At 41.1% G+C, this 71,569-nt stretch overlaps 2 protein-coding genes across 6 annotated transcripts; both read left to right on the forward strand.

Annotated features, from left to right (window-relative positions):
- The first annotated feature begins 19,721 nt into the window (after window positions 1-19,721).
- On the forward strand, window positions 19,722-43,370 carry ASMT (acetylserotonin O-methyltransferase). 5 transcript variants are annotated; one of them, XM_042866974.1, is made up of 11 exons: window positions 19,722-19,779; window positions 19,923-19,984; window positions 34,670-34,824; window positions 35,730-35,914; window positions 37,803-37,977; window positions 39,181-39,310; window positions 39,950-40,018; window positions 40,496-40,614; window positions 41,332-41,472; window positions 42,430-42,552; window positions 42,810-43,370. In XM_042866974.1, the coding sequence occupies exons 4-11, from the start codon at window positions 35,843-35,845 to the stop codon at window positions 43,019-43,021; spliced, it is 1,041 nt and encodes a 346-aa protein (XP_042722908.1). In that variant the 5' UTR covers window positions 19,722-19,779; window positions 19,923-19,984; window positions 34,670-34,824; window positions 35,730-35,842; the 3' UTR covers window positions 43,022-43,370. The 5 variants fall into 5 exon arrangements, with proteins under 5 accessions (XP_042722908.1, XP_042722907.1, XP_042722906.1 ...); XM_042866973.1 differs by lacking the exons at window positions 19,722-19,779; window positions 19,923-19,984 and adding an exon at window positions 19,805-19,842; XM_042866972.1 differs by lacking the exon at window positions 19,722-19,779 and having other exon boundaries at window positions 19,863-19,984.
- On the forward strand, window positions 19,995-31,007 carry AKAP17A (A-kinase anchoring protein 17A). The gene is made up of 4 exons (XM_042866971.1): window positions 19,995-21,140; window positions 23,260-23,408; window positions 24,502-24,742; window positions 26,106-31,007. The coding sequence occupies exons 1-4, from the start codon at window positions 20,379-20,381 to the stop codon at window positions 27,009-27,011; spliced, it is 2,058 nt and encodes a 685-aa protein (XP_042722905.1). The 5' UTR covers window positions 19,995-20,378; the 3' UTR covers window positions 27,012-31,007.
- Window positions 43,371-71,569: the final 28,199 nt, after the last annotated feature.

Consider the following 71,569-nt stretch of genomic DNA (forward strand, 5'->3'; position numbering starts at 1 on the left):
GCTCCTGTGCAGTTAAACAAGTTGGGCTGTGAAACGGAGAAGCTGAGGTACAAGCATTTCTTCCTGTCTCTGCTGTGTGATATCTACTCTCCATGAGAGGGGCAAAATAGATAGGTGCAGCTGATAACTTCTCAAATGGAGGACACTTCTAACAGAGATTCTGAAAACTTCACTGACTGAAATTAATATTCTGAGCCTGGCTGGGGAAGTAATTACCACAGTCAGCCAGCATTTAGCGGAAGGAGAAGGCATGGTAGAACGAGCTTTGTCTAGCACAGATAGAATCAGTGGGTTTAGAGTAGATGTTTTGCATGGGGGAGCATTCATAGGAACTACTTCAGAATGCCTGTATTTGATTGAAAATGAAGTACCTGAATAAGAGATGAAGGTGATGTGGAAATAATTTAAATATATTATTTATTCAACTGAAGATTTGCCTAAGTACTTCTTACAGGTAGCATTACAACAGCTTTGACTTCAGCATCACTTGGGCTGTAGAATATCATAGATTTGTGCCTAGAGGTCAGTAAATCTGGCCTGGATGCATTACTCCAGGTTGGGCCTTATGAGGGCAGAGTAGAGAGGGACAATCCCCTCTCTGTCCATGTTGGCCCTCTTTTGTGGAGCCCAGGTTATCATTGGCCTTCCCAGCTGCAAGAGCACACTGTTCAGTTTTTCATCCACCAGGACCTCCCAGGTCCTTCTCTGTAGGACTACTCTCAAGGAGTTCTTCTCCCAGTCTGTATACTTATCTGGGATTACTCCAACACAAGTGTAAAACCTTGCACTTTGCTATGGTGAATGTCATTAGGTTCACACCTTTCGACTTTGTTGAGATCCCTCTGGATGGTATCCCTTCCTTCTAACATGTCAATCGCACCACTCAGCTTGTTGTCATCTCCAAATTTGCTAAGGGTGCCCTTGAGCCCGTCATCAATGCTATTGATGAAGATGCTGAAAAGCACTGGTTCCAAGACAGATCCCTGGGAGACACCACTTGTCACAAGCCTCCACTAAGACAAAGTGCCATTCACCACAATCCTCTGTCTGCAGCCTTCCAACCAATTCCTTATCTACTGAATAGTCTGCCCCTCAAATCTATATCTCTCCAATTTAGAGAAAAGGATGTGGTGTGGGAGCACCTTGCATAAGTCCGGCCTTGCATAAGTCCGGGTAGATGACATCGGTTACCTTCCTTTTTTCCAATGCTATCACTCTATCATGGAAGGCCACGAGATTAGTCAGGCATGACCTTCCCTTGGTAAAGCCATGCTGGCTCTCTGGATCACCCACTCATCCCTCATGTGCCTTCTATGTCTTTTAGGAGGATCTGTTCCATTATCTGCCCAGGCACAGAGGTGAGATTCACCATCCCGCAGTTCCCTGAGTCCTACTTTCTCCCTTTCTTGCAAATGGGAGCGATGTTCCTTTTTTCCAGTCCCTGGAGACTTCACTTGACAGCTATGGCTTTTCAAATGTGATGGAGAGTGACTTGGAAACCACATCAGCCAGCTCCTTTAGGATCCTGGGATGCACGTCATCCAGCCCCATAGACTTGTTTACATTCAGTTTCATGAGGCCGTCTTGGACTTGCTCTTCCCTTAGAGTGGGGGGGATTTACTCCCCCAATTCCCACCTAGCAGCTCAAGAATGCAAGCTTCAGGGATATGAAAAATACAGGAATCCTGACTGCCTGTGAAGACTGAGGCAAAAACTCATTTAATATCTCACCCTTCTCTATATCCATCATAGTCAGTTCTCCTTTCTCATTTACCAAAGGAGGTGTGCTCTTCCTGGTCTACCTCTTCTGTCCAATGTATGCATAGAATCCCTTCTTGTTGCTTCTAACATCCCTCACCAAGTTCAGTTCCAAATTGCTTCACACTCAAAATTTAAGTATCACTGTGCTTACTCCCTTTAGCCAGAATGGCTTTATGCTGTGGATTGATTTATACATGGCTCTACTTTTAACAACAATTTATGGTTTATTAGCATGATAATTTACAAGATTATATTGTATGATTCTTACTAGCACTGATCAGTACTTAATTAATAGTCAATTTAACACAATACCATAATCTATATATATACAGTGAGCAACATATATACAAAAGTTTTAAATACATAACCAGAAGGAAATACGAGAAAATCCAGCCTTTAGCTCAGTTTGCAAAGGCTTTCTAAAAGGATAGCAAGCATGCTAGAAGCTAAGCAAGCTTGTGAACCAGAGATATCACTGAAATATAGTGGAGATACTTATTTATTATACCACCCATATTCATCAGTACAGGCTAAAATGGCCAACTGAATCTACAGGCACAAATTTCTTAGGTTTTGCAGCATTACCCAGACAGTACTGTTTCCTGCAAAGTCTTCTGAACAAAACAATCTGTCTGCCATTGTGACTTCCCCTTTTGTAGGTCAAAGGATCTTGCAATAGTGACGTTTTCCCTTTCTATGACTCATAACTAGGTCGTCTTGCAACTCATATTTAGGTCCCCTTGCACTAACCTAAATAACTTTTTTTTTCAAAGGCTACTTTATGGATTATTTCATAGCAAATTAGAAGAGAGAAACTAATCAGGCTGTAGCTTGTGTAGATAAAAAAATACACGGTTAAGTTAGATTTCATTGCTTTAAAGTAAAACTACTTGATAAAAAGTATTTTATTCTTCGCCCCCCCTTCCAGAAAAAATGTTGCTTTATATCTCTAACTGTGTTTTCATGTCATATCTATTCTGCCCACAGTATGAAATGTAAGGCAACCTGTAATTTTCTTCCCCTTCCATCCCTCTTTCCATCACACCTAGAGTGTTCCTGCAAACAGAATGGGAAAGTATAGGTTAAATAGAAAAATAGTGAAAAGGAAAAAAAAAAGGTATTCAGTTCAGAATAGAATAAACTGCTTCGGAAACACCACTCAGGAATAATGTCTTACCTGCAGTGATTCTGTGAGTCCTGCAGACAGAATAATGAAAACTCCAAAGACTGACGTGAATATCTACATACTGACGGTATGAAAATCCTGCATGGGGATGATGTGTCAGATTTTCCTCTGGTGCAGGTCAAGTCAAACTATGCTATATCTGAAGCTGATGTCAATAAAACAAAGTCTTATTTCCACTGACTTTTAGATATTCTGCCACTTTCTAACAATATCATTTCTTATTCAGGTATTTTTTTCTAGCACTTGTACTTTTCTTCAGTGACCTGCCAGTAATGAGAAAGGCAGTTAGCCATTAACAATTGATAGGCTTCAGTCTATTACTGCTGCAGGACTTGTTGGCTTCTGTGGTAACAAGGAGAACATGGCACTCAATATGAGTGATCAGCAAGTCTTGTTTAGTGATTACTGAAGATTCTCTTTTATACATGTCTTAATAATCCTCATACATAGTGCAAAAGCGAGCTCATCACTGGTGCTTAGATCTGAATGCCAATCCCTCCCACTTTATGCCTGTTTCTCATTCCTACGGTTATTCTTCTGTTTCTTTGTAACCACCATGTCCTGTGTCCTTGCTACGTTAACAATTTAGGCAAGCTGGGTTCTGTAACTCTCCAACTCCTGATCAGCGAGCTGTACCATTCCCCCGTTTTCTTTAGGGACTGACATTGTTTCCTTAAACATATTGCTAATCATTCTTTGTACCATGGTTTGCAAGCACATACAAAAGCAAGGTAATAGCAGAACTATCAGCATTATCACCACTGCTACCATAATGACTGCTTTTACAATTGAGCATAGCCAAGGAGTCAGACCTAATGATTTAAGCCACCCATCCAAACCTAATCCGGATTCTACTCGCAATTGTCCGGTTAACCTAGTCAACTCAGAAAGCTGTTTATGAATAGACACTGAGTGATCCGAAAGGTTCATGCAACACATGCCTTCGAATTTGTCACAACCATGGCCTTAAGCAAGTAGTAAAAAATCTATTGCCGCTCTATTTTGCAATGTCGCATGTCTTACAGAATCAACACCAAGCAACAGATTAGAAATTGCCATTGAAGTTGCATTAGTGTGTTTTGCTAGCCAGCACCCTAACCTATTCAAATTAACGTTATCACATATTGCAGAGCCCCAGGGAGCCAAGATAGAGACAGAGATTATAGTTTCTAAATTCCAAAAGTACACATCATCACGGCACTCCCAAGTAAATGCATGAGTTATACGCTTGGTCCTGCCTTGAGTGTAATGCCGACACATGTTTAAGATCATAGATGTATTAGGTGTCAATAAGGATAACCGTCCAATTGTACAAGGGCCTCTTCTTAATTTGGATGGGATTCCGGGCCAAGCATGATCACCACATATCAGAAAATATCCAGTTGGCAATTGAACAGGGTTGTTAGCAGATACAGATATGTTTGCAGTCGTATAATTACACCACTCACTTTCATTGTGATATATTAACAAGCTAGAGTTCACAATTGTCGAGGGGTTATTAGTCACAACTCTACTAGAGTGACTGAAGAAGAGGCATGCATCGGCCTTAACGGATCCCAATAATTCTATTTCTTGAGGCTCCTGAGGCGATATCGGAAAATAGGGAGCCCATTGATCCCAGTTATCCACATTGTTTCTAGGATCACTATTACTACATGTGAATAGTGGTGTGAGGCTTGGGCACGGCCAAGGGTCCGCTGGCAATCCTACGAAGCAGGTTGAGAATGGGTTTCCTGGAGAAGACAGAGACAGGCAGATGGCCTCCTGCTTGGTCATATTTGCTAAGGTTACCCAAACATTAGTCTTGGGTTGGGCTGGGACCCATGCGTGTTTGGGGAGATTAACCCACACATCTCATTCACAGAATTTCTGTAGTATTTTAGTGGCAGTCTCGGCTTCAATTCGTATGACCTCCCGTTTTGTTTCCCACCAAATTTCCGATAATTCCCTTGTCTCCCTGCTTTCAATTAAAGCTAAACCCTGAAGTCCTGGTGAGCCTGCCAAATTCTGCAGGGCCTCAGCTACCGCCACTACGGTTGAACCCCTCTGCCAGCCTTGAGCACAATTAATACACCACAATTGTGTGAGGCTATTTTGATGTGCCCACCAGACCTTGTTACACTCACCACAATGTATCTTCACCCATGCCTTACAACTATGTTCCTGACAATCAATACATGGATCATAGGCTACTCCTGCTGGTCTGATGATGTGCAAAGTCACTCAGAGTTCAGCCAGTTGACTTCAAGTCTTCCAATGGGCCCAGTTCAGGACCAAGTAAATGAAGTATTGGCTGAATCACTGGGTCCAGAGTCAGGTGAAAGCGATGCTCGCGTCACTTCTTCTTGGCATCCAGTGTGGCCAACTGCTGGACGAATCCAGCGACTAGGGACCCAGAGAGGACCTGCTGGAGTAAGCACACAAAGATAGCCTCGACCCAAATAAATTACTTTACACGGTTCCTGACACAATCCTGATTTTGGGTCCCTATAGCAGACCCACATTTCTGGATTCATCTGACTCGGTTTACTCCCTTGATGATGTATCATAGCTGGGGGAGCATCCTAGTTACCAAAAACACATGGATGACTGAGCACAAAAAGGCACTTAAGCAATCTTTCTCTTGGATCCTTAATGTCCCTCTCGGGGGCATTGCTGGAATATAGCGTGCATTTCTCTTGCCCTTGTATGTTGGGACAAGGGTGCCTGTTGACCTATTGCTACTAGGAGGTCTGCCCTAGCATTCCCCTCCCCAAGTCCAATTTCCCATTGATGACTTCGAATATGGATGACTGAATACGAGTCACTTCTTCGATGTACAGCGCGTCACAATTGACATAACTGTTCAAATAGGCGTCTATTTTGTACATCCTTAATATCGGCATCTTCTATCCTCTGTGCTACACCTGCTACATAGAGCGAGTCAGTAACAATATTCAAATGTTCTTGGAAGGTTACCATTGACCAAACTACTGCTAACATCTCTAAAGTTTGGAGGGTATCTGTAACTTCTGCTGTTAAAATTTGATGATGCCATTCCTTGTTTCTCATCCAAGTCACCGCTGCAGTCCTGGAGCGTTTTCCTGCATCCGTGAAAACAGTCACTGCATCCTTAATTGGCCGCTTAGTGTATTTCAGCTTTTCTATCCATCCTTGATTACTTTTCCAGGCTAACTTTGGGTCTGATAACGAGTCAATCCGTATTGGTGCACCTGCACTCAACAGGGCCTCCTGTAGACTAACGGAGTTTCGAAGATACCAATCTAAGGTATCTCTCTTCATGGGTATCCTTATTAATCCAGGTTGTTCTCATGCTACTCGCAGTATTCGAGTACGGCCGCGCTTAATTAGCTGTGCCAGAATCTTGATTTTCTGATTTAAAGTTGTCCGTTGTTGTAAAGGTGGCGCAAGCCACTCCAAAACCCATATCTCCCCCGTTTTCTTTAAATGCTGTGTGAGAGCACCTAATAAGAACTTAATGCCCAAAAGAATAGTAAGATCAATCGGGAGAGTTGGGTCACGCTGTCTAACGCAACGGTTTGTGATTGAGTTGGCAATATCGCGTATTGTAGCTTGCTGTTCTGGCGTAGGGCATACTGACTGCGTAGGGTCTGGACCCTTCAGTAGGGGTCTTAGTATATCCAGAGACTCATTGGGAATGCCAACTACTGGTCGAAGCCATTGCAGGTCACCCAGCAGCCATGGGTGCATCATTTACAGTTCTGATCTCAAGGTGCAGTTGCAGTTTCTGGGGTGTGATCTGGCGCTCTTCAACTGCCCATCCCAAATATTTCTATGGGCTGGAGTCTTGCACCTTTTCAGGTGCAACTGTTAGTCCCCACTCTTCGAGCTGTTTTGTAATACCAGTCCGTTGCTGCTGTGAAAAAGGGTTCTCCTGTGCAAACAAGGTATCATCCATATAATGATAGATAATTGTAAGCGGCCAGGCCACTCTCAGAGGTTGTAGTACAGCATCTACGTATAGCTGGCAGAGCTTGGGTGAATTAGGCATTCCTTGCAGAAGTACTGTCCATTAAAAACGCTGGCATGGCCCTTCCCTGTTCAAAGCTAGCAGTGTAAAGGCAAATCGAGGTGCGTCGTTCTCGTGGAGCCTGATGGTAAAGAAACAGTCCTTTAAATCAATAACAAGCAAGTGCCACCAATCTGGTAACACAGCAGGATTCGGCATCCCAGGCTGTAATAGCCTGCATCTGATCGTTCACAGCACGTAGATCATGTAATAGGCGGTACTTTCCAGATTTCTTCTTGATTACAAAAATTGGAGTATTCCAAGGACTTGTGGATAAACACAGATGCCCTTGTAGTATTCTTCATGAACCAGATGATGGGCTTGTTCAAGACTTTCCTGTTTTAAAGGCCATTGCTCCACCTGTATCGGAGCATCAGTTATCCAATGGATGGGAATTGGGAAAGTCCATGCAATAGCCTCATCTATAAAGGGAGCTCTGTTGTTAGGACCATTCCAAGCTGAGAAAGAACGTCTCTGCCAATGGGGCATTGTACAATTTCAGGTAACAGAGTGATTGATGGAGTACATGTAATCCTTTTGCCCTCAATATGCAGAGTCAACAAGGATGATTTCTTCACCAACGTAACCCCTCCTACTCCAGACACCACTGCATTACTAGTTAAGGTTGGCCATCCTTTGGGCCAGTGCGCTGCGTCCACAATGCTTGAATCTACACCTGTGTCCAGTAATGCCATTAAAGTGATGTTCTTGCCTTGATATTCCAAGCATACAGTTTGTTTAGGCCTTCGGCGTAAGTCCACAGTCACTAAGGTTAAACCTCCCATGGAACCAAAACCCTTGTCTTTTTGCTGGACGGATGCGTGTGGTGTTATGCCTTGACTCATCTGCAAAAGAGGAATCAATTGTGCTATGCATGATCCTTGTGGAATATGTAACGGTGGAATAACAATCTGTACCATAACGTAGACTTCGCCTTGATAATCAGCATCCACTAGTCCAACCAATACATTTAAGCCTTCCATACTGGCGGATGATCTGCCAATGAGTAAGGCTTCGGTAGCCTGAATGTTGATAAGGACAGGTCCCTTTATTCCGGTTGGAATTTGTTGAGGCTTGTTGTCAATCAGGGTACAGTCTATTGTGGTTGCCAGGTCCAAGCTGAGGCTTCCTGTGGTCGCGGGTCGAAGTTGGCGGCTACCCCCTGCTGTGCAGGAAAGGCTGCTGATGTTGGAGCTTTTGTTTGTGTCGTAGCGCGGCGCCCCCTCGAGCTGAGTCGTCCGTTTCCCAACTTCTGATTTCTGCAGCATGCCATGTTGCTGTGCGTGTTAGTTTTACAGAAGCAGCACCACACTTGACTTACAGTGCACCCTCTGCAGATATGGCCATGACCTCCACATCTAAAGCATTTGATTTGAGGCGGAGTTGAGCCTGCCGGCTTCGTTGCAGACATTTTCAAGGATGCAAGAGCAGCCATTACTTGACTCTGGGTCGCGGCAGCCTGTTCTTTCAAGGCACTCCCTAATTCTTTCACTGCCTGTACCAGCATAGCCTGTGGGCCTACCGGGACATGAGACATTCGCTCTAAAGCTTCCTCTATTGTCCATGTACCTGGCAGTGTAACCAGCACTCCTCGTGTTGCCTGATTTGAATTTTGCAATGCACACTGCTTTAATAATGCCCCTCGCATGTAGTCTGGAACTCCGGCTTGCTCAATGGCCCCTGCCACTCTATCAATAAACAAACTGAACGGCTCTTCTCGACCCTGCTTAATACCCATGTAAGTTGGAATACCACCCGGAGCTTTCACCCTATTTAAGGCAGCTCTGGCTAATCGCATCGCCTCACGCAGCTTGTCCGGACCTAACAATGCCTGAGCCTCTAGCTGTGAGAAATTCTCCAGTCCCATCAATTCCTGCAGTGTCACACCGTGTAATGGATCACCCGGTTGGCGTTGAACATTAACACTCGCCTGACAAAGCCCTTTCCAATGAGAGGAAAATAACAGGCTTTGATGTTGGGTAAGAATCAATCTCATAATACTCGAATATCTCCCGGCAATAAAATTTGAGTTCCCCATAGGTAATCTAACATCTGTCTAGTTGGTTCCCCATGTATACCAAATTCACTAACTATAGAACGTAATTGTGTTGGCCACTTCCAATCTAAAGCATTAATAGTCGCTTGCACATCCCCTCCCACATAATTGTATACCATGGAACAGGCTACCTCAAGCAATGCGTCTGCTGACTCACGATCCCCAGCCATGAGCACTTCCCTAGCCAGGCGATTCCATACCTCCCACCTCTCCTTAGCTATCTCCGACGCAAGTTTTGATTCTGCTCCTGAAACGGGTTCCGCCCCAACCCCCTCCTTTTCTGAGGAATTTGACAGATCTGCGGAAATGAGCGGAGCTGATGGCATTATGGATGGCAACTCAGGTGCCCTTATTAAGATAGTGTTAGTAGCAGGGGGGGTAGGGTACGACAGGGTTTCAGGGCTTGCTGCCCCTACCTTCTCCAGGGCATCAGTCACCCGTTTTGCTGCCTTTTGCTCAGCATGATACTGTTGTAAAGCATTAATCACCACCTGCCACTGTTTTGCTAATTTTTTGGCTGTTTTATCCTCCTCTAACACCGCCTCCCACAATAAATCACCAAGTTTCCTCCACTCCCCCACCTCATGAACTGTATGCGGATTAAGAAAGCAACCTTTAGCCTCCCCGTATGCTAGGAGCCCTGAGAGGTCCTTACCGGGGTCAATTCCCTTAACCTGACACTTTTCTAAAAAGCAAGTAAACAGATCATATGCCGCTTGCCTTTCCATCTCCTCAATTTGTCAGCGCGCGCTGTTGCAGCCTTGCAAGGTCTTGGCAGCATGTGTTGGCCAGGACTCTCCTGTGAGGTCGCCTGGGACTCGGAGCGTCTTTTCTTCGGGCGCTCTTATTAGTCTTCCTCGCTGCTAGGAACCGAACCCTTTAAGTTGTTACCCGTGGTGCGCAGAATATTTGCCCACATTCTCCACCATTTTTGTTAACAAGAAGAACATAGCACTCAATATGAGTGATCAGCAAGTCTCGTTTATTGATTACCGAAGATTCTCTTTTATACATGTCTTAATAATCCTCATACATAGTGCAAAAGCGAGCTCATCATTGGCGCTTAGATCTGAATGCCAATCCCTCCCACTTTATGCCTGTTTCTCATTTCTAACAGCTTCTGTTGCTTCTGTTTCTTTGTAACCACCATGTCCTGTGTCCTTGCTATGTTAACAATTTAGGCAAGCTGGGTTCTGTAACTCTCCAACTCCTGATCAGCGAGCTGTACCATGTTTACGTGCCCTTTGTCAAGTAGCTATCCCTCCACAGGCTTCATATGCTCCATCATAAGAACTTTGCAAAAATGGTTTCATTTACTTTTCATGGGGATCATTAAAAAAGTTAGCCATTATATTTTTCATCTATCATAGTGATGCTTGTGTTGATTATACACTTCAAAATAAAATGCAAAAATAAAATCTCTGCTTAACATCTGTCAGCGCTACACTGGATGATAAGGTCAGTAAGAACCGATGCTCTGATAGGGGCCTATTTGCCCCAAGTCACGAGAGAATCTGTTGCAAACAAGGACCAGAATCAAAGCTACCACTTTAAGCATAGAAATCAGCAATTTAGGAGAACCCAGAGTGAAATTCCTATGTTTTTGGGGCTGGTTACTGAAAGTTATAAGTGAAACTGAAGACATTTGAATATGCAACAATAGAAAAAGAAGAAATTGAACAGAAGATCCTTTTAATTCTTTTAAAATCTTGTTACACTGGCACTGAAGAAGACTGCTAAATCCTTTTTTAGCTTATCACTTATTGACCACCTACATGTGGGCAATATATCAAAAACCAAATCACAACAGCTGAAGAGGAAGTAGTCTGTGAATTTGCTATCAAAGACAAGTGTTTAGCAATCACTTCTTCATGCTCTTCTCAACACAGATTCAACACATCTTCAGCTCACTACTTCCATCCAACTCTGTAGAGCTTAGATAGAAGTTTGCCAGCAGTTGCTTGGGAACAGCAAGATCAGGGCTAGTCCACTAGCCAAAAGGAGCCAGCACAAGTAGGAGAGCATCACCACCACTCAGGGCACTGTCCTGCAGCACACAGGCAGGGACAGCTGGTGAGATAGACAGGCTCCTCTGAGTGTCTGGTGACAACAGACAGGGTAAGGCACCAAGCCTGAGGTTAGTGCAGGAAGCCACTCAGCACGCCAGAACAGAAGACAGGACTGCCTACAACATAGCTGATACTTGGCCTGGGCTTCTGGACCCTTGGACAAGAAAGGTCACTAGAGATGTTGCTCCCAGTGGGACTCTTCAGGCTGTTAACACACAGACACTAAAACAACGTTTTTGATGGCCATAGCTGCATGATATTTCTTTAAAGCCCTCACAGTACCTTTTCTTGTAGACAGCATTGCTGATTGCTTCTATGAGAAAATGTGATTGCACAGGCCAAAAATATGCAAAATCACAGAATTATAGAATTACCAAAGTTGGAAAAGACTTCCAAGATCATCCAATTGTCCACCTATCACCAATAGTTCTTAGTAACCATGTCACTCTACACAACATCTAAATTGTCTTTGAACGCCTTCAGGGTCAGTGAGTCCACCACCTCCCTGGGCAGTCCAGGGAAGCTGCTTTTCCCTAAATTAAATCTTTTCCTTCTCTTACAATCTTTGATTTAATTTATCTTAATTCCTGTAAATTTCTTTAACAGAGACAACTCACAAAGATATTGTCTCTTCTATGGATTTTTATTCACTAATCTTTGATTCTCAATTTCCAAAATCAGAGAGAATGTTGTAGCTGCCTTCCCCAAAACCCTGGCCCCTATCAGTGTATATAGTCTCGTTAATGACTTAGTTCTTCCCATGATTTTCATGGAAAGACCTACAATTAGAAAGTGTGTGAGGAACTTTGCAAGATCTCTTATTCTGGTAGCTAATTAAATTTTTGTGCTCCACACTGCTAGCATTACAATTACCAGCCTGATCTGGCTGTAGCTACTATCAAAGGAGGTTGAGATAGGAAACTAACAAATAGCTGTAATGGAATGAATTTCCCAAATTAACCTGTAATTTAAAAAGTGTTGCTTAACTGTGAGGCCAGAACTCTCACCAGGAGCTTGATGAAAGTTTCCCAGGTGCAGGCTGCTTGATATGCACTGCAATTTGTCCAAGAACATCTGAGTTCTGAATATCTGCTTCTTTGCAGTAAGTTCAACACCCCAGTTCTTTTGGGAGCTTTCAGTCTCTGGCTGGAAGTTAGCTGCTATTAATTTTGCCCCATATGAGTGCCTACATAACTTAGTAGTTTATAACTGACTAGCAGGGCTTTTGTTTTTCGAATCCAAGCTTCAAAAGTGTTTCTCTATCTACAGATTTATCATGAGACAGGAGGAAAGTGTTACTTACCCCCATGAGTACACTGATGGCGTGGGAGCCATAGGTATAATATTCTAGCACACAGTCAAGAAAGGAACAGAGGGTGACCAAGGCACTGTGGACTTTTCCTACACACACTTGTGTGTCTCTACTGGCTGCAAATGGAGCTTAAAGTAATCAGTATGTGTAATATCATTTGCAAACATATATGCTCGTTCGTGTGTATAAACTTCTATGTCTATATTATGGGCCAGAAACAAGCTTCAATAAAACTTTGCCAGAGGTCTGGGACACGTGATGATTATTTCATTCTATGAAGCTGTTTTAATCTGAGCCTTTGTATTTGGTCAGTATTTGCTCAAGAAAAATTATTATAAGGCACTTGATAAGAGGTACCAAGCCCTGAAGTTCATTCTGAGATTTACTGACAGTCCATCAGTGTGAAAAAAAAAAAAAAGAAAAAAAAAAGAAAAAAAAAAGCAGTGTTATGAGCAAACCAAATGTGATACAGCTCAGTCATCCTCCCTTTTTTTAGCACTTCTTATTTCAAAGTCAGATCCCAGAAAATGAGGAAGGATTACCAGGAGCAAAAAGCAGCAACGACAGTAATGCAGCCCAGCATTCTGCCATTGATTCATCTGACTTTCCTCAACATGTGCACTGGGAAGCAAGGCTGGGGTATAGGCACTGCTGCTGAGACAGAGAATTAATGCTGTAACCATTGAGATTCATGCAGGATCAGTTAAAATGACTTTGGCCTTTCTGTATTAGGTGATAAGTGTGAAGGGCAGGGTGAATGTCATCTGCTTAAGGACACTTTAGAAATTCACAGTTCTACAATTGTGGTAACATCATTTCACCTAAAAAAATAGATATATTTGGGCTGCATTAGTACTGAACATTATGGCATTCTTCCATTTGCCTAAAGAAAATATACTGCTGAGGAAGGTAACTAACATTAACTGTTTCTCATCGTAGGAAATAAAACATATCCCGTGTGCTTTTCTCTGTTATGTGCTTTAGGGCTTAATTTTGCCTTGTGGATAGAGGTTATTTAGAGCCCGAAAAGAACAATGTAATAACACTTCAACAGTTATGCAATCTATTAATTCAAGTCTTCTGTGCTGGTGCCCCCACCTTCAAATACCAGTCATAAACTGATTGCACAATGAATGTCACTGTTTTCCCTTCAATGTGAGAGTAAGCAAAAAAAAAATTTACTGTGTTTAATGACAACAGAAAACAGAAAACACACTGAACATAACTGAGTGTTGTGTATTCTATCTGATTGTACTGATTCTAGAAAGATGCATTCTAGAAATATTTCTGGACATTAAAGTTTAGGGAGATTTAGATCAGTATGGGAGATATATCATTTTCCAACAGACACTGTTAAATTTTAAACTAAAAAGAGTTTTTCTCATTCTTTGGGTTTTTTTTTGTTGTCATTTTTTTGTTTTGTTTTATTTTGCTTTGTTTTTGGGGATGGGGGTTAGGGTTAGGGTTGGGGGGGAGGAAGGAAGATGGAAGTAAAGGAAATGGAATTATACTGCTCTGTTGTTTCATTTCATGTAAACACTCACGTAACACATTGCATGCCTCACCACAGGTGACCAAGGTCAAGAAAACGATGCACTTCAGGAAGAGCAGAATTACACAGATAAGACCACGTGTAGCTAACAGAATTATACCCTCTTTCAAGAAAAGAAGAATGACTATATTAAGACAGGAATACAAAACCCATTATTTGCTGTTTATAACTTTTTTTTTCTTCTAATGAATACATATATCACATATCTGCAAATAACAAGAGCTCCCTCTAGTGAAATTTTATGGGATTCAAGGTGTTGTAACTACAAAAGGTAGGTAAGAAAAAAAGCTAACAGGCAGAAAGACAGTGAGATCATCCATTGTATCGAACAGAAAACAAAGCTTTTAGTTACATTGGATATTTTTTAGGATATGTAGCACAGTGTATGTCTGTGATGGTTTCACGTGGGTAGGTAGCTCAGCTCCACCATGCTGCTCCCCCACTCTTACTCCTCAAAATAACAGGGGGAGAAAATATGAAAAAAGGATGATGAATTGAGATACGGACAAGCTCACACATAAATTACTGTGGCATTGGTGCTTGATTGCTGCTTTCACAAGTAGTGCACATTATGGCTACTTCTTCCTGCATGCCTGTTTTTCATTCAAGAACAAGGCTGGATGTGGCTCTGGGCAGCCTGGTCTCGTGGTTGCTGACCCTGCACATAGCAGGGGGGTTGAAACTAGATGATCATTGTGGTCCTCTTCAACCCAGGCCATTCTATGATTCTATGATTATGAAATGTAATCCTTATAACATTTCTTTCAGCTTTCTGTATATCAGAAAGAATGTATTTGAAAGCTATTATGTCCATGGCTGATGTTACAGCAGGAATAACATTAGTGCTAGCATTTTGTAACTTTTCAGAGCATCAATTTACACTTTTTCCTTTAAAATAAAGAAGATTTATTTCTGGCATAGTCTCGAGGGGTAGGAATGTAGTTAAGCACCAGATTAAAAATCTCTGCCATATGCCGAGTCTGACTGTGCTGCTGTTGAACGTCCCTGGAATGTTACTGGATCTGCTTTGTCCACTCTCAGATGAAAGCCTGAGGTAGGAAGTATGATGGACTGTGCTGGTGCTCTCAAATTATGATACATGAACTATTCGCAAGTGCTAGATACTAGCAGTGGTTCCTGATTCTGTCTTTGTATTGGAACTTGACTAAACCATGAATTTAATATTTCCATGCAATATATAGAGCAGTACCAGCAGCTACCAACATCCGTGATCTGAAATTGCTACTCTGCACAACAGTTTCGGTCTTGGTAGAACTGTTTGACCACCAGTGAGTGTTTTCATCTGTGCTTCAATATCCTTATTTCCATGCAGTGGTTAACACCAGTCTGCTGCTGGGGGTGAATGTAGTCTCAGCTTCTCAACAGATGGGAGTTTTATCCAAAGTGAAACTTGATGCCTGTTTCAAAATGCTGGAACAGGAGCAGGAAGGTGCTGTAGTGGTTGAGTCACTGGGAAGCATCAGCGGCTGGCAGCAGGAGCAGCTTGCGGGCTCGGGATCTGCAGCAGGGAACTGAGCGCAGGACTTGAGGACAAGCAGTTATGTACCCAGGGCTCAAACTGAAGTTCTCTGAGAACATGGGGGCCTCAGTCTAGGGGATGGTGATAGTCTAGGGGAGTGAAGGTAGGCTTTCTCCAGTGCATGTGGTGCTTCGTACACAGCTGGAAGCTTCTGCATCCTTTGCTTGCACTGAACACAAGTATAAGGAATCCATCAATGGCATATCAAATATTTTTCTGCATTTGTACAGTGAGTAAAACAGAAGCAAAAAGCAAACAAACGTGAAATGAACAACTGCTTCCTGTGTTCACTACTGCAGCACTTTTTTTTCATAACACTTACAGAGTGCCAGTGCGGAATGAAAGTACATTCAAAAGATAGAGTATTTTGGCATGTCTTAAATATATAGCATAATTATGGTGAATATATATGGCAAATTTACTGGTGGATGGTAAGCTGTACATGAGCCAGCAATGTGCCTTCAAAGCCCAGAAAGGTAACTCTATCCTGAGCTGCATCAAAAGAAGTATGGTCAGCATGCTGAGAGAGGTGATCCTGCCCCCCAAATACGTGCTACTAAGGCCTCACCTGGAGTACTGCATCCAGATTTGGAGTCCTCAGTACAGAAGAGACATGGACCCATTGGAGTGTGTCCAGAGGAGGGCCAAGAAAATAGTCCCAGGGATGGAACACCTCTCCTACAAGGACAGGCTAAGAGAGCTGAGGCTATTCAGCCAGGAGAAGAGAAGGCTCCGGGGAGACCTGAGAGTAGCCTTTCAGGAACTGAAGGGGGGGGAGGTGCTCTAAGAAAGTAGGGGACAGATTCTTTAGCAAGTTCTGTTGTGACAGACTAAGAGGAAATGGTTTCAAACTAACAGACAAGAGATTTAGACTGGGTATAAAGAAAAACATTTTTACAATAAGGGTGGTGAAGCACCTGATGTAGCTGTAGGTGGTTCATTGCAGGGGAGTTGACTAGATGACCTTTAAAGGTCTTGACATGCGGAATCAAACTCTGTAACCCAAGTAAGATTACAAAGCAGGTACAGTTTATTCAGGGCTGCACAGACACCTAGGTGCAAGGGGGATAGATCCACCTAACTTGCACACTGTCAGGAAAAATCATGCTACAGATATAGGCCAAACTAATACATCATCATTTTCCCGGAATTCAGATACATATTCATTACACCCCAAGAGTTCATTAGCATGCTGACCCTCCCCTCTTGCACATGTGTAGTAGTGGGTCGTGGGATGAAGATTTGTTGTTTTCCTCACAAAGGCTTCTGACCATTTTCTCTGTAAACTCCCGGCCTTAAAGGGGGGGGGAGGGCATCCACCCAAAACCAGTTTCTTCTTGCCCTGTGGACATCTAATCACCTCCCTGCCAAATGTCCTTGGGCTGTTCTCAAACCCTTATCTTTATGGCCTTCATCCCCCTCACTATCCCAGACACAGTGTCTGCCATCTCTTATTTTCTAACAAGCTCTACATTCTTGCTTCTGTAAACTATCTCTATTCCCCTTCACCCCCCTTATTCTCAGTCACTGTGAAGCCTTCTTGCCTTTTTACTTTCACATATAGGGCCCGTCCCACCTTTTAGTCTCTTCCAACTCAAACAATTTTATGATTCTATTATATATATTAGTGATTTTTTTTTTAGGACACATCAGTAACTTCCATATTTCCCTTCCTTTTCCCATGAACATATCTGCTGATAAAACAACTCCTGGATATTGACAGCACCAAGAATGTCATCCAGTTAAAGACTAAGACCTATGAATTCAAGGCTCTGCATGCAGATAGCTGCTTGTTAAACAGAAGCAGGATTCATCTTCTTGGTGTGGGGAACTGAAGCCCACTGAGGTACCCATGTATCTGTTAGCTGAGCTGCAGTAGGTTCAGTCCAGGACTTGCAAAGCCTCAGGCCCTCCTGAAGTAGCAGTAGAAAGCAAACATGACCTTGAGCTCACAGCCCCTAAGGCAGCACTGAATTCAGTTGTCCATCTCCTGTGCTTTTTGCTGTTCAGAATACTGCAGATCACCCAGCACAGCCTCCAGCTGACAATATGCAGTCCCTCTGGAGACTGTCCAGCCCCATGTATGTGGCCTGGATATCTCACAGCATCCTGAATAACACTAGACACTTGCATTTATGCAGCCAAATTCTGTACTGTTGGGTTGTGACGTTTTTTCATAAACTTGGCTTTGAGTTGATTCTCAGGAAAACCACAAGATAGGTCAGAAAACAGTAAATTAGAGGCTGTCTTCCTTTGTAGGTGCTCCCCATGCTTGGAGACATTCAAGGACAATCACGAACCCCTTAGTCAGAGCACTGTGATGAACGGCACAGAGTCTAGTTGTAGGCCTGTAACTAGTGGTGTTTCCCAGGAGTCAGTCCTGAGCCCAAGCTTGTTCAACAATTGTCAGCAATCTGGATGAATGGATGAGCAAGTGTGATGATGATACAAAGCTGGGAAGAGTGAATGACACACTGGAAGGCTGTGCTGCCACTCAACAAGACCCGGACAGGCTGCAGAGTTGGGCAGAGAGGAACCTGATGATGTTCAACATGAGCAAGTGAATAGTCTTGCACCTATGGAGGAATAACTGTGTGCACCAGTACAGGATAGGGGATGATCTGCTGGAAAGGAGCTCTTCAAAGAAAGACCTGGGTGTCCTGGTGGAGAAAGGGCTAGCCACAAGCTGGCAGTGTGCCCTTGTGGCCAAGAAGGCCAGTGGCATCCTGGAGTGCATTAAAAAGAGTGCAACTCTTGCACTAGGTAGAGGAAGGTGATCCTTTCCCTTTACTCTGCCTTGGTGAGGCCACATCTGGAGTGCTGTGTTCAGTTGTGGGCTCCACAGTTCAAGAAAGACAGGGAGCTATTAGAGAGAGTCTAGCACAGGGTGACAAAGATTATTAGGGGCCTGGAGCAAAAAAAATCTCCCATATGAGAAAAGGCTGAGAGACCTGTAGCATTTCACTCTGGAGAAGGTTCTGAGGGTATCTCATCACTATTTGCAGAATCACAGAATCACAGAATGGTCAGGGTTGGAAGGGACCTCAAGAATCATGAAGTTTCAATCCCCCTACCACATGCAGGGCCACCAACCTCCACATTTAATACTAGACCAGGCTGCCCAGGACCCCATCCAATCTGGCCTTCCACATCTCCAGGGATGGGGCATCCAAAACCTCTATTGACAGCCTGTTCCAACCCCTCACCACTCTGTAAAGAATTTCCCCCTGACATCCAACCTAAATCTTCGCTCCCTCAACTTAAAACCATTTCCCCTTGTCCTGCTGTTATCTACCCTTTCAAAGAGTTGACTCTCCTCCTGTTTGTAGGCTCCCTTTAGGTACTGAAAGGCTGCAATGAGGTCACCCTGCAGCCTTCTTCTCTCCAGGCTGAACAAGCCCAGCTCCCTCCACCTGTCTTCATAGGGGAGGTGCTCCAGCTGCCTGATCTCCTCTGGACCCTCTCCAACAGCTCCCTGTTTTTCTTGTACTGGGGGCTCCTGACCTGGATACATTACTCCAGATGAGGCTTCACAAGAGCAGAGTAGGGGGGAATAATTACCTCCCTGTCCCTGCTGGCCACCCCTCTTCTGATGGAGACTGTTTACAATTATCTGAAGTGCAGGAATCAAGTCAATGGAGGCAGAGTCTTTTTGGTGGCGTGCAGCAATATAACATGGGGACAAGGGGCAGAAACTGGAACAGAGGTGGTTTCATACAAACATAAGAACTTTACTGTGAGGGTGATGGAGCACTGGAACAGGCTGCCCAGAGAGGCTGTGGAGTCTCTTCTGAAGACCTGTCCAGATGCCTTTCTAGCGGGGTGTTGGACTTGATCTCTAGAGGTCCCTTCTAACCCCTACAGTGCTGTGATTCAGTGGCTGGACAGGCTGGACAGGGCCCTAAGTACCCTGGATCTAGCTGTAGGTATCCATGTGCACTGCAGGGCAGTTGGACGATTTGATCCTTAAAGGTCCCTTCCAACTCAAACGATTCTATAATTCTTTGCTCTGAGGGAGAACGCAGATATAGCAAACACAGCGCTCCACGGCACCCAGCGCAACCACACAGCGCCTTCCACCGCCACCGGCCGCCGCCCGCTGCGCATGCGCCACCACCCGCTCTGTCCCACTCCACCGCCGCGGAGGCCGCCATCGCTCCCGGACAGGAAGCGGAAGTTGCGGCGGCTGCGCGCGGCGGTGGCGGCGCACGCGGGGTTGGCGGCCGTTTCCTGCGGGGCCCACCCGGCACCCGGCCTGGCCCGGCGACTACGGGTGAGGCGGGGAGGGGGCGGGGAGCCGCGCCTCCGCCGGCGTCTGGTCGGGGACGCCGTCGTGGTTCGTAGTGGTGAGGCTGCCGAGGGCCGGTGGCGGGGCTGCGGGCCTTTATATAAAGGGGTGTTTTTGTGTCGTTGCAGGCAGCTCGCGAGGAGCCTTCCTGCTGGCGAACGGGGCAGCCTTCGCAGCGCTCCCCGCTGGGGTGCGTTTGTTGTTCGGGGCGGGCTGACGTCGCTCCCGTTCCTTCCTCCCTCCCTGCAGCAGGGGTAGCCGAGCCGCTTTTCGAGCCGTCGCCGCGAGCCGGCTTCGTGTGTGCCCCGAGATTGCCGTCGGCTCCTTTTCTTCTGAGGCCTTGCTGAGTTTTAATTATTTGTAGGTTCTGGTGGTTGTAAAGTAATTTAAGATGTTTGTACCGCTCGGTTTTAGCTCGGTAATTGACTCTTGTGTTAGGAGACGTTGGTTGGGAATGGTTAAATGTCCAAAGAATTGGATTGTTTACGGATAAGGGCTGTTTTATTTGACTACTGTGGGCCTGCAACTTTAAACTTGCATCTTTATTTTATTTATTTTTTCTCATCCTGTGCTTTTTCTGTGTTATGGCTGCTGCAACGATAGTTCATGATACATCAGAAGCTGTAGAGCTCTGTGCTCCCTGTGGGTTATACCTTAAACCCATTACAAAAATGACCATCAGTGTGGCACTTCCTCAGCTGAAACAACCCGGAAAGTCCATTTCGAACTGGGAAGTGATGGAAAGACTGAAAGGGATGGTGCAAACCCATCAGTTTTCCACTCTGCGGATTTCCAAAAGCACGATGGATTTCATCCGGTTCGAAGGAGAGGTTGAAAACAAAAGTTTAGTCAAGTCTTTCCTTGCGTGCCTCGATGGCAAAACGATCAAGCTGAGTGGCTTCTCTGACATTTTGAAAGTCCGTGCCGCAGAATACAAGATTGACTTTCCTACCAGGCATGACTGGGATTCGTTTTTCCGTGATGCAAAAGACATGAATGAAACTTTGCCAGGGGAAAGGCCGGATACCATTCATCTAGAAGGCTTACCTTGTAAGTGGTTTGCAGCAAAGGACTCCGGCTCAGAAAAGCCAAGTGAAGAAGTCCTTACAAAAGTTTTCCAGAAATTTGGAGAAATACGTAATGTGGACATACCCATGTTGGACCCTTACAGAGAAGAAATGACTGGCAGAAATTTTCACACGTTCAGCTTTGGAGGCCATTTAAATTTTGAAGCTTATGTTCAGTATCGGGAGTATGCAGGTTTCATTAAAGCCATGAATGCCCTGCGAGGGATGAAGCTGATGTTTAAAGGCGATGATGGCAAGGCTGTGGCTTGCAATATAAAGGTGAGAAGCTGTTGTCACAGATAAATGTTAATTCCATAGTGCCTAAAGCCTACAATTGTTTACCAGCTGGCATTACTGTATGGTGAGAACAGCTGGCGTTACTATACGGTTTGGGGAACCAGTCCTAATGCAGTTCTAAAAGGAAAGTGATAGAATAAACATGCCGTTAGTCTGTAAACAAAGCAGGATGAGGCTTTGCTCTCGCTCTTTTTTTTTCCCTAAACAAAGCATTTACTGATACGAAAACAGCCAAGCAACTACCAAATATTGGGAACATTACTTGTTAGATGGATTTTATAAAGTAATATATATTTGCAAATCTTGTGTTTTAATTTAAAAAATAATTTGTAGCAAATTCAGACTTGCCAAGGCTGACTTTAAAGTACATTTTCTTCTGTGTACACTAACAATTAGAAATTCTGGGAAGAGTGACAGCCTTTATATTTAATACCTGTGTTGATAAGGAGCTCTATCTGTCAAGTGTCAGAATTGTGAAGTAATGCTGTGTGGTTTCTATGGCCTGTGGAATACTGAGTTAATTGTGATTAGCGTACTTCATGAACAGAAAGGCCATTCAAACATTGAAACAACATGTTAGCCAATTTCTCTGTGAATCCAGTGTATTGAATTCATAATATTTACATGCTGAGTTCTTCAGATCTCTTTCTCCGTGACCTCGTTGTCTTAGAAGTTATTGATGGGAGATTATCTGTCCGTCTCTTCACGTTATATCTGTGCAAGTATGGCCTAAGGAGAGGTTGTGATATGTTAGGAGACTTGTCTGTGTATTTGTATATTGGCTGAATTGCTTGCTTATTTCAGTATATTTGATTTTCATTCATCCAATGAGCAAGCAGATTTCAGGAAAAAGCTTGAGTATTCATTTATGTAATTTGGGAGCATGCAAATATTAATTTATTAAGTTCTAATTTAGGCAGTTATTATCTTGTTGTCAAAGTTGGTCAGCTGAAACATATACAGTGTTGTACCTATACCCTCCTATTCTCAAGGGGATGTGAAATTCGAACTGTCACTTGCGTGCAGTGGATTGAGGTTCCCAAATTTGGTTTCTCTGTGCAAGAGTATGCATGCCTTCCTGGCAGCTGTCCTGGAATTGATAGCAGAGAGAGAAGACTGTGTCTGTGCTGTCAAGACAGATCACTTTCATGCGAGGTCAGAAGACTGTCCAGCTCTGTTTCTACAGGACTTTTATTGAAACACTGTTTTTATGTTGTTTGACCAAATTACACTGCACGGTATGTATTCCTTCTTCTGTGCTCCATGGTTCATGTCTTCCACAATACAGCGGCCTGTGTTACAGATCCCTGCTTGCACGTGGGTGGTATTGCAGAGTTATAAAATCACTTGGCGGTTTGGGTTGGAAGCGACGTTGAAGATCATCTATTTCCAAATGCTCTGCTGTGGACAGAGGTGCTGCCCACTAGACCAGGTTGTGGTATTTCACACAGGATTTGAGGACACCACGAGTGCGATGTGTGTTCTTGGGTGCAGCTGGACATGGCCAAGCTGTGTCCATGCATTCTAGAAGATGAGCATTTCCCCAGATCTCGCTGTTCAGTTGTATGCAGCATCATCATGTTGTGTTTCCTGTGTTAAATCTATAGCTATAAGCAACAGCCTAATATATCTCAATTTGTGAATTTTACGCTAGGGTAGGTGAGCAGGCACTTGCTTAAACCAGATGCTAAATGTTTTAGGACTGTTTATTTTCCCCAGAAGAACTTCAGGATTGCAGGGTTGCACACAAAGGGAAGCCTCTGTTAAGGCCCATTTCTGCCTAGAGCTGTGGCATACATGAGTTGAAATTTCAATTTGCTATTCTGGAAAACATTGGACAGCCTGGGCCTGAACCTCATGCAGTTTACAGCTGGCTGTCAAAACACAGAAAAGTGTAAATTGGTACCTCATTGTTCTAGCATGTAGGAAGTAACCTTCAGAGGCATTTCCCAGTCATCATCTTATGGTTCTTTAGTGCTTGTTTGTTTTGAAAAACACTTTGTTTCTGACTGTATTTACACTGTCTTTTGTTCTGTTTTTTTTGTTTGTTTGTTTGTTTGCTCTGTTTACTTACATCCCTTTTAACTTATATTCTATAAAGGTTTCTTTTGACTCAACAAAACACCTCAGTGATGCATCAATTAAGAAGCGTCAGCTTGAAAGGCAGAAGCTTCAAGAGCTTGAAAAGCAGAGAGAAGAACAAAAACGCCGGGAGAAGGAAGCTGAGGAAAAACAAAGAGAGGAAGAAAGGTAGTTACTGCTTACGGCTCTCAGTTATATCCTGAACAGTAAAGTATGGCTAAACTGCAGTTACTCATTCCTGTTTGCATCAATAGAAAACAACTGAGTACTTGCAAAGTTTACTTACTCCTGCAGGTGAAGCAAAGCACTTAAAAATGAGTGAGAATATTGTAGTCCTTTCAAGGTAGTAAGGTTCAGGGATCGTGGGACTTGGAGATGAAGAAGAATAGTTTGAACTTTTTTTTTTTTCTGTAAGTATTTAATTCTAGGGTCTTGAAACACATTTCTTCTACTTGTAAGTAACAAATATTGTGAAGTTTGTTTGCTCATAGCATTGGTATTTTCTATTTCTAGAAAAGAATGAGATGAAAGCATATTGAACAGTGGTATTTTAAGAAAATGGATGTAAATCCAGATGTCACCATGACAATTATTCAGAATATAACTGTTAATGCAGATTTTTTATGCCCATTTGTTTTGATGGGTATAATTTCTCACTGCTTAATTTTGATTATTTAACAGTTTCTAGAAGTGTGATGTAAACCATCTTATTGAAGCAGAACTATTAATTTACTCAGTAAGTTATTTAGGTTGTCACATATACTTTTGTTTGGTTCAACATAACAAACCTGCAAAATAGTCAGTTTCTTTAAAATAATCCATTGTAAGTCTGATCTCAGAAACCTTTAGCATAAGCTACTGTTTTTCCTTGGTGCCTGCAATAAAAAGTACCAACCCACACACTTGTTAATTGGTTTGGAAATTTTCATCTCACTGTGATGATTGATGCCTAGCTGCCCAGTAATATATCATTATTGTCCCTATAGAATTGGTTTTGTTTTGTTTTTTTTTTTTAATCTCTTATAACCATGTTTTATGTTTGAATATCAGCATATTTTTAAATATTGACAAGCTGGTGATTGTTTTTATCAGCACACGTAAGGGCTAAAAAAATGCACTGTTTTTTATTTCAGTTATTCAGTAATCAACAAACGTATATTAAGAAAAAAAATAATTCAGAGTACGAAATATATTTTTATATGTAGCCAGAGTCTAAAGTTGCATCTGCCCTAGACAAGGTAAAAATGTAATCTCGTTTTAGGAAGCAGAGAGAACTTGAAGAATATGAGAGAGAGAGAAAAAGAGAAGAAAAACTGCGCAAGAGAGAACAGAAGCAGAAAGATCGTGAAGTTCGACGAAACAAAAAGCAGCTTGAGAAACTTCAAGCTGAAGAACAAAAGAAACTTCAAGAGAAGATAAAGTTAGAAGAAAGGAAGCTCCTGTTGGCACAGAGAAATCTTCAGTCCATTAGGCTAATTGCAGAACTGCTAAGCAGGGCAAAGGTAACTATTATTTATTGCAAAAGCTAATGAGAAACCCGGCAGAACAACTGATGTAGGTGGGAGTGGGGGGCTGCTGCTCCTCATGGGGTTGTACTAAACCTGTTGTTCAGATCAAAAATTCAAAACATTGCAATGAGCCCTTGGTAAAATGTGCACATAAAGGTGAATGGAAAAGTGAACTTGAATCTGTAGTCCTTGCAAGACTAATTGGCAGTCCTCTCAAGGCTAGGAAAAGAATGTAAACATGATAACGTTAATTAAACAGACGCTAAGATATAAGACTCCTCATTTCTGATTTGGGTTTTGGTACTCTTTCCACTGTAGCCTTCAGCAGTTCCACTATTTCGGGTTTCAGAGAAAGGGGTTTCGTTATTTAATGTTTGAAAAACATGTAGAATGATTCATACTCAGGAGCAAGTACTGTCAATTAAAGTTTTGAATGTTAGAGTCTGTCTCTAACGGTGATGGTTTTATTTTTTCACTAGTATTTGATTAAGATTTGGGTAAAGTTTTGTTAAGGTATTATGTAATACACTTGAAATTTTTTTTGCAGGAATGAAAAGCAGTGTGGCAAAGCACACTTTGTTCTTTGATGCTGGTCTATCTCAGTAGTGTTTTTGAATTAGAGCTCATACAGGGCTAAATGGTCAATTGTATGCTAGGAGAAAAGAGGAGTAGTTCTTGTGGGGTTTGTGGCCAAGTAGACTCATAAAATAGGAGGTTTTTTTTCTGTCTATAATATTGAGGACTGCACCAAGCCATTTGGGGTGGAATTAAAAAAAAAAAAAAGTTTGAATCTCTCTTTAGTGTCATGTGTCAGTAAAGTGATTGACAATGTGAGAATCAGTTTCTATGTGACTGCTTTTTTTTTTTTTTTTTTTTAATAGATCTATTGTAAAGTAGTTTATGAATTATAGGTCACAAAACTGTAGGAGAAATTAAGTTTTAAATTTGTCTGAAACCTTCAAGTGTTGAGCTTGAGAATTATACAACTTGAAATATTTGATATGTTGCTCTTGCTTGGGTGTTACATTTCTCATACTAAGGGTGCATAAAGATGAAACTCTTCTTTGCACTGTGAAAGTGCTGAAACTGAATCCACAAAATTCTTGTCAATGTTATACTGATATTTCACCTTACAACAACTGCATGTTATTACAGCATTCTTTATTTGTTTATTTATTTATTTTTCTCTCCTGTAGCAGAGGAAGCAATCCTTTTATTTTAGGACCTTCAACGTCTGTTCATAAGACATTTTATTTTCTTACCAGTTTGCTGCTTATGTGTTATGGTACGACTTGGAAGCATGAACAGATCTATAAGTATTTTCTTTACTGTTACTTTCCCTTTCATTGTCTTTCAGACAGTAAAGCTTTTGGAACAAGAACAAAATGAAGAAAAGATCCGTCTTCAGCAACTAGAGGAGAAACGAAAGCTTCAGGAGGCTGAGCTCAGACGTGTGGAAGAAGAAAAAGAAAGAGCACTGGGGTTGCAAAGAAAAGAAAAAGAACTGAGGGAGAAACTACTGAACAATCTTCTTAGCAAGAAAATGGATGCAGTTCATCAAAGCAAAGAAGAAACGGAAGCATCTCAGTCTGGCACTGTGAAAATTGCTGGTGATGTTCCACACACCGTGTCATCCAGCTGCATCACTTCTACCTCAGGACAGGCTGTTACAGACAAACTGGCATCAGACTCTCAAAGAGAACTACCATCCCCTGAGAATGTAAATGCTCAATGCAAGTATTTGAATGGCAATATTCATGACAGAGTTGATGTCAAAGAAGGTCAGAAACTTCATACCACGGACTCGGAGAGGTGTTCAGAGAAAAGAAGTTCAACACTGTCATGTGTTCCTGCCAATAACCAGAAGCAGAATACCTGCAAGAAGGACTCGCGCTGTGAGCAAAGCAAACAAAGCACAGAGCCAAGGAGAAGAAAGAGCCGTTCATGTAGCAGCATAAACACTGATGAGAGTAAGGGTAAGCGAGAGAGAACCAGGCACAGAAGAGATGCGAGTTACCAGGATGAAAGAAGGAGGAGGGAAAGGAGGTATTATAGACACTCTAGCAGAAGTTACAGTCCTCAACGAAGTCATAGTCCTCGTCGAAGAAGTGTAAGCCCCAGACGTTCACATTATAGAAGAACTCACAGTAGTGAACGTAAACGAGACAGAAGAGAAAAAAGCCGTAGTCGCAGAAGCTCAAGCAGGAAACGAAGGTACCGGAGGAGATCACTGAGTAAGCAAAGGAGTACTTGGAGTGGGTAATGGAGGCCCCGACTGTTTGAAAAGGCTGTGGTTGGACACAAGGGCCAGAAAGTCGTAAATGAGACCTCACTGGTGTGACTGCTATAAGAAAACACTTCTGATTCAACCAATGCATAACTTGCATCTAGTCCCTAAAATAGATGCCTGATTTTTCGAAGTTCTGTTGTGCTTTGTTGTCTCTTTCTAGGTTTCTACCACAATGTAGTTGTACTGCTCGTATTTGAATTCCTACTGTGCTAAAAGCCAACCTGCTTTCTCGATTTTTTTTTTTTTTTTTTTTTTTTTTTTTTTTTTTTTTTTTTTTTTTTCAGTTTTCTAAATTGTAATTTCAGCTGATTTACTTTTTCCTCTCTTATGTATGTGCCAGTTACAGGAACTCCAGTTGTGACAAGCTTTGACCTACAGATTTATCTAAAATGCTTTCTGGTGTACTTAATGAAATCATGTTTAACAAAATAGAATTTTTCCTGATTGAGACAGATAACAAGACTTTCTTATGATTCTTAAAACTGACTATTAAGATATGCAGGAAATCTTTTAAACTGCTGTGATTCCTTCGTACATCTGTATAGTGCCAGGCTTTGTTGCCCAAGCTATTCTGGTATGTGATGCCCTTTGTGTAGTAATACTTTCCATGTAAGAAAGGCACACTGGTGTAGGAAGTAAAAAGCAGTGGTAAAAAGGTGGAAAAGTTGTTTTGTTGCCTTGTTGACATACTTGGCTTTTAATTACTTCGGGTGATGTTAGAGCCACTTGAAGCGTTTTTTCAGGTACGTACAGAGCTAGCCATTGTCTTTTGAAAAAGGGGCCTTCTTGCTAAATTATTTTTACTTGTGGTGTTGGAAAGTAAGGCTGCAGTGTCTCTTGTTAAATGCATTTAAGACTACATTTGCTTCTAAAATGGAGCTCAGGAATATGAAAAGCTATAACGTTACAGTGAAAGAGTTTATTTTGCCTTTTTATGGTAAAATTAAAGAGAAACCTGTTTCCAGTGAACTGAAGTCGCTGTTTTCATGTGTCAGTATGTTAATATCTGCAGAATTGTTGTATGAGAATCATTTTGTTTAAAACAAACAAACATTTGAATAATGAGGCTTAGCTGCTTGTCTTGCCAGTCCTGTCATTTACAGCTGCATCCACTGTTAATTCAGCAGGATGTGTGCTCCTGGGGTGCAGTTTTCCCTACCCTGATGTGGGGAGTGCCTCTTTGTTTCTCTCCTTGAATCCACAGACTGATTTATCTAGTCATCTCAATACCACCAGTCTCCTGAATTCTGAGCAGATGCTTTTGTTGATGAGTTAATTTTCTACAGTCTTTGCTGAAGTATTAGAAATCTATCTAGTTGAAGATAAACTTATATTTTGTAACAGTTTGGCTGAAACCCACTATAATGTTGATTGCAAGTTTTGATGGAATGCCTGTTTGTAAACCTCTGTGACTCTCTTTAGCCTGCTATCAAATAACTGATGTGCTATCCATGGTAACGTCATATTTGAGGGAAGGGGAAAAAAAAACAACTGTGATTCCATCTGCAGTTCTGTAAGGAGTTGACCTAAGGCTGTCAATACCAATGTTTTTGAGCTCAGGGTTAGGATTCTTACTAGTTTAGTATTTCCACAATGTATCCTGTGGATTTCCACTGGGATTTATGTCAGGATCTTGGCAATTAATATATGTAATTACATATATGTAATATATGTAATGCTAGTATGTAGTGCTACTTTCAGGAGGTCTTCAGGCTGTTAATGCACTGTGTTATTGCCAGATATGAAAGCGCTTAAGGCAGTGGCAGTCATCAAAAAGTGTTCATATTAGGAAAATCCAAGAGATATTATTTCTCGATACAAAAGAAAGCAGTGCTGGATAGGTGGTTTGGCTTTTCGCTCTAAAGAAGGCACCAAGAGTAGGCTTGATATCCCAGCCTGAAGTGATTAAATTCAGGTTAAGTTCCCCTGATGTCCAATGCAGTGTCTGAGGTCAGAGCAATTAGGGGCTGACAGAGGCAAGGGGAAGGATGTTCATCTGTCAGGCTTTGATTGTTTAGCCTGACACACCATATTGAGCACTGTCTTCATACAACATACAAAAAGTACAGTAACATAAAGTATTCAGTTGATTAAAAGCCTAAAAGTGCTTTGAAGCTACTTGCAAATGCTTACTTTAAATGTCAGGAGAGAATATGAAGGTAGTGGTCTTTCAGCCAGCTCGACCCAATCACAGCCTCTTAAAACTGCTGCTTAAAGTTGCCCAATAAATATGCTCACTGCAGAATTTCATCTAGTATTAACACTTTGAGGTATTGTTTCAGATGCATGTTTTGCTTCAAAGCTCTCCAAAGTCTTTCCGGTGCTGAATCCACTGAAATGAATATTGCATCCTGTTTCCTTGTAACCTGGGTCTGGCTGGGCTAACGTTAACTTCATTCATAGCAGTGAGCAGGTTGATGGTGCTTGGTTGTTGTTATTCAGTTACATAGTGAGATGCACAGTGACATGGACTCCAAAACAAAAAAAAATAATAATGCCATCCTATGGTACCTGGGACTGCAAGATAATTTTTTGTCAGCTGAATGACTGGCATGGTACAGTGGTACTTCTTTATAGACCAACTTCTTTGTCTACTCCATCTGTTCTATCTGTTGGTAACCCAGGACTTGGCATGTTCTAGTCTATTTCACTCTATATGGCCTTGATAATGATGCCTATAGCTGAATGCTTTTGTACTGCAAGTAACCAACAGCACCCACAAGGCAGTCAGTTTAAAACCTGTTCAGATATTTTTCTATTCTGTGATAAGTGTGGATGTACCGTGGAACTGTAGTGGGCGCCACCATGTTTGTGCTATTGGTTCCCAAATTCAGCATTGATGATGTCTTTGAACTGCAAAGAAACTTGTTGAGACTGTAATCTTTTGATACGAACGCAGCTATAATTATGTTCTGCTCTGCCCAATACCATCTATTAAAATTTTTTTCTTATTGTTGAGGTATGTGCTTGTAATACTTCAAAAACCTCGGTGGTGCGATAACATGGAGAACATTATTTTTGATAGTAATCACTTGTTCTGTATTGATTATATGTCATTGTATCTCTACCAAGTGCATTTTAGAGGTCTTTGTGTTTCAAATGAAAGAATCTGGAATACCAGCAGGCTTTATAATGGCTTCTAGAAGATTACATATTACAGTCACTGATATTTTACTCTCTTCTGGAAGAACATTGTGATGCTGATTGTCTGCTTGTATTTGCAGGACTGACTTTGAGGAGCTGAAAAAATTAGTTGGTCTTTACCTTCTTTAACATTCATTAAGAGTTAACAGCTAATAATTATCAAAGACATCCCAAAATGCTTTTGAAGTACTGAATTTATATTGATATGGTGAATATTGGACAGATACTGACTAACACGTAAGGCTACTCTGTTAACTTTACTCTCAGGCATTTAGCTGCTAGAAATCCAACTGTGAGAATTTCTGCAAAGGTATCTATTTGCATGTTTTAACTCCTGAAATTGGGCTATGAGAATTATGTACCAATGGTTATCTGACTCTTACTCCTTGCTTTCACTTGCCGTGAGATATGCATTACTTTTGCTTCATTGCATCAAAGTTATACATGTATTATCCCATTTGTTAGTGTTCCTATTTATTTCCCTTGCAAAGTGACTGGAAATAGAGATTGATATCAGTGTTTTTATCTGAAATATGGCTGGAAGAGTAGCTTATTCAACAGAAACTACTTCCTATACACAGGAATGTTCCAAGCCCTTCAGTCTCTTGTGAGGCTTTTCGTCTGCTTACTGGTTGCCGTGGTAATTTTGATAATGGGCAAGTCTTACTGCCAGAAGTAATCGGGATGAGTAAGAAGTGGTTACTAAAACCATGACTATATCCGTATTTCTTCTAACTGAGTCTGCCTTTGTAGAGTAAGCTATTCAGTGACATAAAATAAAGGGATATGGATGATTAGGTTGTGCTAATAAAACGCTTCAAATGTCATGTGAAAATAGCGTCTTGAAAACTGTTAAGAGTAAATGGTAATTTTAACACTGGCTTCCAACATAGCAAATATGGGATTGTGTAGTTGATGACTGATCAGTGCAGTCTGGACATCACAGGTGTCAGCTTTAAGGCAGTTTTGAACACACTGTGTAAGAGACTTGCAGCTGCTCATGTTTAAGAGCAGGGGTATTAGTTAAGCAGGGGTATTAGTTAAGGCAACAGTTAAACTGAGTAGTTTGGTATGTGCCTTAATTTATAAATGGGTAAGGAGAAACAACCTCTGTTATCTTGTATTGTTATACAGGTTAAATCTTTTTTAAATTATGATTAAAAGAAAATATATGCATTGCCTATGTCTGATATGCTGCCTTTGAGGTTTGGTTATAATCTGGATGCAACAGTCATTTCACAGAATCACAGAATTGTAGGGGTTGGAAGGGACCTCCAGAGATCATCGAGTCCAACCCCCCGTACTTAATTTCATTAAGTTTATATTGACGTGGTCCTTCTCCAGCCTGACAAGCATGTTAATTGCACAGTCTCTCTTGCAGCATCACAATAAATTTACAGAGCTGTCTCTAGAGTGTGTTTAAGGCTGCAAACGGGTTGCAATTCTTCCTTCAGTATGGGGTATGTGGAAGCTATCCCATTGCTGTCTTATGTTCTTATGTGTAAGTGTCACTTTACTGGTATCAAAAGGAAGTGTACCAGTATTTTTCTGTTGTACCTAATCGGAAGACTGAAGGCCTGTAATGCATGGCCTTTTTTTTTGTTTGTTTGTTTTGTTTTGTTTTGTTTTCCTAATCATAATACAGAAAGCACACTGTACCAATTTTCCTCTTTCACGCTGTATGGCCCCAACAGCATCTTCTGCTACCTAACAATAAATCTGTAGATTGGTTTTGCCATAGGTACAGGTACAACTTCTGAAAGTATAAAGCTGTTTGGAATGTTCTTCAGTTGATAACTAATCTAGTCACATGTGCACTGGTGGCAGCTGTAAAGTGAGTTCCACCTGGTCTGGGTGGGATGCTCAGGAGTGCCATCCTTGAAACGATTATTTGTAGGACAAAGAAAAGGGTTGATGGTGTGGGGGTTCTCTGGGCAGTCTTCAGCCCAGAAGTCTCAACCTGTCCAGCAGCAAGTGCCCAAGCAAGTATTTATCATCTTGCAGGGATAGATCTTCCCTGCAATTCTGTGCATGACTATGGGAATATGCCTGAGTAATCTCCTAGGAAGTACTAGTAGGAGTGTCTGCTACTGTCTACCTTAACCAGGAAAGGGAAGGACTGTCAGTGTCTTTCCCTTTTGCTGTCTGCCCTGAATGTTGATCACAAAGAGCATAAGGCTGTAACAAGCATTTGAGATGTGTCAGCAGGTGATAAGAGGGGTGCTTACCTATGTCAAGCCATGGGGAGACTTGTCACTGAAGCTCAGTTTGGAAGTAACAGATTGCTTATGGCTTCAAATATGTTCTCAATCAGAGTTCCTGCTGAGAAAGGGGAAAGAGACTGAGCTGGGTATACAGGATTTCCTGCCCGCTACAAATGTCTGCCAGTACTGTATGTGATGTAAACAGGAAAAACTAAAACTAGCTGTTTTCAAAACTGGTAGCCAAACATGAGAAGAACAAGAAGTGAAAAAGAAGAAAGTTTCATTGAAGCTGAATGTTCTGACAAAGAAAAAGTATGATACTGTCTTGGCTTGTTAGCGTCCTTTGCTAACAAGCACCATCTATTATCTTAATGAACTTCCAGGCCAACAGACTCCTGACAATAAGCTCAGTATGTTCAGAGGCTGAATGTTAGTGAGAGCAGTTGTTTCCATGGTAGTGTTACAGAAGCTTGATGGTGTTGTCGTGTCCCCGAGACTTATTGCTCATAAAGAAAGTTGTATGCATGAAAATACTGTCAGCTGTTATTTCTCACCAGCAGGCACATTAATTTCACTTGAAATATGCTTTATTCATTAAGAATTTCTTTTAAGCATTATACAAAAATGGTGTTTTGTTTTTGTCATGTTTGTCTGTAGTGCAAAGATGAATTTATTACCAGAGCAGAAACCTGAAGATAAAGTATCAGCTTTAGCCTGAGTGTGATCTAAGTACTATGACAAAAACCTTGATGGGGTTTTCAGAGGCAGAAATCCACTGCAAGTTCATCTCCATGAATGCATTTTTAGCTTACAAGGGGCTTAGGCTTTAAGCCCCAGTAAAGTTTACTTGGATACAGCAACACAGTACATGTGGCTCTAGATCAATCTGATGTGAGTTATCCGTAACCCTCCTCCCCTATATCTCTCTGCTGGTAGTAATCCCATTAGATGATTGCATCTGGTGTCCTTGACAGATGCATTTAGTCAATTGAAAAAGAACTCCAGGTGGTTTAATCGACTGTGTGGCTGTTTTATAACCAGAGCCTCTTGTACCTACAACTTTGCCTCAAGTGGAGTGGATCTATGGCTCATTGCTAGGCTCTATCAGCCATGCACATAACCATTTTGTTATTTAGTTAGAACTACGAGAATTGAGATGTTTTAAGCGTTTTCTTTTCCTGTAGAACTGTCTTTAGAATGGGTCTGAGGAATAGGGGAGAACGGTTTTAGATTTGGTGAAGTGAATGAAATTTGCAGAATCACAATTCCAATATGCATTACCTAAATGATAGCTGTGATTAGTCAATATCTTTTGGGGTGTGGGGATAGCTGGGGAAGATGCTCTTTTTTTTTTTTTTTTTAAGTGTAGCTGTGTTATTGGAATCTGTTGTCTAGTTTTCCTTCAAAGAAGCCACCTCTTGTTGTATACATCAGCTCACATTTTACAGTCGCGGGCAAGGATGTATGGTTTGATCTGCAGCATTCACAATACAAAACCAGCAGAATCTAATCTGTACAGACACATCAGGCAAGGCCATAACACTGTAATTGCAGGCTGTGTTGTCCAGGATGGTGAACTCTGTTTGTACAGTTTGGGTGAGCTGTAGCTTTTTTATGTCTGGCAGAAACGCGTTGGTAATGCAGTACACCTTGTGTTGATAGAATATAGGAAACATAGATGGTTTTTGCATTGTGTACAGAAGGGAAAAAGGCTGATAACTACTTCAAGAGTTAGTTACAGTTAGCTAGTTATATTTCACTGTTTTATTACTGGCTAAAACAAATACAGTATTTTCTGGCTATAATGAAAGGAACATAATAGAAAATATGGATTGTCAAAAGGAAACTTTCAGTTATTAAAGTTTTGCTGCATCCTCAGAGTGGCAAAAAGGAAAGTATAGGAAACTGAATTGGCCTGTTTCTTCTAAAAATGAGGTAGGATCGAAGGAAAAGCACTGAACTGGCCTTCTGCAGTTGCAGATAAATAGAACCCTAATTCCTAGGAAAAGGAGAACATCAAAATTTTATGTTGGGACAGTACTGTAAGTGCACCTTTTTAAAGATGCAGTGAGATAAAGTACACAAAGTGTTGAGCTGCATTGTATTGCTCAGGTTTTGACTGTTAACCTTACTGCTGAAGCACGGAAAAAAACTACAACTGGAAAAGCATTATTTTGTAGCATGTTGCCATGGCCATATCACCCAAGTCAGGTCTGATTTAATCTTATTGATTGAAGGGTCACTAAATGTGTAATATAAAAACTGTGATTCTTTCCTTTCTAGAAAGGGCCTGCTTTTACAAAATGCTGAGGGCATGATGACCAGCATTTACAAGCTGGTGTAATGAACAGTGGGGCTGATGATGATGACATCTATTCCACGTCTGTCATTTGGAGGTCATCTCATGGTCACCTGCAAAATAAAGGAAAACATGAGGAGTAAGTTTAGGGGTGTGTGTTTTTTTTTGTTTTTTTTTTGGTAGACTTTGCTTGCGTGACAACTGTCAGAACAAATTGATCACTGTGACAAAGCAGGACAGCAGACAGGCTCTTGTAGCCTCTCCTTGGTCTTGCTGTTTCTGTGCCTATGGATAGCCTATGGAGTGTGCTTCATGGCAGTCTGTGGACTTGTGCTTGTCACAGCACTTCTCTGGTCCCCTCCTGCATGCTTTGCAGTAGTTATGCCATTCTTTAAATTGTATGGCTAAGCCTTGATGTCATGCTATTCTAATCTGAACAGGTCCCTGTTTCAGTGGTGTCAAGGTAAAGATTGTGTGTGTCTCCTAGCTCATGATGATTGATGGATGAGTGAAACTGGGAAGGTCAGAGATGCTTGGCTTGGCTAGGAGGATGTCTAGACCTTTCTGAACTGAGTGGATGCTCCTCCACTCATAACCCATGAGAATGTCCCAGTTTCACTTCTGAAGAAGCATGCCACCAAGTTGTCTTCTGTCCTCTGGTCCCATTTCATTGGGCTTCCTGTACTAGGAATGTCTCTCAGCATCAAGACATCAGTGTGATGGGATAGAGCTGCTTTTGAAGAAGCCTAGGATAAGACTTGGGTTTGGTTTATGAACTGGTGCATTATACTGAGTTCAGGTTCCTCATATCTGCTCTGTAGTGTGATCTTCAGAGCTCGTTTTTTCCTCAGACATCTTCAACTTTCAGTTGTTTCTGAAATACCGTCATGTTAATTGACCACTGAACCAATGGTATTTGCTTTAATCTGCACCAACACTTCTTAGCCTGGTTCTTGATTATGAAAGATGCAAAGAAATAGTTGAGGCTGCCTTAAAAAAACTGTTGAAGGTAAATAACTTAGCTTATGTGTTTGTTAACCAAAGTGTTTCTCAGAAGCAATGAGATTAAGTGGATCAGCTGATGTGCTGTGCCTAGTGGAAAGAAGCTTATTTAAATTAAGAGGAGCAGAGAACCTGTGCCTCAGTACTAAAGGAAGATGGACTCCACAGAAGACCTTGACTATCCTCAAATCATCTTTCAATACAGCAATGGATTTTTAGTCTCAAAGGTAAGAACCATAAATCAGTCTTGGATAGAAATCTTAAAAGCAAAGTGAAAGAAATACTCAAGGATCTCACCTTAGTTCCTTAATCTAAACCTTTAGAAAGAAAATTGTCTCATAGGAAACTATCCTATCTCCTCATCTAGCTGTGAAGGAAATTTGAGAAGACAAAAGTTTGAGAACTTTGGCTCCTCAGGTTAGAGTTAATGTTTATTGAGATCCCACTGACCTTAGGATGAGCAGATCTTGTCGCTGCTGGAGGCTTTGAAAGCACAGTGCTTTATAGCTGAGAACTTGTTGTCTGCCTCAAATGAGCAAGGCTCCTTACATCATGGGATTTCTCTTTTTTTTTTTTTTTTTTTTGTTTGGAGTTTGAGAGCCAGAAGACTGCCTTGTGTTTCTGCCTTTTCCCTTTTCATACCCAACAAATGGTGAGATTTTTCAGATATGTTCTGAGAGAGTTTCCTTTCTTCTCACATGATTTTTTGATTTATATTTTGCAGAAGGCAATTTTTGGTAACTTCCATTTTTTGTCACTTTTTGACTTTAAAAGGATGGTCTTCTTTAAAGCTATTTTTTCCAGACAGCATCTGATCATGGCACAAGGTTAGAATGAATAGTTGTAATTTCCTTAACACTTGCTGATGTTTGCCTTTGTGTGTGGACATAGGCAGAAAAATCCCGTCTTCCAATGCAGTGGAGGTTTTCTCTCCATTTACAACTCTAGTTATCTTTCCTACTGTCTTCTGCTGCACCTCTAGCCAACATGGTAACAAAAAGAATACACTTCAGAAGTCTGTAAATGCTGCTGAATCCAAAGGCTCCAGAAGTGCAGAACACTTAGTGAAGAGAGGAAAAAATAGATGACGACAGACCTTTCTGCTTGGTGAGAAATAAGATTGCCCAGCACTTTCAAAATTAAAAGCAATATGGTGTTTTTGAGAAACAGTCTCAACTTTGGTTAAGCCATGCTGTTCTTTCTGAGGGTAAGAGTAGCTTCCCTTGGACATTATCAAATCACCGTAGATATCAGTAGTCCAATGAGCTGATGACATTACGCAGGTTTTGTGGGGCTTTCAGGTGGCCAATGAAATATGTTATCTGTTACTTACAAATTTGACTGTTTATAGCTAGAGAAGGATATTTTTCTTGTTATGTGTAGTTGTGTATGTCTGTCTTAAGGCTTCTCTCTAAAGCTTATACACACACCTTCACTCTTTTTGAGAAGACAGTGCATTTTTGTTGGCCTGAATAAGGCTGCCGTCTCGGTTGAGACAAAACTCCCTTCCCTGGAGACTCTGCTGTAGCTATGGACTTTGGTACCTGAAAATTAATCAGTCGTGTGTGGGCATTACTCAAAGAGGGTCTACAGAGTGGGATATCCACCCCTTCCCTATAGCATATGTTAAATAATTAGTTGAAAGGGGAGGGGAAAAAAAAAAGAAAGAAAAAAAGAATGACCCCCTCCTCTGAATAAGACCAAACCAACAAAACATAAAGCCAACAAACTCACAGTCTTACCTTTGCTTAAGTTCTCCAAGCCAAAAAAAAAAAAAAAAAAAAGGCAACCAAACAAGTGAGACTTGTAAATGTGTTCTGAAACAAAGCTAAAATCAAGAACATTTACAACTGAAGAATGGCCCTTAAGCATGAACTTTGTAAGTCTGAAAAAAAACTGTTTGGTTTGGCTAGTAAACATAAAAATAAGGTGGCACTATAAGGAATCTATGGCATTATCAGTGCTTAGAGAATATTCAGCTGGACTTGTGCATATGAAATAATTTTTTTTTCAGGTAAAAAGATATTTTATTATGTGTATATTTTCTCCAACAAAGCAACTTGGAAATGAAGTTAACTTTGGTACTTTCACCTGAGCCCTTCCTCTCACTTCCAGGTTATGTTCACTGCCTGTGAGTTAGGAGTGTTTGATCTTCTGCTGGAGTCAGGACAACCTCTATCTTTAGATGTCATTGCTGCACGCTTGGGTACAAGCATCATGGGGATGGAAAGACTTCTGGATGCCTGTGTGGGATTGAAGCTTTTGGCAGTAGAGCTGAGACGAGAAGGAGGTAAAGAAGGAAGATGAAGGGGAATCACAGAATGGTTGAGATTGACGGGGACCTCTGGGTTCATCTGGTCCAACTCCTTTCCAGCAGGGCCACCCAGAGCAGGGTGGCCAGATCAATGTCCAGGCAGCTATTGGAGATCTCCAAGGAGGAGATTCTACAGCCTCTGGGAGCCTGTGCTTTTTCACCCACACAACACAGAAGTACTGTCTGGTGTTCAGACTTCCCTTATTCTTGTTTGTGCCCACTGCCTCTTGTCCTGGTACTGGGCATCATGAAAGAGAGCCTGGCTCCATCTTCTTTGCACCCTTTAAAGGGTAGAAGGAAGAAATGAAAACTCTTAAAGTTCTCATGATTTTGAAACTGAGGTCAAGTGTGAGGAAAGGTGATACCTAGTCTTAGGCTGGTTACCATAGCTTAAAGAAGAGATCATCTGAAAGAGAAGCAGGAAATGTCAGCATGATTGGAGACATACAGAAACTCTCTCTTGGGGTTTCCTTTATCTTTAAACTTCTTTGTGCAAGAGCTTTAAATGATCTTGTACAAGATAACTATCACTACAGAGCTTGTCTCCAGAGAAGTCTGATGTGTGGTCATGATTTTAAGTTTTAAAACAAAATGTGAAGGCAACTTAAAAGCACATTTGTTTTCTTTGGAAGTTTTACCACTGTGTGAAAGGAGCTTGTTAGGTTTCTGGTCTGAACTGAGAAGTGAGAGGAATTCCATCTTGCGCTGAAGTCTTTGAGTCCATGTAATCAGAAAAGGCTGTGCCCATCAGACAGCTAGTGATGATGAACTTTGAAATGTTTGAGTCCTGGTGTGGTTGTGTTTTCTTGCCCCGTTTCAGGCTTACAGCAGGTGCTCTAGGAGTTCAGGGAAATTATTCTGACAGCAGAAGCATGTAGATAAATAATGAACCTTACGAAATGTTCCTCTTACTGTTCCTGAGATGTTTGACTCTGAAGGAAACACAGGTAGATAGTGTTTACCCATGCTGAATGGGACAGTGCAGGTTTCATCAGCCCTCACCACCCCCAGAATACTGTGCTACGCATTACCTTTGGAAGAACTAAGTGTAGAAGCAACATGTTTCTCTGTTGGGATGTACAGATATGTTCTGATAATGTGTATATATATCATGCTGTACAATGGGCTTGGCAAGATGATATCATATATGTTAGTAAATGTACTTATTTCGCCTCTTAGCCTTCTACAGAAACACAGAAATTTCCAATATCTACCTTACGAAGTCAAGTCCCAAGTCTCAGTATCATATTATGATGTATTACTCCAATACCGTCTACTTGTGCTGGCACTACCTGACTGATGCTGTGAGGTGAGGAGGAGGATGTGGGTGCTGCAGGCTACTTTGCTACATTTGTGTTTCTCTTCTTAGCGTCCCTAGAAGGGGCACAGAAGATGTTGGATAGTTCTGAGAAAATAAAAAAAAAAAAAAAACTACTGCTGTTGCTACTGCATGTTTGTCCATTTCTCCTCCTATCTCCTCCCTAGAGTAGACCTAGAAAGGACCTCTGTGTGTTTTGGTATTTGGGAGACAACTTGTTCATTGCAGTTGCTTTTATTTTTGGAGACATCAAAATAAATGTTGATTAGCAATGACTAAGGATACTTGTATTGCAAAGGCATAATAGAGTAGCTCACTGTAGGGCATGGAGTCTCACTTATTCTAGTCTGCAACAAACGAACAAACTGGCTATGCACGAAGGTGGTGACTGGTGATCATCACACCAGTTTTGCACCTCTGCCTCAAATGTAGTTCCATGGAGAACAAGACATTCTTGTTGAAATATTTCGCCACCTTTTGGGAGTGGCAGGCAGGGATGTCATTACATCCATGGCACAGAGACATATAGTCTGTCTACTAACCTCAGCTCCTGTGTGTGTTTGCAGTAAAGAAGGAATCCATGCTAATATGCTAATGTGTTTTTTTTTTTTTTTTTTATTGCTATTTTAGAGAAGGAAGAAATCAATATGAAAGAGCTTTTGGCATTTCATCTGAAGACCTCTTTGGAGCCATGTACAGGTATTAGTATATTAATATAAATATATTTCTTGTGGTAGGCAAAATTTGTTTTTAATTATGATTGAGTTTTAATATTGTGATGTGAGAATTCAATTCATTAAAAACATCATGCAGAGTTTTCCCTTCTCAGCAATATCCATTACTGGAACACTTGGATATTTTGAATAGGAATGTATGATTTCCTATTATGAAAAAGAAATCTCAGGTCTCCCTGAAGTACAAGAACTAGCAGTAGTGCACTCATTGACTTTGCTATATTTAATTCCCAATTCAAGTGCATCAGTGCCTACCTATTCCTTTTTGCTGGATAAGTCTCAAGCTAGGTTTATGTGCAAAGGGAAGATATTGGTTGCAAATAAAATGAGATATCAATGCTTAAGCTAAATTTCTTAGTAAGAATTCTATGATAAAGAGTCACTAAGAATACTATGAGTTACATTTCTAAGTTACGTTTCTGTATGCTGTGTCTGTTACTAGATCAGAAGAAGAAATGCTGAAATTCTTGGCTGGCCAGAACTCAATCTGGAGTATATGTGGCAGAGATGTACTTACTGCATTTGACCTTTCTCCTTTCACACAGATTTATGACCTGGGAGGTGAGCATCAGCAGATCTTTTTCAAAAAGCCTCTGAATTATTTTTCCAAGCTTGAGGAAGGCAAATTAAAAAAATACAGAAGAGCATCTTCTATTTTATATGATGGGCAAAGCAATGGAAAGAAGGGTATATCTTAATCTTGTCAGCAACAGAGGGATGTTTTCTCATTCTGAATGTGTTTTTTAAAAATATTAGATTGGTGTATTAGGAAGCTCAAGTTTTTGTCTGTGGATTCTCATATGTGCGTATAGTGGCTCATCTCGATTACATGTCAGATTTGCTATTTTGTATTTCCTTGCTTGATATGTTCTTCCAGTGCCAGAGACTCTTTCTTCTACAGTCATTGCTATTATATTGATGTGCCATTATGCCTGCACTCTCTTTCCCCATTGCTGCTGAGCACTGCTGAGATTTATGGAACCTGTTAGGTTACCTTACTGCTCCATCCCTCACTTGGCAGCTCTGTTTTTCACTTCCCACCTTTTGTGACCCACCACTGGCTGAGGTGCTGTGTAAGGGCTGTAAGAGCTGGAGCTGACCCTGCAGGCTGGAATGGCCACTCCCGTCCTTCCTCTTCCTTTTCTATGGCGCTTGAGGACAAACATACGCCATCAGGTGCCATAGAGCTGGATGCACCACTGCTGATGTTGCTTTACAGTAGGTGTGCAGAACAAGGTGGTTTTGTTTCAGCACTGATCTACTTTTCTCTCCACAAAGGTGGTGGAGGAGCTCTGGCCCAAGAATGTGTTTTCTTGTATCCAAATTGCACAGTCACAGTTTATGACCTGCCCAAAGTTGTACAAGTGGCCAAAGAGCGATTGGTTCCCCCAGAGGAGCGACGGATTGCCTTCCATGAAGGTAGGTGCAGACATCTCTGTGGGAAGGTGCTAGCAGTGGTGGGGCGATGTAGGCCTGCAGGGTTGTGGTGGGCATGGGTTGCCTATGGCTGGTTGCTCACTGGGGAGACTGGTGACCAAAAGTGCTCTTGTTCAACACTGCCTTGAATTAGTCACTTATCCAGACAACGTGAAAGTATTGACAGCCAAAGTTGGTGTGCAGAGCAGCTTAAATATCTTTAAGCACTCCCAAAAGCAAATCTGTCAGGGTTGTATCGTCACAGCTTTTTAACAACTGCCATGCTGTGTTGCAAGCTCACTTACATTCCCTCATCTCCTGTATAGGCCTTCTAGCAGATGCATGGAACACCTCCCCTGCTCTGAGCAAGGGTTTTCCCTCCCTGGTTGTGATTGCTAGACTGCTGTCATATTTCAGGCTTTGAATGTGGATGAGCTAACCCATGTTACTCTTATCCGGTCCTCAAATAGCCTTTGTACCATCTGTGATGAAAATGTGTTTAGGGACATCTTGTGTTTAATGTCTTCAGAAATCTTTATTGAAAGGACTTAGTATTGCTTAAAGTTATGAGAAAAGAAAGAAGCTTTTGAAGAAGGGAAGAAATATGTTAAAGCAAAGATGAAGAAACAGGGGAAAGGCTGTATATGTATAGTGATGTGAAGAACTAGGAGTGCTGATGAGAAAGTAAGCTGTGAATAGAAAGATATGAATGCAGTAAATGCAGTACACCAGATGCTGAGTAAAAGGCATGACTGTGTAACTAGTGTTAGGAGGTGCAAACATGTGTTTTCTCCTGATGGATTTATGGTGTAGCTCCATTTTAGTGGGTTAGTCTGTTGAGGTCTGATGTGGGTCATGGGTCAAACCCAGAGTCCTTAGATCTTAAGAGAACAAAAGATACTTGCTGAACCTCCTCTTTGTTTCAGGAGTTTTGTGTGGAACACGTATTTTGCTTTACAGGAGATTTTTTTAAAGATTCAATCCCTGAAGCTGACCTCTACATTTTATCAAAGATACTGCATGATTGGAATGATGAAAAATGTGGGCAGCTGCTGGCAGAAGTTTATAAGGCCTGCAGACCTGGTAGGTATGAGCTTTGGGGAAAAGAAAGGGAGACTCCCACCCATTAGTTATATGGATCACACAGCTTCAGCAACGGGGTAGCCAAAAAGTGTGATGCTCCAATGACTTTGCTCCCTTCTTGTCCTCTGTGATGAAAAAACAAGACTTAACTGAGAGGCTGCTGCTTCTGGAAAGAACAGAATAGGATCTGGTCTAACAACTCAATTGAAAAACATCCCATCTTCGCAGGGTTTTCATAACACTCTTTGTTCAACCAGGTGGTGGAGTGCTACTGGTTGAATCACTCCTGAGAGGAGACAGAAGCGGACCTGTGGAAACCCAGCTGTATTCATTGAACATGTTGGTGCAGACAGAAGGAAAGGAACGAACAGCAGCTGAGTACAGCGAGCTCCTTGGGGCAGCTGGCTTCAGGGACGTCCGAGTCAGGAGAACTGGAAAAATCTATGATGCTGTTCTGGGGAGGAAATGATAGTGTCTTTCATTCTGTATTACTAAGTACACGTGGACAAATGTGATATTCTTTTCGTAGAAGGCTATTATAGATGTAGTTTTTATTGAAGGAAGTCAACTTCTCTGTTAGCTGATTATCAGGAGAATCATTAATAATACACTTTCAGTGTGGATAGGTTGTGAATTCAGCAGCCTGACTAGGGCTTGCCTTTGAATCTGAATAGCAAGAGAGAATTTGACATCTGTTCCACAGTAAATTACCCATGAAAGAAATGTGCAGTGTTGCTGCTAACCACTTTACATATATTTCTTCTTTTTTATTTTTATTTTAACAGAGTACCTGACAAAAGCGAAGCTGAATTTTCATTTGTGGATTCCAACATAATAAAACTGACCACTGTACTGAGCTGTGTTATATGCTTTTTTTATTCCTTGGAACCAAAGTAGTATAAGATTACTATATTATATCCTTGTGGTTTATCTTGTCTGAGTTTCCAGAGAAAATCTCTTTGAGGTTTGGTGATTTTTAGCATGTAAAATGATTTATTTTTAAATTTCTTCTGGATTTGTGTTGAAGTTGAGAGAGAAAATTTTGTAGTCTAACTTGATGATTAGCTAAGCCTGGTGACGTTACTGAGGGAATGGTGAGGTACTGAAGCAGGTTGCCTGTAGAGGTTGTGTTTGCTCTGCTCCTGGAGGTATTCAAGGCTAGACTGGATGCTTCTCCATTTCTGTGATTTTTTTTTTTTCTAATTTTTTTTTTTTTTTAACCTCCTGAACAGTAACCACATCATCAGATTCCCTGAATATTATTGCCATTATTTTTATCATCTTACTCACCCATTTCTTTCAGCATGGTTTTCAACAGTTCATTGTATTGTTTGATTTTGTGAGAAGCCCTGGGCAATCTGATCGAGTACTTGAGATAGCAACTGGCAGCTCTGCCTGTGGCAGGAGGGGTGGGAGTGGTATAGGATCTTTATGATCCTTGAAGGCCTTTCCAACTCAAGCCATTCTGTTGCAGCTGGGAGGTAGAATGGTGCAGCCTTAGCGTTTAGCTACATACTTGGTAAGTCTTCAAGAATTATCAGGAGACATTCAGCAAAATAATTTGGTCAAGCACTATCTGCAATAACCCACCCAGTTTTTGGAAGCAGAAATACAGACTGCTGGAGTGAGAATCATTTGGAAAAGGTGGGTCATTCTGTTGATGCAACATGAACACTTGTTTGTCACATATTTACCTGGAGACTGAGATGCTCTTCGTAGGAGCTCCTGGGAGATCTGCAGCAGGAAGGTGACTTTGCCAGGAGCTGCTGCCTGTGAGTAATTTGTTCTGAGTGCTGGCTGGCTAGACAGAGCGAGGTGCTGTGTCCTGCAGCAAGCAGGCACACGTGCAAAGTAATCAAACAAGGCTGACTGAGCAGCCAGTGGGCAGTGTGTGGGGCTGACTCAGGTCTTTGCTGCTATCCCCATCCCAACCTTAAAACAGTTCAGAGAGATGTTTTTGCTTATTGGACCGCTTTGGTAAGGGTGGCAGTTTCATGCTATGGTGGTATCTGTGAATTAATTGCCTTTGTAAGTGAATTAAGTGACTAAGAATAAACCATCTACAGTTTTTACCAAGGAGAAATTAATGTTAATATTCTTGAATGAGGAGCACAGCAAAAATGGCCAATGATGTATGCTGGGGAATCAGAAAGTCCAGCATATGCTTTCTTTCATATGCTTTTTTTCCCCAATAAAGTCCCTGTTCACATGCTCCCTGTTGCTCACATGGCTGCACCGTTACCAGCATCAGTAGATAGGACAATCGTGGTTGATGTGCTGCTGCATGTAAAATGGTGCATCCTACAACTTTGAGTTAGAATTCCTCATGGCTGATGTCAATGGTAATCCTGCCTTTTACCTGAGGGGGGAAAAAAATGCACATGAGTATTGATAATGATAACGGCAGTATGCTGAATTTGTTAAATGAAAATCTATATTCATCTTTAGAGATGTGGAGCTTTAAAACTACAAAGTAATGTAGTTATAGGACTTGCCGTTTCCTTTGAGCTATTTCTACTCAGTTTTGATTTTCCTACTGTTTCTGACCCCTGTCCTTTCCACCATGATTTGTTCAACTTCCTCTTCCTTCCGAGTCTCTCTTCTGTGTGCTTTTGTCCTTTGTTCATCTACTCTTTGCTTCCAGAATCAAGAATAGAGAGTTGCCTTATTCATATTAAACAAATCAGTGCCACAGAAGGGCCCAGCTTAAGACCCGCCTTGACCAAAGCTATAGCTGGTCTCATCAGAGCCTCTTCCCTTCCCTTCCTTTTACTTTTTTCTCCTTTTACTAACAGACAGACTGTGAAGACAACCTTCTCTCCACATGAGGAAGAACACATGCTCAGAAGGACCAAGTTGCTTCCTTTGCTCATGAGGGGATTGCTTTTGTGAGGAGCAGCCACTCTAGGCAGGGCTCCTGTTCATCTTGATGGCAGATACCAAAGAGAACTTTTCTTTGCAGGAATTTTTATATATAGCAACTACTTCGCTATATGCAGGCAAATAAAAAACCTGTTCTCTATGGCTTCCATGCTCCAGTAGGAATTTCTAGCAGCACCTTGTTATATTCAGGTCTTGCAGCTGTTTTTTTGCTTGTTGTTGGATATTATAATGTTGACAAAGATCATACAGGAACAAAGCAGTAAGGTGGAGTTTTCCAAGCAACAGCCTTTTGTCCTTTAGTTGATGGATACATAACACAAGCAGTTCCCAAATTCAAGGCTCTTTCATAGTACTACAGCAGGAGATTTTCTGTTTGATATGGATGGCTCTTGTCAACAGGGTTCTTTCCTCCTCTTATGGGGTTTCTAGCCATGTAGGCTGAGATGAATTTCCTAGCTCCCAATATGACTTAGGAGTAATGAATGAAACTTGGCCAAAACTGGGGTAAATCAGCAAGAGCAAAACAAGGAGTGTCTTGAATGCATCGGGCAGGAAATGCAATTCCCAGGCTGAGATGGCTGTGGCCAGTAGGGCTGGGTGAGTTCTCCTGCCCCATTGTCACTCTGGTGGGACAGAAATGCCACACAGCGTCTCCCTCCTCCTGAGTAGGGCTGCTGCTCTTCTGGTTGGTGTTTAGACATGAGGTGACAGTGAAAGGATAATCATGAAATACGATCAAAATTAAGAGATACGCGTATAACAATGTTAAACGCGGTGTTTTTGTTGTTTTAATTTATTTTATCTTCTGAAGTAGTCTTTCCTTTTTCTGTGGCGATAATTCAGCTTGTAAGGTTTCACTAAGAGCAAATGAGGTGGTTTCCTGACTGTATCAGGGAGGTGTTACTTCATCTATAACAGTGGTGCCTAGTGGTTCAGTGCATGGAGCTTACATAGCAAGCTTTTGGTAGCAGAGGAGCTGCAGGGGTGGCTTCTGTGAGCAGAGTCCAGCATTGCCCCATGTCAGAGCAGAGCAGCTGCAAATGAACCCACTGCTGCCAGAGCTGCACCGTGAGCAATGCTGGGTGTGCTCTGGGAGAGTGGATTTAAGGAAGGGAACACTGCTGTGCTACAGCAGCTGGGAAAGAGGGGTGAGAGGTGGGAGAGAAGTGGCCCTGCAGGCACAGAGGTCAATGAGAGTGGAAACTTGTGAGCCATCTTCCTGCCCTTATCTCAATACATGATCTTTGTAAACCATGTTTTCTCCCCATTTAAGAAGGACAAAAAAGAGAGCAGCGTGGTGGAGCTCAGTTGCCCATTGGTGTTAAATTGCACTTCTGTTAACTTTGCAAGGTTCTGCTTCTGATCTACAGTGGTTGGTATCAGTACATTTTGAGAAACTGCAGTGTGAAAAAAGCTTGATAGATGTCTCTTGCTGCCTATTATCCCGCACCTAAATTCCACATCATAACAAAGACCCTGGAAAGCATTAAGTTGATTGAAGACAGATGCCCCTGGTTTGTAAAGGATTTGCTGGTAGCCAAGGGTCTTTGGGAAGCACGGCTGGGTCTGTCCACCACGTGTCCTGGGCTGCTCATGCTTCTAGAAGCACGTGTGTGTTTTTCTCTATAGATAATGTACATTTATGCACTCTAATTTCACCCTTCAAAAAACACCTTATTGTAAATCATACATGTTTGGAACAATCTCTATGATTATCAATGATGTGGTAAAAGCTTCCATACAGCAATATGAAATGGTAGAGGTTTTAGGAGAGCACAGAAGTGAATTATTTCTATGCATTAAAGGCCTATGAACGTCAAACTTGATACAAAAAGAAAGGTGCTGACTGGAATGCTATCTCTTTCATGTCACATGCTGATATGCAGATTTTATTATTTCCAAGAAAAAGAGGCAGTTCCATTAAGGATGAAATATCCTCTGTGATAACCTGTAAATGGGAAGATCGTGTGCCATAAAGCATACCTTAACAGCATTGTGGCTGAGAAAACCATAGCATTTGTTCTCTAGTGGGTGTTTTAAAATAACAATTGATAAAATAATGCTCTTGAGAAGACAGGAAATACCAGCTGGTGGAAACAGCTGGTTCCCCAGCTATGGGCATATATAATAAGCAAAACACTGTGTAAGCCAGTTTGTTAGAGAAGTTCATTTGTTATTATAGAGCAAACTGATTAATTTTAAAAGCATGTGGTCACAGTGTTTCTGTTTTAGAAAAAATTCTGCAGCTACCCATGTCTGTGAAGAATGACTCTGATACAAAAGTTACATTTATTGTTGTGCAAAATGAATGTATTTAGTGTAATGTATCTTGTGATTTAATCATACGGTCACACTGAAGTGAAAACCATGCTTTACAAGAGGTTTGGTGTTCTGCACACCTCTGTGTTGTGTTCCACTCCCCTAACCTGGCATTTGGAAAGCTGGAGTCTCCATTTATCCTGACTGCAGGCTTGGCAGCCCTGGCGATACAGCACAGGGATAAGGGAAGAACAACCTGAAAATTCAGGAAATCCTCAGAGCAAGTAACTCCTCCAGAAATATTAAGCTTATCCATGAATTCATGCCAAATTCAGGTAACTTAGCCTTTTTTATTCCAGGTAGCAATACCAAGCCCTCAAACGTGAGGTTTGTGAATGTCTTCCATCTGTTAGAAAACAGGGACTTTATGAGAAGTTTTAGTGATTTCTTTTCCTGTGGAACTGTCTTTGGAATAGGCCTGAGGAAACGAAATAGTTGCAGAGGGTTCAGTGCGAATGGGCCTAGATCTGGGCAAATGATTGAGCTCTGCAGGATTATGTTTAGTGTCTATGCAGACCGAAGATCCTAAATAGAAACTATCATCATGCATTATACTCGGAATGGGGACAGTATGAGGAGATGTCTATTATTAATGTAGTTGTGTTCTTGAAACTCATTGCCCAGCTTTTTCCTTTAGAGAAGACACGTCTTGCAAATGCAAGCTGCACGGATGCCAGGGTATGTTGCTGAGGATGAAGAGCTCAAAGCATTTCTATACTTTGGAGTTTGCTGTAGTTTCATTATGTTCAGATCTAGTATTCTGGTAATGCAGGAGGATGTTATGACAGGAAGTGTATGCTGTTTCTGAATTGTATATATTAGGATACTTTGAGTGCTAAGTATATATATGTATGTGCAATGTAAGGATACTTGGATTTAAATAGCTGGTTAAGGACTATTCAGCCTGAAAGATAAAGGCAAGAAACAAAAATATAAGAAATCATAGTGAGGTACACAAATGCCAGCAAACAGGCTTTGAGGAGGACAATGCCAAATGATGGCACTCTATGGGGTCCACTAGAGGATGTCCTGAAGAGGTTAATCCAGATCTCTGTATCTGAGAAATAAAATTAACAGGGATTTGACGAGAGAGAGCAAACACCATGGGACTGTTTGGTGTTATGTATATCCAGCCTGTTCATTCTGTTCCCTGCAGGTAATATGGTATTTGAAAATAACACAGCATTCTTTAGTTGACTTGGGGGAATTAATGTGGAAAACTTAATGTGAGGTTCAAGGGTAACACTGTATTTAGGGAAAGGTCCAGAAGCATGAAAAGGAATGAATCAAGGGGACAGGGGAAGAACATGTCGAGGAACATGGAGATGAAGGGGAATGAAATGGCTGGTTTTGTATTGGTGCAGACAGAAGGAAAGGAGCAGCAGCAGAATATAGTGAGCTCCTTGGGACAGATGGCTTCAGGGAGGTTTGAGTTGGGAGAACTGGAAAACTCTGATTCTGTTCTGGGGAGGAAAATATGGTAAGCTGCCATATTTTTACTTAAGGCAGTGAATGTTTCTGTAGGCTGGTACATTGTTAGGAGAATCACTGATATCTGAGCACATTTGGGTTGTGCATCTGAGTATGGGAAAAATAAATTAATACCTGTTCCAGAAGGAATTGCCTAGAAAAGAAAAGTAGCATGGAGAGCTTATTCTTACTGCTCCGTATGCTGGTTTTGCTTCAGGTCTTTGTTCCATTCTCTCCAATTTTAACACAGTACCTGACAAAGACAGTTCTTAATTTCTGCTGTTTCCTTTCTTGTAGTATAAAACTGATAACTGTACTGAGCTCTGTTGAACTCATGTTCCCTGGAGACTGATGTAGTGAATTCTAACTCTTTGTTATTGGTCACTTCCAAACTTGTGATTCTGTCCTAAGGGGAACAGACAATGGCACCTGAATTGGGAAGTAAAAAAACTCCTAGCAAATGAAATATTTCTTCTTTTTTTGCTATAGTTTGTAAGACACATTGGAACAGCAGTCAATACCTGTACACTTGCAGGGGCAACAATGCAATCTGTTATTGGAGGAAAAAATACACTCTTTCCAAATCCTCCTTAGGAGTTAAGCACTGAATTTCTGGATGTGAGTATCCCACAAGTGCCAGAATTCAGAAGGAAACTTGTTTACAAAGACAATTTTTCTCTATTCAGGAGCTGCACAGAAACACATACTGGCCTTGCGTTATGTGCCATTTCAACTGTAGCAGATGTGCCTCTTGCAAAAAGAGAGGGTGTTTGGATGAGAAAGTGGACTTAGAGGAACACAAGACCCACCTGGCTTTTGTTGTGATAGGACCGGTGGTTTTGGCATTAAGTGATCAATTGAAGATAAGGTGGTATCCAAGAGGCCAGATCCATGGAGAACCAAGATACAAGGAAGGTCTGGGGGAAGATGTTAAGAAAAATAGAGTTGTCTTCCCCTTAAAAGGCAGATTAACTTGGGAAAAAGAGAACTTCACAGTCTAGCCTGATGACTGTTAGGAGTACAGATTCTCTAAACGAGTGACAGTTCTTAGACCCCAGGGAATAGCAGCTGTGAGGCAGCATGAAGTTGTGGAGCATCTAATTACCCATCAGGGATCTCCCTGCTACTTGTTGTCCGTTATTTGTTTAAATCAATTGATGTTAAATCCTCTCTGATGTGGGTGCAGCTCTCTCACTTGCCACTAGATGTTGCTGTTGCTGTGTCCATCTGCTACAGTAGCATCAGCCACTATCAAGGAGAAACAAACAAACAAAAACCAAACCAAAAGACTGGAAAATTTTATATGGTCATTCGCGGTGACAGCTAAGGTGCCATGTAAATTATGAAGTTTAGATATAGGGGGTCAAGATGAAAATGAATAAGGCATCTCTGTTCAGCTCTCAGTAAATGCAAACTAAATGCAAACCTGTCTTTATTGTGTGGTGCTCAGTCTGGAAGCTGAGGTGGAAGAAACAAACCCCTGGCCTTAATGTTCTATGCATTTTATGCCTTGAACACACCACTCCTTTTACAGCCTCTGCTTCCCTCCTAATGATCTTCAATACTATTCCCAAGCTCCCTAAACTGCCTGCTGCTCTGTGTTCCCCAGGGGGCCCAGTTGCCAGCTTGCTGTCCCATGCCTGCAGCCACCCTCCAGGCAGCTCTGAATTCTGTACATTTCTCAAGGTCTGTTTGGCCAGTTACGTCCCTAGCCAGGGCCCCATCATCTGCCATAAATGCCTGGCCTAGATGATGCATTTCTGGATCCTGCATTTCAGCAAAAGGATCAAAGCAAGGTGCAGTGGAGGGTTTCACTACTGAACAATTTGTAGCTGTAAACAGGGAAGACAGGCAAAGAGATTTGCTTGGTTTCCCCATGAAGTCTACTGTGAGGCCAAGAGAAGAATCCACCATCACCAAGACCATGCCGACACTTATCCACTAGAGGGACTCAAAGCACAGAGTAATGAGGTTAGGAGCAAGCCAGGACATCTTCATCATACTTCATACTTGACATCTTCATGTAATTCAGGATTCCCCCATGCCATGTGTGGCATTACTGACTCTGCTTTATATGCAGGAGGGACTTCGGAGTGCCTACAAGTTGGTCTCAAAATGGCACAGGGAAGGAATGGTGCACTGATTACCTTCCTTTTCTCCAAGTTTCTCATTGTTGAATAGGGCCAGCCGTTCCAGTCATGGAATCATAGAATCCTTAGATTTGGAAGAGATCGTCAAAGGCCATCATCTACCCTAACTCCCCTGCATGATCAGGGACATCCACAGCTAGATTAGGTTGCTCAGAGCCTGGCCCAGCCTGGCCTTGAAAGTCTCCAGGGGCAGAGCATCAGCCGCATCTCTGGACACTCTTTCCATCTCAGAGAGCAGTATTTTCTGTGGATTTGTAGCATACCTGTCAGACGTTTCTATTCTGCACCTTACCTAATGGCATTCTTTTTATCCTTTTTATCCTACCCATTTATCCATCCACCTATCTACTACTGATATTTTCTTCCCTGGCAACCTCCATTGGTATTATGACATTGTCACAGTCTAGCTATAATACTTAAGCCCTTAACTAGGGTACAAATTTTCCTTGGATGCAATCATGCCGGAGTTTCTCTGCTCTTGTGCTTAATTCATGTAATGTAGACAGTGATCCATGTGATATAACTGGAATATTTTAGAAGTATTTATTCAATTTTGTATACTCAAATTTGCCAGTGAGCAGCAGACAGTGAACACTATTTGTACATCTCTGAATTCATGTTCTGCAGATATTCACGTTTTGTGTGGTAGATTTCGTTATTTGAATCTGAGGTGACATTCCTGCATTTAACAGCAGTATGTGAACAGATGCAAACCAGAATTTTTTTACTTTTTGACAATTTCTGAAGGCTTTTAGAGGACTAAAAGTATCACTGGAGGTAGGGGCGATGTGTCAACTGTGTTTTTACCTGCCTCAAAGGGATGCTAATTAGTGTTGGTTTAACCCCATTAGGCAGCCCAAGCACTGCACAGCTGCTTATTCACTTGTCTGCACAACTGAATCGGTGATAGAATCTGAAGAACAAAAGTCAGAAAATTTCTAGGTTGAGATAAAGACAGCTTAGTAAGTGGGGAAAAAGAAAAAAAAAAAAAAGAAAAAAAAAAGAAGTGATTCAAATGCAGTCACTCACTGTCTCCCAGAAGCAAATTAATTCTTGGCCAATCTCCAAGCAATGGCTGCCTTCTACAAACCACCCACCCATCTGTTTTACAGTTGAATATGTCATTGCATGCTGTGGAATACCCTCCTAGCCAATTTGGGTCAGCTGTTCAGCCTAACTGATTGGTGAGAGGCCCATTGCCTTAAAGTCTGGGCTCAGACACTCTGGGCATCTGCTATAGAGATCTTCTGGTATTTGCCCTACTCAGCTGGAGCTTAAACCTTGGAGGCTGAACTCACACAAGAAACCATGAAGGAGACACACAAGGAGATCTACTAAAGCTGGGTGTTTCCTTTGGGGTCTATGTACTAGGAGGAGGACCAGTAACAGATAGCAGATGATTGACTATTGTGAAGGGAATGAAATATGAACTTGAGCCTGGCCATAATTCAGTTTACTTTCACAGCTTCTTTGTGGAAGTAATACTACCTTTCTGCACAGAAATGGTAGAGTGAAAATGAGACAGGGAATCGAATAGGAGGAAGTATAGGTTTGAAAGAGGCCAGTCTACCTGATTGTTTTAGGATTTTGGTTATGGTGTGTTTAGGTTAAGAGAAAGACAGCCAAAACTCCAGGTGGAGTGGACTGGAAAGAGTTTATCAATAGGAACGGTTGGCTAGAATAGAACTTGCTTACGAGAGGTTTTTTTTTTTATCTGGGTTACAACTTTGTGATCCAGCCTAAGCCTTCAAGTAGGGCTCTTAGTGCTCAGATTCAGAAAAAGAGAAAGCCTACAGCTCCAGCCTAGCAAGAAGCTAGAGTGTAGCTGCAGCAGGAAAAAAACATCTGGAAATAAAAAACCAAACACTCGTCTAGAAGATCTTCTTGGACTAGGGATTGGATTTGTGACTTCACTTAAACTTAACCTCCAGTTAGGCCTATTTTAGTGTTAGGGTTAGTGTTAAGAGAAAGAGAAAACTGAGAACTCCAGATAGAGTGGGACTGGAAAGATGTCAGATGAAAGAGCAGTCTAGCCAATGGCTTCTAGACAATCTTCTTCTCAGCCCAAACTTAATTTCTTTCTTCCAGTTGATGTTAAGACATCAAAGCTGGAGTTACTCCTAGAAATGTTAACAAAGCCTTGTATTTCTCATTTCCCTCTATCAGGGCTGATGATAGAAGTGCCTTGCTACTCCTACTCTCCTATCAGGCCTTGCAGGCTTTATTTGAAGACAATGGAATGTTGTGAACAGACATCTCAAATATGAGATATTTCTCCTGAGTTGTTCATCTTGTTTATAAAATTTTGACAAAGGTTTCAGATATATATATATACATATATTTAATAATTCCGCATTAAGATTATAAAAAAGTGCCTTCCGTTTTGTGCTGGAATCTATTCTTTACAGAGTTGTCAACATTAATATCTCAAACATTAGGAAGGTCTGAAAATCATGAAACTTATTTTTTTAAATAAATTAGACATTTTTAACTTGCTTATACATTTCTGAATCTCTAGGACATGATATTCATGTTTATGAGCTTTTCTGCACAGATACACAGGGTAGAAGCTTCTCTGTTTTCTCTTATTGGAAGCAAGAATTTATCTTGTTGGTAACTCTCTGACAACCAGGAAAAATCTACAAGAAAAAAAAGCAAGAGAATAAATATCAAAATGAAAATGAAAAGAGAGAAGAAGTGGTGCTCATCCTTGTATTCACCTGTACCCATAAGTTCCTTTTGGTGCAAGGAAAGAAATATAGACACTTAAGGGTACCATTTTTCCAGAATATTTTGCATATCCTATTAACCTACAGAGACTAGAAAGGGAAGTGAGGGCATCTGGATGAGACAGACATCAGATGATTCTATCTGTGGTGCTTTTAATCCAGGAACAGATGCCTTTCTGAAATGGATGTTCAGTTCAATGAGTTCCTGAGCTTAGTAATTGGCATCAAAGGTTGCTTAAGAAATCTTTGCAAAGGCTATTATCTTTGTGGGGCTAATCTCCCTGGGCTCTCATTAGGATCAGAGGAGACTGAATGAATCAGGTACAGAAGGAGTCTGTCTACAGCCATCTACATGAGCCTCCCTCTTCTTATACTGTAGGAAGAGCTTAGAGAAAAGCTTTTTTGTTCCCTCTGTGATATGTACAAAATCAAACCACAAGGCCACAATGGCCTTTCTTATCCTTAAACAAACCAGGGCATGGTTCATGGTTGAGCCATTGTGCAGATCATATCTGAGTAGGATCGTTGCCCTGTAGACACCCACAGGTTCCTTGGTGGAATGAGAGGCTGTGGAGAGTTCCCTCACAAGCTGCAGCTGTTGTGCAGTGTTCCCCACCTGAGAGATCTGCAGCAGGAAGGTGACTTTGCCAGGAGCTGCTGCCTGTGAGTAATTTGTTCTGAGTGCTGGCTGGCTAGACAGAGCGAGGTGCTGTGTCCTGCAGCAAGCAGGCACACATGCAAAGTAATCAAACGAGGCTGACTGAGCAGGCAGTGTGTGGGGCTGACTCAGGTTTTTGCTGCTATCCCCATCCCAACCTTAAAACAGTTCAGAGAGATGTTTTTGCTTATTGGACTGCTTTGGTAGGGGTGGCAGTTTCATGCTACAAAGTAGCCTGAAGGATATGGTGGTGTCTGTGAATTAATTGCCTTTGTAAGTGAATGAATTAAGTGACTAAGAATGAACCATCTACAGATTTACCAAGGAGAACTTAATGTACTCCTGAATGAGGAGCACAGGAAAATCAGCCTCTCTTCTCTATTGAAAAAAATCAAAACAACTCTCACACAGGTTTGCCTGCAAGCTCTTCCAAACACTTACATCTATGGACACTCACCAACCCCATCTCATTATCTTCTGTGCCTCTAAACTCCTTTTTCAGCTTTGCTACTACCTGTTGTGATCCCGCTATGTAAAGCCCAGTGTAATTGTCAGCTCTTCAAAGTATGGAACCAACCTGTAAAGCCCAGGCATGCCCATGGAGTGCCATAATGCGAGAGAATATATTTGGTCTTAGCCAGTGTGGGCAGATGCAGTGTGCCCCAAATCCTGCAATTTCCCAGCCTGGGCTCAGCACACTGGCTTAGTACTGCAGTGGCAACTGAATCTACTGGGCAGGTGTCAGTGAAAAGGGCACAGTCTGAGTCCCTAGAAGTTTTAGGTTGCAAACATGAGGGGTTGCAGAAAAATGAAACAATATGCCTTTGATTTCTAGTGTGAACCTTGAGTTGGGCAAGGAATTAAAAGCAGAAAAAGAGCTAAATCCGGAGCGTACCAATGGAATATCCATTGCTCATCTGGTTGCTCTGTCCCCCGTGTCAGCAGATAGGCTAGACACAATCAGTATGCTACAGCTGCATGTATAATCTGATGTTTAAGCTTGACGAGTCAGAGGACTCCTGTCTCAGTTGGAGTCAGTGATAATCCTGCCCTTAACTTGAGCAAGTGCAAGAATGGGCCATTTTTGTTAATCAGAACTAATTCTCTAAACTCAGTACTTGTGTGAGTACTGTAGTAGGGAAAGAGCAATGACAGGGACTTAGAACTACCATGCCTTTGCTAGAAAACCTTTGTGGGGTGAGCTCAGAGTCTCTTCTGTTCCTCTGAAAGTTGTAGCCATTTTGCTGTGCAGGCACTGGCAACTTTACTGGAAAGATATCAGCCTATATATATATAAAAGCAGAAATGAAAACTCAGCCAACTCCCCTTCAGAAAGTTGCTTTCATTTTTTTCCCCACTAGTTGCAGTACCTAGGGTCTGACAGAGCCTGAAGCCAAACTGTGCTTGCCAAGCTAAGGAAACGACAACCCCTGACTGCCCTGAATTGAAGGCCTTGTCAGACTTAGCAGAGTTTCTGCTAAACAGTTTCTTCATTTTTCTTGCTAAATGATGAACACTGCTGAAAACCTCCTGTCCACGTGAAGAGCGCACATGTGATCAACAGAATCAAGTTGCTCCTTTTACTCACGAGGACATTGAGGAGCAGACACCCTTGGCAATGTTTCTGCTAGCACTGGTGATTGATGATTCTCTGTGAGAACCCTGATAATTCTGTGCAACAGTGCCTTGCAGTGCATGGGCAAATTGAAACCCTATTATCTCTAAGATTCTCAGTAGGAATTGATGGTGAAAACTTGTCATGTTTGGTGTCTTTCAGCTATGATTTTGCCCGATGGTGGATGTGTGTTTTAAAGCGTGCATTCCAGAAATAGCTAAGTTGACACCTTTCAGTGACCTTTAACAGTCCTTCAAGCAAACTGCAATCAGCAGATTGAGTTTTAGCATAACTTCAATTGCGAAATTTGATCTGAGAGGCTCTTACACATGGTTGGATAATGCAATCTTCAGAGTTTTTGCTAAAAACATCTTTGCTAAGAAGCAATTAACTCTGGTCTTCACTTTTCCACCTGGTGAATTTTTAGCTGTGCTTTAGCTTTTACACTGAAGAGCAGTGACAGCCCTTGAACAAAAATGGTAGGTTGGATGTAGAGAGATCTGCTGTGAGATAGACAGACTTGAGTGAGGTATCCTTTGTTTACTCTGGTGAAGAGGAGGCTCAGGAGAGAGCTCATTGCACTCTACAACTTCCTGAAGGGAGGCTGTGGTGAGGAGGGATTTGGCCTCTTCTCCCAAGCAACAAACAGGACCCAAGGAAATGACCACAAGTTGTATCAGAGGAGGTATAGGTTAGACATAAGGATGAACTTTTTCTCTCAGAGAGTGGTCAGGCACTGGAATGGCTGCCCAGGAAGGTGGTGGAATCACCATCACTTGCAGTGTTCTAGAGGCATCTGGATGAGGAGTTATGGGATGTGGTTTAGAGGCAGTGGTAAGAGGAGAATGGTTGGACTAGATGATCTTATAGGTCGTTTCCAACCTTGTGATTCTATGATTCTACAATTCATGAGGGTGTCTTGTTTCCAAAAGCAGTGATGGAGACCTGGCACAAATTGGAAAAGAAAGCAGGTGATTTTAGCAGTGGCATTGTTGCCCCCTTAGGTCTATCCAGATGAAGAGAGAGGAATGTGTTGGCACGACTTGTGCTCATTCATTCTTTGTTGTTTGGTTTTCTTGGCAGTCTGGCTGAGTTTCTTCTAAAACAGTGAAATGGGAAAAACAAATTGTGACTTTTTTAGGGTTTATTTTCCCTCTACTGATGTTAAAAAGTGGTATGATGACAGAGATCAGTGTGTTTTGGGTTAAAACAGCTCCCAAATTTCAAACCTGTGCTGGGAACAGAAGCTTGCCTTGGTGGATACAGATGGCTCCTGCAGACAGAGCAGAGTTCCTCTCTACTCTTCATCGCTGATCCCCTCATACCTACTCTGTATTTTTAAATCCTTGAAATCTTTTCTCCTTGAGAGAAGGATCAACTCCTCTAATGTGTATGGAAGGGACATCACCCTCATTTTGAATGAGTAAATAAATGGAAAATCGTGCAGCAGAACTATTCAGGCAACAAGCGACTGGAAGCAGTTACCTACTGAGTTTTGTGATGTGTTGTTATATCTACTCTGCAAATTTATAAGCATGCTGCACACCATTGATCAATTTTCCTCTGTATCAGTGGGAAACGTGACTAGAAAACACAGCTATACACTGTACAATCCAAGTTAAGGTATCATAAAGAAAAAATGTAGAAATTCTTTCACTTCATTTATTAATTTTTGTAGGATTTTCACCCAAATTCCCAGTAAGTGTCTAAATGTGAATTGAGATTTTGCTATTTTTTCTGAGATCATAATCTCAGAATATATGCTAAGCATTCATTTAATTTTGTGACTTCCCAATGAAGCAAATGCATGTCCTACTAAAATTCTGAAATCAAATACTGGGTAAAAAAGTTTTTAAACCCTTCTTTGTTTGCTTGTATAAAAGCTAACGTTATATTCTACAGATATGGAGGCAGCTTGTATTCAGCATCAGTCTGTTTTTTGTTGCAAATGCAGAATGCGATACAGCCGTGCCTCTCAGGATTCATAGCCTGAAAGCTTCTTTTGTGACCACAATGAAGTAGAAATATCAAACATAAGAAATCATAAAGTAAAAGAATAGCTGCTAAGCCAAGGTTCTTTACACTGGTCAAGTACACTATTTGCAGAAGAAAGAACACCAACCAAAACAATAACATTGTTGTGCAATTAAAGATAAATTGCAAGGAAGTTTTGAATTGTGGAAGGGAAAGGTTGCTGACTTTGAAACCAGTTAAAAAATGGATTTATCTTCATGAAAAAATAATTGTTAATCCTGGCTGAAGTGTTAAAGCTTGACCTTGCTTGTTTGGCTCCTCTTAAGACAACAGCAATTTTCTTTATAAAAACAGCAGTTAATGTAGTTGCCATTGGGGGTAGCTATTGTGTTTCTCTCTCCCTAGATGATCCCATAATGAACACAGAACCGGTTATTTCTGCAATATAGCTGGTATAGAAAAAAATCTTTATCCACAACAATTTCAGGTTCAGCAGTATCTTAGAAGTATGACAGAAATCACACTAATTATTAGCATTGCCTACAGCATGGAAAGAAAGATTTTACTGTAAATTCCTATAACTGATGCACATTTTAATCATTGAACTAATAAAAAAATATGTACAGTACATTTTGTGCTGGAGCTTGAAGTTGGCATACTTGAAGAGATGTGCCTTTCCCTAGTTTGAATAAATTTGGTTTTGAAATAACAATGATCTGGAGGAGTGGAAAAAATCCACTTAAAGCTAATGAAACCTCAAGAGTATGCAGAAATGTCTCATAAGCAGATTCTGTGTGCCTAGCAGAACTTGTTGTTCTACTCCCACGTGATTAGTTGTTCTCATGGGAATAAAGGGAGCTAAATAAATGCTTTCCCTCCCTCTCCCTCCTTCTCCAGCATATGGGACATTGAGATGTAAACGTTTCCCTGCTTTTAAGACATTGCTGGACAAAGTAAGAGAAGTAAGAGGACCTGAGGACATGGTCAGGATAACGCCTGGATCATTGGGTCTTCTCAGATTATTGAAGAGATCATCAATTCCATACTGGTGTCAATACACAACTTTACAAAGCTGAATTTATGATAAATAGCGCACTTTGAACATATTATGTATCTAACATTAAAAACATTGTTTCCAAGAGAGGGAGGTGATGCAGTGATAAAATACCTTGGACTGGTAGAAATTAGAGCTTTTCAGATGACAATGGGAAAGACATTTCTGCTGCATGAAGAGCAAGTCTGTTCCCTGTACCTCTGCAGCAGTGCAAGACATGTATGGCTTCCCATGGAAAGCAGAAAAGATCACATCTTCCCTGGCTTTCTTCTAGTTTATGGAGGAAGAGCGGGAAGAATGAGAAACATGACGGCATAACTCAATGTCTGAGAAATATAATATCTGGAAATCTCTTTGTTCTGTGTTACAACTTGAATCCATAGCTTCCTCCAGAAAAGGATATGGTCTCGGTAGTCATATTGAGCGATTCTGGTTTGAGCACCAGCAGCTCAGTTTTTCAAACTATATTCTTTTTGATCTAAAGCTGAATTCCAAGCATACTGAAGCTTCAGCAAACACTTGTATTTTTCCTGGAGTGGTATATAAAACACCTATAAGATATACAATTGCTTTAATGATTGTATTGGTTTAATTTGGTACTCATTAAAAGAGGGAGTTCTAACTCCGACTTGCTTCACAGCACACAGATGTTTTCTGCACCTTTCTGTAAGACTTTTGATCTGCAGACACTTCAGTAGTTGTACCTATAGAATGTTGAAGTGTGATCTGTGCCTGGGTGTGGAGAAATGTCAGGTTCAGGCTGAGATGACAAGGAAAGAGCACAGATGACAAATGAATATGAGACTCCTTCAAGGGAGTCAGTGGCAGTCACTAATCTTGATCTCAACCAGAAATATTTCCATGGCCATTCAAATTGGCAGTTATCTGCATGGCTGTCAACAAATTTGTTCATTTGATCCAAATTATCTAAGACATGTTAAATGGCCAGTAATCCAGAATAAACTAATCAACATTTTCAAATACTTTTTAGTCAATTAATAGAATGTCTTTAAGATTCTGAAACTTACTAGCAGAGTATAATCTTAAGAATTCAGATTTAACCCAGAGAAATTCTAGGAAATGGGAGTATAGATTCACGAGTTCCAAAGAGTCAAATAAGCACTCTGGGCATTTGAAAATACGAACCCTGTCCAAGGAATTAATGAATTATATTACAAGATCTTATGCTGAACTGTTCCAGTAATGATAACACAAAAACACAAAAAACATCTGGTTTTCTTAAAAGGAAAATTGTAGCTAATTGTAATTTGTGAATTGTCCTTTTGCCAGTTAAGATTTCGGAAAGACGAAAGAGCCTTTTGTCTGCCCTCATTTTGGCTCTTGAAATGGGTCTGCCACCTACTTTAGTTTTTGATCTTTCTACAGTGTTAATTGGGTAAGGCTGTATCATGTTTCTTGATTCCCAGCAGAAAAGACAGGGAGAGCCTTGTAACTCCTCCTTATTCAACAACAGCAACAAGATGGCACAGATGTAGGTAGTAGGCCTTATTTATGCTCCTGTGGTACCTTCAGGAGTACAGACTCTTTATGATTTTTGCACTGTATCTGTAGGCAAAGCCCTTTTCCCAGGCTCTGGCTGTGATGACTTTTTCAGTTACATTGCATTGGAAGGATGTTACTGAGTTGTGATGCTGAAAGTTACACAGAAGGATAAAGATGAAAGAAAAGGAAAACAAAAAAGCAAGTGTGTTACTTGTAAGAATAGAGAACAGCCTAAGAAACACATTAAAGATGATAACAAGAATGAAAGTTTAAAAGAATTACTTGCAGTACTTAAGACATTCCAATATAAGAAAGGTGAAGGAAGAGTAATAAAGAAAAGTTTTCCTAAATCATGTGAAGCCATTCAGCAGTGGTTTCCAAGCAAACAGAACATGTAGAGACACAAAGAGGAATCAAAACGTAAAACAAGGCTGAGGTTGGTCTGGGAGGAGAGTTGGGTGAAGGTCTTCCCTCAAGCAGCTCTGCTCTGCAGATGGTGAGGCAGTGAGCTGCCCCATGCTTCACCAGGAAAAAAAAAAAAAAATTGAGGGAAGTGAATCACACAAACAATATAAGAACTTAGATGAAAATCATATGCTCTGCTATTATTCTTTCACATCTCCCATTAAAACAAATGGACAAGAGTATATATCTTGCAGAATATAATTGTCTTTATTTTGCAGAAGGCTGACATTCACAGTTCTCCAGTACTACGTTATACATATCTATGAAAAGGTCATGTTAGCCTTTGGCCAGATCAATAATTGTCAATTTCTTATTCTGTCAATTTTTTCATTAATGACTAGAGCTAGCCACAGAAGGGATGAATGTCTAAAAATTACTAATTGGATCAGTAAATGGGCAGCAAAAAGAGTGTAACTGAGTGGATTTTCTGGACAATATTGAAAAGCAGGTCAAAATGGTTGTGATATTGCTGTGCAAGGTAAATTGTGTTTCTGAAGCATGGCTCTGTGTACTCTGATTTGTAAATAAACAAACCATTCCTTACATTAGCCTTTTGGAGAAAATTGGGATTTTTTTTCAAAATGTATATATAGCCTAAGACCCTGCTATGTGCAGGGTCGCCAACCACCAGACCAGGCTGCCCAGAGTCACATCCAGCCTGGCCTTGAATGCCTCCAAGGATGGGGCATCCACAGCCTCCTTGGGCAACCTGTTCCAGTGTGTCACCACCCTCTGAGTGAAAAAATACCTCCTAATATCTAACAAATTTTATTTGCTCTTAGTTAAACCTGGTGTTTGCCATTCATGTACAATTATCTAAGTTCATTTTCTGATGACTCTACTGTTGAAGTTTCTGAACAGCAGATTTCTGCAAACTACTCTCTTTGTTATATAAATCCTTGCTGTAAATAAATTAATGTATGTCTGTCTAATGACACACTGAACATAACTGACACCAGTCTAAGGACAGCTTATTTTCTCACATTCTTTGGAATAAAATATTTCTCTGGCCTTTTTCCCTAAAGGAAAAGTCTCTTTTCCCTCTTTACTATGGGTAATTTCAGTCAAGTATTTACCAGGGAAAGGAATGGCCTGACATACACACGACACATGGTTGTTTCTTCGGTAAATACAGCTAAAATTATCATGTTTTCCATTATTTTGAGGCAAAATAAAGAAGCCTAGGTTGTTTTTCTTTGTTACCTTGCTTTGAAGATGTGTAAATGTAGCTTAAGTCTGAGTGATTACCACAAAGCTTCTGCATTTCAACTCTTACAGTAGGGGACAGAAGAGAAAAGAAAAGGTCTTCAAATCTCAGAAGGATGATATCTTTTGTAAAATATGAACTAATTCTTTAGACCAATGCAGGAGAGGCTGAGAGCAACACATTAAATCTGAATTGAGAAGAACCAACCAGCTCCTGTACAACATTCTTTGTTTTGTGCTTTGCCCCATGCATTGACTAATGTATCATGTTATGTTGCCAATATGGAGAAAAATTAATCATTGCTATAATTAACCTTTTTTCAACAAAACATAGTTTTCAATATTTCTTATTAGATAAGAACACTAGATTAAAAAAAACAAAGCCGGAATGATCTCATGGAATTATACTGGCTATAAGTTGGCTATTTCTGGGTTAGTGAAATGACTAACAGCTGAAAAAGGCTGTATACCTGGCTGGATGTGGCTAGGAAAGCTCTAAGTGTATTCAGTAGGGAAGAACACACCAGACAGAAGCCTTCAGGTTTCTTCTGCAAACCATATGTTTGTTGCATTTGATGCAAGAAAAGCAATGCTTGGCACATGTGAGAATGCTATGGTGTCCTGAATGATTTTTCTACCTGAATGCATGCCAGAATGATCAGCTTTGAGATTTTCTTATGGCTCCCAACATATCAGCAGAATTTAACCTTAAGAAAATCACTGTTACAGGAGACACAGTCTGACTATTTAGTCCATATTTTCTTGTCAGTGCCCAAGAAGTATTTCATCAGCTAATGGAAAACATAAATCACATCCTTCTTTTATGCATCTGTGATGTGTATCTCAACAATGCTATAATTACCCAGAAGAACTCTGAACACCTCGTTCATCTCTAACATTTTTTTTCGTAAGTCTAAGGATTTTTTAAGAGATAATCTTAAGTAAATAGGTATCAGCTATGATTTACATAGACAGCTAACCTGTTAATATACTCTTGGATTTCAATCTCAATTTTCCACTAGCTGCTTAGCTAGAACACATACAGCACTTCAGTTTATGCAAATCCATTTTCTCGCCTGTCCCAAAGGCTTTTGTCCATTCTCGGGGTGGTATACCATAGGCAAAATTCTAAATAGCTATGCTGCAGGAGCTCGGATATGATTGACTGTTGTTCAAGGTATCCTGCTTCTGCTACTTCAGAGACAGGCTCTAAATGGAAGAAAATAATATAGGAGAATAGCTAGGAACAATCCTGAATGCTCAAGATGGAGTTAGAAAAAGATGCGTCTTAGCAAAAGTAAAACCAATGCAGACCTGATTCTCCAGTCTGTCACCCCAATTTTAAATCAGTGTAACATCATAGAATTGTGTGCAGTTAAACCAATACACAGCTCAGGCAAGGGAGATGAAAGCTGGACTCCAGTGAGCCTTTGGAAGTATGCTGCAGCATTCTGCTGTGCTGAATTCAAAATGCAACAGTGAGAGCACTCTTGTCAGGCTGGCTTCTCATATACCTTTTTCAGCAATGGACAATATTTTCATCAGACAGTTTGGAAAAGGAGCATTCCAGCTGAGGACAAATTAAGGTCGAAAACAAAAATACCCAGTTTCAAGATGATAAGGGAGACTGAAAAGATTGTAGATTTTTCATTTTCTTTTGCCTTTTGTTGTTGTTGTTGTATTATGCATTAAAAAATCCTGAGTAGGAAAATCAGCAGACTGGGAATAATGGAAGCTAGGAAAAGGCATGAAAAGCAGTCAGACTGGAGAAAAAAATATTCCAACACTATCAATAAAAAACTATCATAAAAATTCCTTCCTTAAAAATGGAAGTCCTGGATAGAGAAGAATGGAAAACTAGAAAATGGCCCCATGGACACCAGTCCAGGGAAAGCCTCTGACCTTTGCTCTGATGCAGAATTCAGAGAGTAGAGTGGGGCTCTGCACAGGTCCTGGAGTCTGGTCTGGTAAATCTGATTGCATATCGATATTCACAAAATACTGAATCAATACAATGGCAATATTCATTGTAAAGTTCTCCTGACAGGATCCAGGAGAGCTAGAACTCTGATGGGCTTCGCTCTTGATGCCAGGCCAGTGTAGGAACACAAGGTGGGGGAGATGTCAGTTGCTTTGAATTTTGCTTTTTAAAAGACCTATTGTTTCTTAAGTCATATGGGAAGAAGGGGTTTGTGGGTAGAAATAATTCAGCATTAGAAGGAAGATCCCAGTGAGAAACTGTTTTTATGTGGGCAGATGGATTTGAAACTGCAGTTGGCTCAGTGCTGTTCCTAATCTATAATAAGAAACTGTTGTTCTGTGTGATATCCTGGCCATATGCTAAAGCCAGTGGATAGTCTATTATAAAAGAGTGAAGAATAGTTTATATTTCTGAATTTGTTCGTACACTCTGTGGCTCTTGCTTCCTTGTCAGACAAGGAAAGCTCAGATGGAGACAGACAGTTCTCCTATTTGTCCTTTGTTTATCATAAGAAGGGAACATTCTGCCTCTTTCCTGAAAATTATGTATTTCAGAACAGACAAGAACAAACTGAACAATTGGGCTCAGACGTTTTTAACAACTCCAGCTCTCAGACCTTAATGCTATTTTCTGCTGTGCTAGTAAGGGGACACAAGGCAGTTAAGTTGTATGAGAAACTCAGGTGACTAGAAAATAAAGAAAAAACACATTTACTCATGCATCCTCAGTCTGCAAATAAGACAAAGGGAAATCACAGTCTTGACATGTATTGACAGCATAAGCACAGCAGGAGACATCTGTCTGGACAAGGACACTTGTGGTGAAGCCTGACTAGGACAGAACCTGTCAGAAGCCTCCCTTCCCATGTGTTACACCCATTTTCAAGTTTCTGAAATCTTTAGAATTTTGCAGCACTTATTTAGAGTTACTTCTAGATGTTTCAGATCCACTTGATAGTGACAGGACAAAGGGGAATGGTTTTAAACTGAGAAAGGGAGGGTTCAGATTAGATATTAGGAGGAAGTTTTTTACTCAGAAGGTGGTGACACACTGGAACAGGTTGCCCAAGGAGGCTTTGGATGCCCCATCCCTGGAGGCATTCAATGCCAGGCTGGATGTGGTTCTGGGCAGCCTGGTCTGGTGGTTGGTGACCTCACACATAGCAGGGGGATTTGAAACTAGATGATCATTGTGGTCCTTTTCAACCCAGGCCATTCTATGATTCTATGATTCTATGATTCAATAGTTGGTAGATGGAGCTGTTAACATATTAACATGAAGTTATTTTGCTTGTTTGGTCCTGTTGTTATTGTGGTAATGAAGGGAATCTGGATCCTTAAGCAGAGTATGGAGCGGTTGGGTGGGCTGTGGGAAATGTAATCTCGGATTTCCTTGGGGATATACCATAAGGCTCTCTTTCCTAGACAAAACACAAAATTTGAGAAAAAGCTTTGAATATTGTCAAGGCCTGCATTGAAGAACAAACAGGAAATACATAGTAGTCAGTGAAGTAGCCCAACAGCCATGCCATTACTTTGTTGTGGAAGATACATTACAGTAGAAATACTTCCACTGAGGTACGCAACATATATTCTGCCTTTCTGTTTTAACATCCTTTTTTTTTTTTTTTTTTTTTTTTCAAGTGATGCATTTTCTGAAAGCTTTGTTAAAAATCAGGACTCTATATATTTTAAAGTGAACCAAGGATCACTGGAGTTGTAGTATTATATTACATCTCTGGGAAGAAAGTGAGATGGCTGAAAGTGAAGGCTGCTCCAAAGGTAATGCTTCCTATGTTCTTATGTAGGCCCACGACTGCAGAGGTGGAGGATGGTGGTATGGCCGTAGAGGCTGAACCTCACCACCAACATTCCTTTACATGTTGCCACGCAACAGATGGTTGCAGAGGGGCAGTCTGACAAAATGCCATCCGACATGAAAGTGAACACGAAAAAAGTGTGTCACTGAACTCCTCCACGTGGAAAAAATGGCACCCACTGACATTCATTGATGCTTGTTGAATGTTGATGGAGACCAATCAGTGGATGTTAGCACAGTGAGGCAGTGGGTGCTGTGTTTCAGCAGTAGCAACAGTGACAGTGGATCACCTCAGTTCACACAGATTTTTACAAGTGTGGCATGCAGGCACTGTTGATCGTTGGTGAAAATGCATAGCTAATGGTGGTGACTATGCTGAAAAACAGTATTTTATTTCTGAGAATTTTTCTTTCAAATAGTGTTATTGTGCTTTTTGCATTTGTTGTAGTTTGAAGAAAAAAACCACAACATTACTCTCAGGGCAAATTACATATTTATTTCAAAAGGAGAGTAGCTCTAGAGGTAGTTTGGTACATACCTGTCTAGTCTAGAAAAGCACTGTGGTAGTGTTTCCAAGCCATCTGCAAGCTAAGTAGTGCACCTACACATCTACACTGCAGAGAACAAGGCTGTGCAGTTGTCAGAATCAGTCCCAAAAGTAAAGGAGTGAGCAGTGTGCTGACCATGGGCTACAAGGCCCTACTTCTCAGGGTGGTTTTGGTTTAGGCAGTCACTGGCAGGCTAATTACCTTCTCTCCAAGACAGCAGCTAATTTGGTGAACTTGGCATTCTTCTTCATTTTTGAGGGCAACAGTTTAATTTGAACGTGCTGTGTTTTCCTTCTAAATCCCTTTCTACGATCATATGCCATTTAGTCAAAAAGCTTTTCTTCAAAAGGAAAAATGTATCATCACAGACTTAAGGATAGGTTGATTTTCCTGACGAAATCTATTCTTGACTTTCTAGGCATAACCATTTCCAGTGAAAATGGAGTAACTTCACAATAACACCTGCCCTATCTTTCAGTTCATTTTGACCACGGTATGAGTTTTTCTTACATAACAAAATTAATTTTCATTTAGAAAAGTCTCAGTGATATACATTATTCTAAATTAAACCATTTATAGGCAAACGAGAATTAATTAATACATTGGATTACAAAGTATGCCTCTTTATTGCCTAAGGTTCAAAGGAAACTCTTAGATACAGTAAAAAATGCAGAGGAAAATGATTGTGGATGTTCTGCTCTTTTATTCCACAGGTCTAAAAACCATCTGCTTATACAGATAAAAATATTCAGTTATTATTTCACAGAAGCTATTTTGTTTTCCACCTTTTTCTTTTTTTGCCATTTTCTTCTGTATTTTACTGAAAAAATGATGAAAAAAAGTGAGATGAAAAATTCAATTTTTGTGTTCTCATTTTAATGAAAAACCATGAGATTAAAAAAGTCTGAAACCTAATACAAACCTTTCTTAGAGGGATATTTGTTGGAAAACTTCCAGACAACTTTAGAAAGAGCAAGGAGCTAACTAGTGAAAACTTTGCTTTTCAGTGAGGTTTAATGCTGTTGTCTGAGTTTATTCACTGAATGGGTTGTAAGGCATGAAGGCTGAATGTCACTGCTCATGGTGTACAGTTGCGCTAAAGAAGTTGTGCTAAAGAATACCTTTTTTTTTTTTTTCAAATGAGACTGGAGATACTGTTAGGTCTATTGTGTTAATTATGTTAAAACAAGTACAACAGAAATACAATGAAAAGCTTAAAAGGAAGCAGAATTAGATGTTTGCTTCATTAACTTTAATTGAAGAAAAGCCAGAACCAAATTAAAGTCAAGTAGGAATGAACTGCATACAACTTGAAACAGCAATAGGAATTGTTTGACATGGTGCTTTATTTAATTGGTTTGTTATAATAAATGAAGAGGAGGTTTAATATGATGTAGAGGTAATCCTTCTAAATTTAGGAAAGACAAAAGTGGCTGGTGACTCATGCACTTTGGAGAGATTTAAGTGTACGTTTTAAGACAGTGAAGAAATGGAAAAAGCAATTCAAAAAACAAAAATCTGGAAGAGTGAAAGAGATGAATGAGAAAAGGCTAAATGGGTGAAAAACAGACAACATGACTGTTATATAACTGTGTGGGCACAGAAGGCACCATCCCTTCATATCTCTGATCAGGCATATAGGGTTCTGCTGTCTTTTGCAAGCTAAGGTGTTGGTCAACAATGTTTGGAGATGGTAACTTTAGTGCATCTGGAAGTGGCTAAAAGATAGACAGACATCACAAGGAGAAATTATAATTCTGTCAGAATCAAAATCCAGAGGTTAAAGAAGATGAGACTTATGTGTAGAATGGCTTCAGCACTAGCAGTAAAAACATACTATTTATATTCCATAGGGGAAAACATTATTTATGGTAGTCCTAATGGGATAGGAATTCAACTATACAAAAGGCCACTCTAAAGCCAAAAATAAACACACCAAGGCTTTTAATACAGGAAAAATTCTCTGAAGATATGCCCTATTCACGTCATCATTTATGAAAGTCACTAATATGATTAATTTTGACATATCTAAATGTGCTTAAGTGTTTCTTCTGCAGGATAGGCTTCCATATACCTGAAAATACTGAATATTTATGTCACTTTCAAAGATGGCAAGGAAATTATACTGTGACAGTAGCTTTAATATTGTAGATAGAGAAATATATGCATTCATTGACAGAAAAGCAATGTGTTTTATGGTACTTACTCAAAATTCTCAAGAAAACAGCAGAAACCAAGATGCTTTCAGGAAGTGGTTATATAAAACTTAGTAGTCTGATCACAGAGCAGAAGCATTTTTAAATGTATTAGTCTGACCCAGGGAGAGAATAAAGTACTTTAGACCAAGATGGGATAAGATTTACTTACTAATAAAAGACTAAATCAGCAGTATAAAAGAGTGGGCTCAAAAAAAAACAGCTGAGTCAATAGTGTTCTCCCAATACTTCAAAGGACTGAGATTTGGTCATTCATGCAGTTCCAGACTCTAGCACTGATGGAACAAGGTGACATCACTTTAAGGCAACTTAGGACCAGAATCCTTAGGACCAGATAATGCATTTGCCCTTAGTCATGTGTGGTATAGTCTCTCTTTCCTGGTTATACCATTTAAAATTTAGGTGCTCAGGTGAACACAAGCATGTTCACAGTGCAACTTGGGCGCTGAAGTTTTAGGAGAATATTGTCTCAAACCCCTACCAAGAAGAAAGGGAAGTGCAGGGGAATGAGCTTTTTAAAGAAGAAGAGGATGGAATCGTGTAGAGTAGATGGAGTCTGGTTCATTATGGATAGTGTGATAGGGGATGACAGAAGATGAGTGTCTCATATGTCCTCGATCTTCCTCAGATAGTCAGTAGCTGGGCTCATTTTGTGTGAAGAGAGGTGGTTCAGATTTTATTTAACCCAACCATTACTCTCCTCTACTACTGATCACACACTGACACTTCATCTGTCATGTATTAACAATCTGAAATGCTGGAAGCTGTGACACATTGCTCCAGAATAGTGAAAAATGATTTGTAAAGGTTTATTTTCAGATTCACTGTAGTAGTGTTTTCACTGATTAACATATATATTGACTACTGTATATTTTGTAGGCTGACATATGTATCATAATTTTTCCCTCTCTTGTCTCCATATATCTTAAGCACACCAGTGGTCTATGAAATGATTAGATGTGCCCTTAAATAAACGCAAAGGATCTAGAAATAGTTACAGTAATTGCTTTATTACCTCATTTCTGTTTATCACTTCTCTATTAGCTTTTATGAATGGATTTGCCTGTCAGATAAGATACTTTCTCTAGACTGCCAAAGCCAATGCTTTTAAGCACCTCAGTGAAATCAACCCTTTCTCCCAATGGAATGTTTTTAACTTTCCCCATGTAAAACACATACAGCAACATCTAAGAAGATAAAGGCAAAGCAAATATGTAGAATCTATCAAACACTCATCATTTATCTGGTCCCTTGCTCAGGCCGCATTGGGTACAACTGAGAAGGAAAATCTGGAACGAGACAACCATTACTTCCTACATTGACATAGAGATTTTGGAAAGGGTCCAGAGGAGGGCGACTAAGATGATCAGGGGGCTGGAGCACCTCCCCTATGAGTACAGGCTGAGGGAGTTGGGCTTGTTCAGCCTGGAGAAGAGAAGGCTGCAGGGTGACCTCATTGCAGCCTATCAATACCTGAAGGGAACCTACACCCAGGAGGGGAGTAAACTCTTCAAAAGGGCTGACAACAGCAGGACTAGGGGAAATGGATCCAAGTTGAAGGAGGGAAGATTTAGGTTGGATGTTAGGGGGAAGTTCTTTACTAGGAGAGTGGTTAGGCCCTGGAACAGGCTGCCCAGGGAGGTTGTGGATGCCCCGTCCTTGGACGTGTTCAAGGCCAGGTTGGACGGGGTCCTGGGCAACCTGATCTAAATGTGTATGTTTGGTGGCCCTGCTAGGCAGGGGGGTTGGAACTACATGATCCTTGAGGTCCCTTCCAACCCGGGTCATTCTGTGATTCTGTGATTCTGTGATTCCTCAGCCACCAGTCTGGGTGCAGAGCAGGAGAGCCATAGTGTCACTTCTGTATGCTACTGCTGCAGTGTGCTGGAGCTTGCTGGTGATAACAAAAAGCAAGAAGAAATTGCTCTCTCTTCTTTTTCTCTGCAGGGCCACCTGCTTATTTCAGAGGAGCCCTCACCAGGGCACTTCAAGTCACTCTCAGCTTTCTTCACACTGATCTAAAGAAGATGAAGTCAGCAGTAGAACTGCCTTGCAGCAACTAGGATATTTCATTTTTCTTTTCCTCCTTTCTCTTTTCATTGTTAAATGATGATGAATCAACACAATCAAGCTGAACAGTTCTTCCTTTTGTTTGCTTTGTATTTTTCTCCCCAATGAAAGTGACTGCTCGTTGGTGCAAGGCGAACAATTACAATAATTTACCCCTGAAGGGTTTTCAAACCTTATTCTTCAGAGCTGAAGCTTTTCTTTATGGCTTTAAAGCTGAGTTTTTTTGGTTGTTGATTTTCTTTTTAATTAAAGGTTTAAACCCTTCAATTTTCATCTCGTATTTGAGCTGTTGAAGCGCTCTTCAGAAGCTTGCAAACTAAACTTCAAATAGAGGGCCTGTTTCTGCTCCCTTTGAAGT

This window comes from Lagopus leucura, unplaced genomic scaffold (assembly GCF_019238085.1).
Source record: "Lagopus leucura isolate 7727_CA_CO unplaced genomic scaffold, USGS_WTPT01 Super-Scaffold_100001, whole genome shotgun sequence".
Classification (NCBI taxonomy): domain Eukaryota; kingdom Metazoa; phylum Chordata; class Aves; order Galliformes; family Phasianidae; genus Lagopus; species Lagopus leucura.

Bases quoted from the DNA above. Each gene is read 5' to 3' on its own strand.
- AKAP17A (XM_042866971.1), top strand. From the start codon at position 20,379: ATGGCTGCTGCAACGATAGTTCATGATACATCAGAAGCTGTAGAGCTC. The intron at 21,141-23,259 runs GTGAGAAGCTGT...TATTCTATAAAG, and splicing joins CTGTGGCTTGCAATATAAAG to GTTTCTTTTGACTCAACAAA. The intron at 24,743-26,105 runs GTAACTATTATT...ATTGTCTTTCAG, and splicing joins AACTGCTAAGCAGGGCAAAG to ACAGTAAAGCTTTTGGAACA.
- ASMT (XM_042866974.1), top strand. From the start codon at position 35,843: ATGGACTCCACAGAAGACCTTGACTATCCTCAAATCATCTTTCAATAC. The intron at 41,473-42,429 runs GTAGGTGCAGAC...TTTGCTTTACAG, and splicing joins ACGGATTGCCTTCCATGAAG to GAGATTTTTTTAAAGATTCA. The intron at 42,553-42,809 runs GTAGGTATGAGC...TTGTTCAACCAG, and splicing joins TTATAAGGCCTGCAGACCTG to GTGGTGGAGTGCTACTGGTT.